General features: G+C 40.8%; 2 protein-coding genes across 2 annotated transcripts in view; one reads left to right on the top strand and one right to left on the bottom strand.

Moving 5' to 3' along the window:
- The window catches only part of LOC134538887 (uncharacterized), an 11,657-nt gene extending 1,567 nt beyond the window's left edge, over window positions 1–10,090 (top strand). Inside the window, exon 2 of the mRNA XM_063380481.1 lies at window positions 3,926–10,090. Coding sequence (XP_063236551.1) covers window positions 3,940–5,295 — 1,356 coding nt within the window. The 5' untranslated portion in view covers window positions 3,926–3,939 and the 3' untranslated portion in view covers window positions 5,296–10,090. The remainder of the gene's footprint in view (window positions 1–3,925) is intronic.
- A 3,809-nt stretch (window positions 10,091–13,899) lies between these two features.
- On the bottom strand, window positions 13,900–68,229 carry LOC134538886 (cytoplasmic FMR1-interacting protein). Its single transcript, XM_063380480.1, has 22 exons — window positions 68,001–68,229; window positions 66,122–66,350; window positions 64,373–64,552; window positions 63,508–63,689; window positions 61,880–62,210; window positions 58,206–58,409; window positions 57,605–57,796; window positions 55,692–55,906; window positions 55,159–55,289; window positions 53,663–53,833; window positions 52,764–52,846; window positions 41,647–41,720; window positions 39,202–39,375; window positions 37,046–37,277; window positions 35,323–35,522; window positions 34,298–34,431; window positions 30,904–31,095; window positions 29,140–29,343; window positions 25,946–26,040; window positions 23,885–24,123; window positions 18,219–18,366; window positions 13,900–16,275 (listed from the first exon to the last, which is right to left on the bottom strand). Exons 2-22 carry the CDS (start codon window positions 66,329–66,331, stop codon window positions 16,066–16,068), a joined length of 3,801 nt encoding a protein of 1,266 aa, XP_063236550.1. The 5' UTR covers window positions 66,332–66,350; window positions 68,001–68,229; the 3' UTR covers window positions 13,900–16,065.
- Window positions 68,230–72,089: the final 3,860 nt, after the last annotated feature.

Below are 72,089 nucleotides of genomic sequence, written 5' to 3'. Positions count from 1 at the left end.
TTTCGAAAGTAACGGAAAAATTCAACCACATTGTCTTACCACTCTTTACCTCACTATTTTAGTGGGGAAAAAAACTGCTATAAAATTTCGAACTAAATAATTTGACACCTGACAGGTATGCAGCACTCCGTCTGAAACAGCTGCGTACAATCACGGGCACACAGATTGTTAAATGATGCAGACTAAAATGAATTTTAAACAAGTCACATGTATCATAAAAACACCACAAGAGGTGAGAAAACATAACTTGTTAATTAAAGGATATTTTGCTTTAGGTACCACAGTTCACAAAATTTAGCACGCAAAGTGTTACGAATGCTTTGTGGAAGCACTGTGCCACTAGATACAAATGCTGGAAGAAAGGTGTCTTTGTTTCCGCAGAAATATTTGTATGTATCATAGCATTGACGGGCACTAAGAAGAGTTTATGTTGATTAAGTACGGTTAGTTGTAAAGAGTTCCATATTTAAAACACAATATTCAGAAATTATTTGCTAAATTTTTTACCTGTAGTACCTAAAGTAAAAAATTCCTTAATTAACAAGTTATGCTTTATGACAAAATATTGTCTTACAAAAAAACGGCGCGTCCGCATTTTTTCTATTGTGGTGTTTGGTGACATATAATTTGTTCATAATTTACGTGTATGTACTTTACTTATATGTGCAGTTAATTTTTCTTCTAAATCACTTGACAATAAGTGCCCCTGATTGTAGACAGCTATTTCAAACTGAGCGTTGTGAGTGTTGCATACCTGTCAGGCGTCAGGGTATTTCGTTCTAAATTTTATAGCAGTTTTTCGCAAAAATGGTTGGGTATAGGGTTGTAAAACAAGGCAGCAGTTTTCGTTAATTTTGACATTTAGATTAATTATCAGCCCTTAAAAAAACCACAATATTCCTCCGCGTCACAAAAATGTATGAGAATTTAAGGGAGTTTCATTAAATTATGTCAATTAAATAATTTTAATTGAACGACAAGATTCCCAGTGTTTGCAGAGCTTTGTTCATTTAGACTTGGCGTCCAACAACTATATGAAGGCCAAAGGATAATATTTTTTAAGGTGACTGGCATTTAGTGAATCTTTCGTTCTATTTATTCATTGATCAAGAATGTAAGTTTTCAGTAACAAAACTTTGAGGGGTGTCAGAGTGAATGGCTGGGTGGATGGAACGCCCAAGCTTCAAGAACATGGTAGAGGGGGCCAGGTGTTGACGTCGGGAGACGGGCAGTTGTCAACCTTGTGAGCCTCCCGTCCGCGGGCGAGGCCCTGGGTTCCCCCGGTGGAGGAATACCCCCGTTAGCCCGAGGCCTGAATGCAACTGTACCATAACTATGTTACAGTACTTGACATGCATCGTAATCACACTGTAATGTAGTATACCTTTCATGAAATTATGGCACGTCTGCCATAAATAGTATGAATTTATAAGTAGATGTTCTCTCATCAGTCCACCACGTTCTTGATAGTCCTAAACGTTCCCTTTCGCTTTCTTTTTGTGTCATTGTCCATTTATCTTTTTTTTAAGCATTATGTTTTATTTGAAATGCATTTCCCTTGAAGACCAAACATTGGCTTGAAAAAGGGGGTTACCTACATTTTAAAAATTATTTTATATTAGAATTATTGCACTTGTGACAACAAACCGTGTCTTGGTAGCAAATAAAGTTGTATATGTGCATGGTTATAATACCAGGATTGTGTTCCCCCAGAGTTTCTTTAGTAAAAAGCCTTATATTACCCTAATTAAAAATTAATATTCTCAACAACTGAAAGGGGAAAAAAGTACAAAATTTAATTGTGCCAAGAATGTGGCAAGGAGGTAGTAAGAAAGTGGCAAGAGGGTAGTAAGAAAGTGGCAAGAGGGTAGTAAGAAGGTAGAAATAAAGTAGCAAGAGGGTAGTAAGAAGGTGGCAAGAGGCGGTCTGCTGAGCGCGGAGCAGCGGCAGAAGTGCCACTGACGAGTGCTGCAACGCGCGTGCGACGAGGCCGTCTATTTCCGTGTGCGCGCCTGGAGAACACCGCGGCTATAAATACCGCCTCCTTCACTCGCAGTCCCCTGCCTCTGGCGGCGCAGTTACACACTCACACACACGCGCTGTGGCCCTACCACTGATAGCATGTCAGCGGCATATGAGCGCACATATGCATTTATATCGACCGAGATTAACCTCTAACTGAATATATGGCGGGGGTTACGAATTTAAGAAGGAACATCGACGGAATGAGTTCAAAAATGAAAGTTATGCTGTGCATGCCCTACGCGCTACGCCTGCAAACTTCCTCAGAGTTTGCTAAGGGGCATCTGCCCTGTAGATGGTTGGAGGTCTCTAAGATGCAAGGTTCTGACTGTTCATGTCTGAAAAGTCTGGCTGGAATCGCTATGAAGATAAAGTCTCAGGGAATGAGCAAGGACGGGTTACGTAGGTCAGGCTGAGGGCATTCCTGACTGAACTGACCTGTGGGTTGTTTCTGTAGGTCTTTGGTTCGCACCGTTTCGAACCGGCCCATATTGCTGACTGGAGTCGATGCAGGCTCTGTAGTGTAAGTCCCCTCGATGGCAAAAGGGAACGTGGCTCTGCACAATAGCCTATCCTCCCTTTGCGCTTTGACTCCCTGGTCCTTTGGAGCATAGAGTCGGAGCGAGCCCCGAAGTTGCTCTCAGGGGCTCGCCAGTGATGGGGATGGTCGGAAGCGACTTGAGTCCTGACGATAGGACGTAACCAGGCGAACTTCCTGCACATGTTGCGGTGTAAAGGCGGGGTCACAACCCCTCGGCCCTTGTGACAGAAGTGTGGAAATGGCTCAAGAGCTACGTAAAAGGTATGTCAAAGTACGATTTTCCATTAAAAATTGAAAGTACCACGGAAATATCCTTGATGAGCAAAGTCCCAGCTGAGGTAAGCCCTGGAATGAATTGGTGACGACTCGTGGGGCAGTGGTTAGCCCTGCAATGCGGGGTAGGCAATGAAGGATGTTTCCCTTCCTGCGAAGGACTGAGCGAAGGCAGCATTACTTGCCTCGTTGTAAAGTATTCTAAAATGTTACAGAGGTTGGGATAGCACTCCAGCCAAACCAGGCAGTGTCGCTGTCCAAGAGGAGGGTCTCGGATGAGTAGAGGCGAAATGGGCATCAGAGTAACTGACAGGGAACATGGTGCAGTACAACTGTGTCTGGTCTCGTGGTCTCTTGCCTCCATGTCTCTGTGTCGTCTGCCCCGAGGCTCTCCAGATGCAGGTGCGTGACAAGCACTTGAGCAGCACCAGGACCCTCTTTTTAGTCACATTCCCCAAATTAAACTTCGTCACTTTCCCAGCGCCATTGCTTTCTTGCTCAGTTTCCTCGTCTGCCGCGACGGTGGTTAGTCTAAAGGCTCAGAGTGTCACCCGAGATCTTCTCTGACAGTGCATCGCATTCCACCGGACAACATGAACATGTTCATATTCCCAGCTAGTCCACCGAAGACTTCATTTTGGTCGTGTTTTACTTATTCTGAAATGCTGTTACTGTTCTGATCATCTTGCTGGAGATAAATTATGGTATTAATTTTTCGCACCCAGTTTTTTATTCAACCCTACCTCCCAAGAAAGCTTGATCCTTCGTAACAGAAAAAGCTTTCTACAAGCTTGTTATGACAAGCCTACAAATGAAATAAAGCTAACAGAAAACGTGAACGTTTAATCGTTTGTGTCGCTTAGTTACCAAAGATTATCTTGCTGCAGGTAAAAAATCAGTGTTGGTAATATACACATTTTGCGTTTCACGGCTATGCCCTTATGAAATTGGAACTACATGCAGAGTACTTTTTCCAAAGGAATCTTTTTAATGAATAGTGTTAGCACATCATACTAAGTCATTTATGCAAACACAACCTGAAAAACCTAAATATATTTATATTACTAGGTAAACATGGCAATGTTTCAGGGCCGCCGACTGTGATGGACGCAGCAGCCGCCAACTACACCAGCTCTACACCGTCGACACTAGCCAGCCCGGGCCGAGGACTGCCCACCGCCATGTCCACCATCGACCGAGAGCAGATGAAGCTGGAGTTCTACCGCACGTACGACGTGATGACGGGGGTGCGCATCGCGGCCACGCTGGGCGGCTTCTTCAGCCTCATGGTGCTGCTGGTGGTGTACAAGAGCAAGTGCAAGTCCAAGTCACTGAGCGACGAGGACCTCACCGCCGCTGCTGCTGCTGCTGCTGCTGCCGAGGAGGAGAAGGACAGCGGCTTCTCGACACCGTTCACGCTCGGCGCGCAGCCTCGACGTGGGCAGCGGCAGTCCCTGGGCAACATGAGCGCTCCCGCGGCCGTGCGCACGAGGTTCTCCTCCATAGGGGGGTACTCCACGCTGGACGCCTCGCCGTTCCTGGACCACCAGCGGGGCAAGAGCCTGCCGGGCTCGGCCCTGCAGTTTCCCTTCGCGCCGGCCCACCTCGCCGAACCGGAGGACTCGTTCGCCGAGAGCCCGTCGTGCTACCAGCACAGGTTCCTGGTCGTGCCGCAGGACGAGCGCCGCCTCAGCTCCATCACGTGCTCCAGCTCCGACACATCGTACCTGGAGCGGCGCGGCTCGGCGGCCGAGATGGGGCTGCCCGCCCCGCCGCCCCGGGCGGGCGCCGCGCGCGAGCTCTGGGACTTCTACTACCCCATCGACATCCAGATCATCCAGCCCACGCCCGAGGCGTCGCCGTGCGGCAGCGAGCGCACCCTGTACGACGTGCCGGCGGTGCCCGCGGGCCGGGCCAGCCTGGAGGTGCCGCGCCTCGCGCCGCTGGCCTCCCTCGGCAGCTGCGCCACGTCGCTCGCCGACTGCTCCGACCACTCGCTGGGCTCCGACTCGGTGTTCACGGACGACGAGCTGGACACGGAGGACGAGGTGGATGGCTTCTCGACGGACAGCGAGGGCACGGAGGTGCCGTTCGCGCGCCACCTGCTGCAGGTGCCGCTGCCGGCCAGGGTGGCCCCCGCGGGGCGCTGGGCCCCCGCCGCCGCCGGCTACCGCCCCGAGAGGCGGTTCTCCGCCCCGTGCCGCCCCCGGGCTCCCTGCGAGACCATCAGCGCCCTGGTGGACGAGCCCGCCAGCGAGGCGGCGCCCGCGCTCCGGCCGCCCTACCCGCTGCCCGACTCCAGCGACAGCAGCACGCTGGCGGCCGGCTCCGGGTCGCTGCTGGCGCGGCCCTCCTTCCCGCTGCTGGTCGGGGGCTCCTGTGAGCACCTGGCCCGGGCGCTCCGCGACAAGGCCTCCGTCGGCGACAGCTGCGCCTGGTCCCAGGAGACGCTCTTCTAGCGCGCGACAGTGCCTGGCTCTCCTCCGTGAAGCACGGTCAGAGTTTAATGGTAGTTGTAATTGCATCTGTTCGTGTTTGGGTGCACAAACTGAAATGTGCCATAAATGTGTATATTTTTTTTAGAAACAAATGATATTTTCACAGGTCATGATGAGATTGTGAACATTTAAAGATGAGCTTTGGGTATGTTAATAGTTTTGTGTTGTTTTTTTATTTAAGAGATATGAGGAAACATTTGTTACAACTGAAGCCTAAGTGTCATATTTTAAACATAATGTGTAAGTGTGCGAATGCATGACTATATCTAAAACTGTTAGAAATCGTGACTTCCATATTTTGTAAAGACCGTGGATGCCATGCTAGTTAAGTTTTTAAGGAGTGAAATGGCAACTCAGAGAAATGCAACCAAATTTTGAGCTCATATAACTTATTTAATAATACATTAAAATATTATTATCATAATCAAACAAAACAAAGGGTTAGCGTTCAATGTTGCTTGTCTACATCTCCGAACCACTGCTAGCAGTTGTGGGTTGCAGCAACATGAACACTTCTAAGGGTGCAGGTACTCAGGACTCTGAACTACTTCAGTGCACATGTTCAACTCATGCGAGCGGTCACACACCGTCTGAACGTGTCATTTCTCGCTTTGTAGGGTCCACACAGGTGAGATATTTCAGGACGTTGAAAGGGGCACCTACTTGGCAACACTCACACAGTTTAAGCCAAATCAGCGAGCACTGATTCGGACCCTCCCCTTAGTAAGATTTCTACTCTAATCTGACCAATTCATAGTTTCTTTTCTAGGGATAAACAATTTTCTTGCAGTAAGTCTGTCTTGACTGTAACTGCAGCACCCAGCCAACTGTTGGCGTGATAGAAAATCAACGACCTTGTGTCTGTTACTTAAATGTGCTAGACGTAGCAAAGCCAGTAATGGTCTCTGTATAATCTCGCATGGGTGGAACGTTACACAAAGAGCAGAAAGCAGACATTAAGCAAAACTCTCAAACTTGTTCTCTGAGCTGCAAATTAACTTAAGTGTTGGTTCTCTTGAAACTTGGCGAACAAGTTCGAGCAATCTACTGGTTTGATTGAATAAGTATACTTGAACCATTTTCTAAGTGCAGAGTATTTTGGTTGACTTGGGTTGCTATTTCAAGCACATCTATTCTATTAATAATTCAACTATTTTTACATTTTAAAATAGGGAAAGAAAAATTATAATTACAGATTCATGATGTTCTTTGCATTATTTAAAGTTTGTCATGCTAAGATTCTACAGTCCAGTCTAAAGCCAGGATACATTTAGCAAATAATGTTAAAATAGTCCTGGTTGATTCCTAGTTCAGGAATTGATCATACCTTTTTGAAATCCGTTCGCAAAATCTCAGATATACCTATAAAAAAAAATTAAGAGTTTTACATCAAATAACTCATGATAAATTAAAACTTCTAGAAATGGTATCTATAAATTTGTTCCAAACTGTTATTGCTGTTTAAAGATTTAGAAACAAAACAAAAGCAGTTCTACAAGTTGATTCATGGGTATCACTACAGTGTTTACGAGTTAGGGCTAGTCAAAACTCATTTAGTAAACATCACAACATACATCTACACACTACAAATAAAACAGTACACACACAGGAATTATGAAAGTTTTCACCAAATGACTATAAAAATAAACAAACCTCAGTAAAGTGTGTGCACTGCCATCAGTGGCATTGAAGAAGAAAAAACACATCCTTGAGAATTGTCTTACTTGCAGAATTATGATCGAGACAGGACTCTTCAACCACCACTGATGTTATGGTGTTCCATGCAGGGATATTCACTTTCACAAGTTTTGATAAATCTTTCAAATTTAAATTTTTACCCAAATGTCTTTAAGAAGCTATTACTGTAAATGTTTGGACACTATTTAAAACAATTGTCAGACTCTTAAGACGATTATCACTCTTTCCCATATTTTATTTTGCCCTTGTGTTCGGGGTCATTCTGATGTTCTTGTCTTGATTCGCTGACTTACGGCCCCCTTCCTCACTTCCTTATCTCTTTCCACTGCACGCACGCACGCACGCACGCATGACTGGATATTGCCTAACTTTGTTGCCTTCTGTAGTGGCTCATTAAGCGTAGACTGCCTGCTTTCTATGAGCCGTTAAACCATATCCTTATCTCCTTAAAAGTTGTCATTAAATAGTTAAGATTTTTTCTTAAATAAAGTAGGTACAAAATTTAATTTTTTCTTACATTGTATTGTACCTGTTGTAATATTTCTAGTATTTGTGAAATCAATCATGGATGGTTTTAAGATCTAAATTAATTTACTCTTTAGAAGGATGAACACCAATTCCCTTATAGCCACAAAATTTAATTTTACTTAAATTATGGTTAATGTAAAATGTTACCTCTACTTAACTAATGTTACTTTTTATATTACTTAATTCAATTCACAAGTAGCCTAAGTAATATGACAAAATTCTAGCTAAATCTTGGTTTTTATACCTACAAGGTTGTGAATATTAAACTGACTATATGTGCAAGTCCGTATTTTACTGTTATCAAGAAAATGAAAGATTGTTTAGTAATGAAATATGTAGTAACCTTTCAAAAGCTAACTGTGTTAAAATTCTGTCCCAGAAGTAAAGATCAAACAATGATTAATGTAAAAAAAACTAAAGAACTATTGTGACTTGGCAAAAATCACCGCACAAAATAGCAGAATAGCTAAAACCAGACTGTGTTACCCTTCCTAGGCCTAAAAGCCCCCATATTGTTTGTAATGTGTCCAATATTTTTTTTTTGTTAAAAAGTACTTTAATTGATTGTAACACTGATATATTTAAATATATATGACTGCTTCAGTTTAAATGATTTCCCAAGAGCCCAAATATAAGAAGTCATTCACAATAATATTTTTTTATTATTTTAAAGTGAATTAACTTTTCAGGCCAAACCTCAAAAGACAGCTTTACACTGTTTTTTAGAAAATGAGATCCATTAATATCTCAAAGTTTACAAGTGTTTCCGCTGAAAATATGTATAGTGCAGATAAAATGCTGATAAAACATTAAAATTAACAATATACAGGATTATGAATTAAGATTTTTAGCTTCAGATTCAACATATACAGAGCATGATAATTTTCTGTAGTAAAGGAGACACTGGAATTAAGACATTTTACAGCAATTACATGGTAAAATAGCGGTATGTTCGGACTTCAAAATTACATCCCATTAGTACAGATTCATTCACAGATTAAAAAAAAATAGATGAACCTCAAACAATAATTTTAACATATAACTTCACTTACTCATAAATAGAGTGATGTTGGGCTAGTTAAATCAACCTATGATAGATGTGATGTTGGGGTGATGCGGGTACACATGACTCCGAACTACCTCAGGTGAACATGTTCAACTTGTGCGAGCGGTCACACACAGTCTGAATGTTTCCTTCGAGGCTATTTCTCATTCAACGTAAACAACTTCTACATAGGCCCCCGATTGGCTGTTCGGTTTTGAGAGTATAAACAGTCTTTTGAGAAAAACGCAAGATAAAGAATGTTATTTGCACAAGTTTGTGCAATATTTTACCGACTGAAACAAAAAAAAAATAATAACAAGCAAACATTTTATAGTTTTAAAATTGACGTGCATTCAATGAAATTAAACAATCGGTCTTGGAGTTGAACATACTTTCATACCAACCGCAGTGTAACCGTATACTTTCGCGTTTGTAAATACGTTTTACGCAAACTTGTTCACCTGAAGTTGTTCGGCGTTCTGTGTAACCTCACGCCCAATAATCAGTTGTATCGCCAACGTAAGGAAGGCACGATCCAGTCATTGCAGAACCTATCTTAACTCTTTGCTTATGTACCAACTTTATGATGCAGAAACTCACAGCGAACAGCTGCCTTCTTAAGAAGTTGCGTGACTGTAGTCTCACACGTACTCTGTGGACTACTGCACAGTTTAAGGCCCGTTCTACGATGGCAGGTAAATCGGGACGATCTCCAGAACATTTCATGTCTGCTGCTCCCACAATGCACGGAAACATAATAAATGGCAAAATGAGATTGCATTTCAAGATTACAAAATATTAATTCAATTTTTAAAAATAATTATGCTTTGAAATTATAGCATGGGCAGAATTTACATAAATAATAAAATTAAACCACAAAATAATAATAGAACACTAGATATTTGTGTACTTGAAACAAGTCTTAACGTATTTAGAACATAAACAAACATGGCTACCATCGCAGCCAAGTACTACTCGAGCAACGTTAACGGAAGAGCTCAGCACTGCAAAGCTAGTCTCCGTCTGCGTGCTGTTACGTGAGATCCGTCTCCATTTCCATGTAATTGTAGAACAGGTCTTGACATGCCAACTGCACAGTCACCCGAATAGTGGATCACGCTCGACCTTTCAAGAGGCGCTAGCGGTGACCTCTAGCAATTGCACCGCTAACCTATTTCTCGCTCCACGCGTGTTTGGGTTACAGTTCTGTTCACAAAATTTGAGAATGTGCCAATTTTACATCATTAGATTTATTTTCCTACCGTTTGTGTGCCCACAATGTACGACTTAAGTGTTGTTGACTATACTGTGGACTAATATAAACATTGTTGTTATAAAAAAATTTGTAGACTTTGTACAGACGTGTATATGAACTGTTATGAAAACAATAAACACATTGTAAACAGTTCTCATCTCAATCTTGTTTCGTGCCCAGCCAGATTGCAACCACTTTATTGGTGTGGTTCATCGCTGCCATCTGCAACCTTCTTATACTTCCTGTGATTGGTGGAGATTCAATGCCACCTATACTTACGTAGGAGTCGGAACCAATAAACTGACATTCCGAAACAGCTTTTACCATTTTTATACTTGGGTAGCTACAGTATAAGATTAAAATGAATATAATATATAAGACAACCTGGAATGTGAAAAAAGTACCTTTGATACATGAGAGTTTTGAATATAAAGTTATTTAAAGTTAATTACATTCATAAAGATCGCAGGAGTTCACGACCACTGTCTGCATTTTCTTGGCTTTTGGGCGTGGGCCGTGAAAATTACCTGACGCGGCCTACCCCCAGAAGCCAAAAAAATTAATTACATTCATTTAGAGTTTTACACTGACCTTAACAAATGTGTTTATATTTTGTTTGCTTTTTTTTTTCTAATCTCAATTATTATAACATTGAATTCCAACATCTCTAAGTGGGTGTTACAGTAGACTTGTCGTAGTCTGGCATACCTATGGTCTGGTAGTAGCGAGGATCGTGCAGTTAAGACTGTCCACCTCTTCATGCAGACCATCCTGTCTCCTGTATTCTCCTACACTTAATGCATGCAAACACTTCGTGCTCTTTTGGGCACTTATAAAAACATTTCAAGGAATACATCATCATTTCATTTGGGGCAACAAGTATTGCGATATTTCGGAGCTTGTAAAGCTGTGCAAACTCTGTGTCCTCTGTGCCGTCCTCTGGTGGCAAATACTGGTACTGTCCCTCTCTCGGCCCTTGTTCAACGTGTCTATTCTGTGCTGCGCGCACCATCTTCCGTGCTCCTGGGCGACACAATCCACACAACTTTCTGGCCTCGAGTGGATCTTTAACTTCGTCCGTCTCCTAACCATTCACAGCACTTGGTTCAACTGTGTTATCAGTTTCGGCAAGATCTGACTCCTAGTGGCTCTCTGGCAAAGTGCTCAGTAAACTTCTCGCACAGGACGTTTGTAGTTATAACACAAGAAAATTTAGTATCCCAAATAAATTTTTTTTTAAAGATTCATCATGTAAAGTTTAGTTACTTTATCCACGTTTTCTTTGGCACCCTTCTCCGCTGCCTTTGTGATGTCTCAACTTAAGTAGTTTACCAACTGCAGTGGTTAGGTGTGATCCATCTTTTTCCCTGTAAGTTGTGCCTATTGGAGCATGTTTTTGCTTCACTTTTCATCTTTTATCCCTGCGCATATTATTCTTTCTGCGCATTTGATCCACGGGGTCTGTCCCAGTCTTCTGGCCCAGACTACCTCTCGTCGTCACAGAGACTACACAGACCACCAGCGTGATCAGCAACCTAGTTTAAGTAAGAATTATTATATAATCAGGACTTATCTAGTGACAGCATAAACTGTTTTGATGTTAATACAGGAAATAAGATTTTATATTGCCTTAGTAGTATCTACATGATCACCGAACTTTATAACTCCCTTATTCCCATGAAGTATTGTTTCTGCTTATTGAATTTTGAAAGTACGTAATATACATATTGTTCAAATCATGTTATTTTTATTCTTTTAAAAAAAATAGTAAAAGAATTCAGGTAATATATCGTATCAGTAATTTCTTTTAAAACTATGTACTACTCAAATGTTCTTGTGCCAACAATTTTTTATGAATACTTGTTTCGACTTTGAAATCTGCAACTGTTAGTAGTAAAATAAGAACACAAACTGGAAGTAATGATTTTAATTTCTTAATTGTGTTCAACCAAACCTTAAACAAGAATATCTAGTGAGCAACCTCTTGCTATAAAATAATGTTTTCTTAAAGGTTTTAGCCAAGCCACTTAGTCAACCATCCAACAAAATATATATAAGTTGTATTAGTCTATCTCAGTTTAATTGCACACCTGTGAGTTGCCATCTTCGATACTTACTGTCTCTTGTATCGTAAAATGTGTGTTCACAATACCCTCGCTGGGCTCCCCATCTGGTTTTTACTTAATACAGTCAAACCTCTCTGAAACGACCCCTCACGGTTCCCAGGAATAGGGTCGTAATAGATGTTTTCCGAAATTTTCAGTTCATTTCACCCCCCCCCCCCCCCCCCCCCCCCCGCTTCCCAAACTGCTACTCGCTAACCAGCAGTACAATGGCAGGATGCTGTCACTCACAATGCTAGACGGCTTTGCTTTCAACCCACTTCAACCTTCATGACAAGTCCGTTGCCCTACAGGCCACCTCTAAAGAAAATATGTCAAGACAGTTTATTTTTACTGGTTAGTTTACATGTACGTTTTCTGCTTGCCACAGTTAAATACACTAGAACCCCCCTGCCAAGAACCCCGGATTTAACGAAGCAGTGATTTTACGAATACATTCTTGGGAACCGTCAAAAAATTGGACATTTTGACCAAAATGTGAAAATCAGAAAAAAATATTAAAAAAAAAAATGAAAGATCATTTAAATCTGTTAATTTTAACACACAGCATATTTTTGTGTCGGCTTTAATACTTCCAATAATGTTCATGTAAGAATAACAGAAAAATAATGGGACATTTCCTTGGTAAAAATATGGCAGCGGCAGGTTCTGCAACGCGAGTGGGCGCACACGAAGCTCGCCCGGCTGGCTGGCGGCGGCGGCTTCATGACGTATAAGCTCACCCCTCCCTCCCCTCGTTAACATTCTTCAAGGCTAGCTCATCCCTCCTAGACACACAAACCATCTAGTGTCCTCCCTTATAACACCCCAACTTCGCTTCCTTTGAAAAACCTTCAGTGAGAAAATGCTCATTTCACCCTTCCTTCTCCCGTAAAATTGGGCTATTAAGAATGAGGTACTAAAGCAGCGAGGGAGTGGTCAAAATATGTCACTTTTCACACCAAGTTCGAGTTCAGTCATCTCTGGCAAGGAATTTACAAGCTTTCAAACTTAAATATAAATGTATTTTAATAGCAAGGGTCCTATGAAAAGGAATATACCGAATAAAATCAAGCTGCTGTCACCAAACAAAGTATAAAACGGCTCAATGCATGGTCGCTTCGTTATTGCTCGCACGAGAGGTGAGACGTGGAATATTAGAAGAAAGATAAATGCGGGGGAGACAAACGGCAGCCAGTGTGTTTCCTGTGTGGGCAATAAGCGGTGTAGCCTTTTTTTTATGCTGGGTGAAGCGACCTTTTTCTATCAACCCACGGGAAAAGATAATTGCTTGAGCTGTCAAAATAAACATCGCTGCGGCAGTTAAAACAAGTCGAGGCGGGCGTGCATCCAGTCGGTCGCTGTGTATTGTCAACCGATAGTAATCGAAATCAAGAGAAATCCAGCAGCAGGTAGCTTTCTTTGCCTTAACTGCGTACCACACTAGACACTCGCAAAAAGCTAAACGTAAACACGTTGCCACAAAAACCTTTATCTGCACCCGGCAAAGGGTGGTGGAATGGGGGTTGTCAAGCGCTGACAGCGGTCGACAGGAAGTGGTATTTATTTTTAGATATGCGCAGCTACGGCAGTACAGCACTCGGCAAGAGAAACGCAGTAACACGCTACTCACCACAAAAAACTTATTTTCTGTGCGATTTTCGGCAATTTTTTCACAGTTTCTCGAAATCGGGTTGTAATAGAGAGGTGGTCGCAATAAATGGGGTCGCAACAAAAAGGTTTTACTGTATAAAGCCTTTTAATCACATAGTGCCAGCACGGGGCACAAGGCCCTCCTAGCTCGGAGCGGCCGGTGAGGCACGGAAGCACGGAGGTCTCGCCCGAGAACGGCAACAGTACCTGCCAGGCCCAACCCGTCACAGCGACAGAGTTGGACGAGTCGTGATTATCAAAACTTTCATCAATAAAATAATGTATATGAACAAAGAGTAGATTTATTTTTAAAAAATTTCAAATATACATCAGTTATAAAAAAAAGTGGGTATAGTGTTAATTTATCAAGACCTTAAATTATTGGTTTTTGGTTGCGTGAGAGGCAACCACACATCCCCACTGCTACCAACATACATGGACATATGACGCTAAACAGAAATTTGAGACTTGGTGACATAAAAAATTATCCAAGAAACTTCTGAACAAACAGCTTGATGGACAGAGACTCAAGTTCACACACATTGCCATTATTTTCACAGATACAGTGATTTTATTTCTTAAATTATTTTATCACACTTCATGCAAATTAGAGAATGTGTGTTATTTATCTAAACTACAAGTACAAATAAAAGAGATAATATTTCTTATCACTACCCTACTATTCAGGGTGTCTTTTGACTCCTTTTCATTGCTTATATGTATTTGCAATACCACTATTATCAAAGTACAAAAATAAGTGAATGAAGTGGGCTAAGGGTAATGTAAAATTTGAGACATCTTTGGATGAAACCTTTAAAAAAAAAAAAACAGAAACAAAATAATTATATTTATCAACAGCCATCTGCTACAAATAAATTGCCTGCAGGACAATTAAGAGTATAGCAATTGTCCGAAAAAGTTACGGAACCACAAAAATTAAGAAAACTACTACTTAGGTATCTTATTTTGCTGTTTCTAAGAAGACATTTACAGTAAAATAGAATCATTAAATACTACATTTGTAATTAATGATTTGGAGTGGAACAAGACTATTTACTAAACTGACACAACTCACGTTACAAGTTATGGCATACAACATAGCTCTGACAGTCCGATCTCAGTCATCACAATGGAATGTTTACCATAAGCCAAGAATACATAGAAAATTGCACTGGATGCTAAATTAATGTTCCACTCACAACCTGCACGTTATGGACTCCTCTTGCAAGCTAGGGACTCCTCTTGCAAGCTAGGGACTCCTCTTGCAAGCTAGGGACTCCTCCTGCAAGCTAGGGACTCCTCTTGCAAGCTAGGGACTCCTCCTGCAAGCTAGGGACTCCTCTTGCAAGCTAGGGACTCCTCCTGCAAGCTAGGGACTCCTCTTGCACGCTAGGGACTCCTCTTGCAAGCTAGGGACTCCTCTTGCAAGCTAGGGACTCCTCCTGCAAGCTAGGGACTCCTCTTGCAAGCTAGGGACTCCTCCTGCAAGCTAGGGACTCCTCTTGCACGCTAGGGACTCCTCTTGCAAGCTAGGGACTCCTCCTGCAAGCTAGGGACTCCTCTTGCACGCTAGGGACTCCTCTTGCAAGCTAGGGACTCCTCTTGCAAGCTAGGGACTCCTCCTGCAAGCTAGGGACTCCTCTTGCACGCTAGGGACTCCTCTTGCACGCTAGGGACTCCTCTTGCAAGCTAGGGACTCCTCCTGCAAGCTAGGGACTCCTCTTGCAAGCTAGGGACTCCTCCTGCAAGCTAGGGACTCCTCTTGCACGCTAGGGACTCCTCTTGAAAGCTAGGGACTCCTCTTGCAAGCTAGGGACTCCTCCTGCAAGCTAGGGACTCCTCTTGCAAGCTAGGGACTCCTCCTGTAAGCTAGGGACTCCTCTTGCACGCTAGGGACTCCTCTTGCAAGCTAGGGACTCCTCTTGCAAGCTAGGGACTCCTCTTGCAAGCTAGGGACTCCTCCTGCAAGCTAGGGACTCCTCTTGCAAGCTAGGGACTCCTCTTGCAAGCTAGGGACTCCTCTTGCAAGCTAGGGACTCCTCCTGCAAGCTAGGGACTCCTCTTGCAAGCTAGGGACTCCTCCTGCAAGCTAGGGACTCCTCTTGCAAGCTAGGGACTCCTCTTGCAAGCTAGGGACTCCTCTTGCAAGCTAGGGACTCCTCTTGCAAGCTAGGGACTCCTCTTGCAAGCTAGGGACTCCTCCTGCAAGCTAGGGACTCCTCCTGCAAGCTAGGGACTCCTCTTGCAAGCCAGGGACTCCTCTTGCAAGCTAGGGACTCCTCCTGCAAGCTAGGGACTCCTCTTGCACGCTAGGGACTCCTCTTGCAAGCTAGGGACTCCTCTTGCAAGCTAGGGACTCCTCTTGCAAGCTAGGGACTCCTCTTGCATGCTAGGGACTCCTCTTGCAAGCTAGGGACTCCTCTTGCACGCTAGGGGCTTCTCTCGCGGGCTCAGTGCTGCACGGTCTGGCGCAGGTGCTCCGGCCGGTAGTAGTGCGCCTGGGCGGCCAGCGTGGGGTGGAGGGGCGGGGGGAAGCAGCGCACGTGCTCCACCGACATCACGTCCGAGTCACTCGACTTGAGGAACTTGTTGAGCACCGCGAATATCTGCGAGTTGAGCACCTGGAACCTGCGGATGCGGTCCACCATCCGCTTCAGAGCCTGCCAACACAACACACACATTAGTTACACATTATCAACAAACTCAATGATACTTTCTACAACTGGACCATATTAAAAACTTGATACTGGTCAATCAAATCACGCCCACCAACAGCTATAGGCAGGACACTTATGGACAAAGACAACATTAAAAAAAAAACACAAAATTCAAATGACAAATATAAAATAACACAACTACAAAGGACTAAATGGTCACTGCAAATACGTGGACAACCCCTCCTGTCGGCACCAGAAGAAGGCAAACGCTGCCTGACTGGAAGCCAACACAGGTAGTCACATACGCAATCGGCCAATTCACAGAAGGTGATGTGCCACATACTTACAGTGACCAATACGAAAAAGATCAATAATAAAAGACAGAAACAAATAACAAGTATAACCAAAAAAAAAATACATACATGATATAATAATAATTAGAAATCAATAAAGTGGAACAAAAGAAAATTCCTGTGGACAGATAAGACCGGCGGCAACTGGTGCTCTGTACTCCTTCGAGGTCCAGAATGCTCGGTCCCACTGCTGCAAGTGTTTAAAGAATGATTAAAATATAACTAGGTCAATCATAATGAAGCTACACAAATAAAAAGAAATATATGTATAAGGCACAAAAATTTAATTTGCAAACTACGAACTAACTGAAAGTAAAGAGACCATCCACAAAATTAAGCAATAACAATAAAAATAAATAAAAATATCGACAATAATAAATTAAGGGGTAGCTAAATTAGTATGTTTAAGTTGTACTCACTAAATGACTATAAAATTTATAGGCATAAATTATTCATCAAAAACTCTAATCAAATTTATTGGAGTTAGTAATTAACCTATATAGAATGTTATTGTTATTATGAACAGTACACAGAGCTGATCATAGACAACTATTGAATTGATGTACTCAAAGGCCAGTATTATCTAAAACATAGTTACAATTAATTTTAGTGTTATAACAGTTGTAGATAAAAACTGCATCTAAATATGCTCTACGATTTAAGAGGAAAGTTAACATCAGTTGAGGAAAAGTCCTTTGAGTTATAAGTTTGATAATTTTGTTTTGTATATCTTATATTTTATCACTATCAGATGAATCAATGTTATTCCAAATTAAAGAACAGTATTCTCAATTTGGATCTAATTAAAGAAAAATAGAGAAGAAGAATAGAATCCGAATATGCCAGGTATGTTCTGGACTGTTAAATACCCACCTCTATGGTGTGTGCTGCAGTCTATGGTAACAGTTATAACACCCACGAACTTATTTGTAAATATGAGCATGTTTTAGCACCCTTTTTGTAGGAGTGAAAAGATGCGTCAAAAGACATGAAATCTCAGTGAAGCCTTTTTAAGCGTTGACAGAAATGAAGGACGATAGTTCAGTAAGCAGCCTACATGGTTCTTGTGCTGTTTTGCAACAAAAATGGCCGACAATCTTGTGAGGCTCATAGAACAGGGGAAGCTTAAAATAAACATTCACAAATTTTCAATTTTTAAATGAAGGCTTACTTTGTTTAAACTTTAGATATCGTACCAGTTTTTAAAAAAAAAAATTCTAAAAGGAATAATAATAACTCACATGTGAAAGCTCCAGCTCTTCTCTTGCCTACCCAACAAAACTAGTAACCTCATGGCACAAGGCGAAAGAAAAAAATAATGTGTAGCCTTGCATACCAAGCACTTCAGTGTTATTCAAGCGGAGAGAGTTTATTTTCCACGACATTCAGTGACATAAATTATGAGAAAACTGACACAGAAAATCACAAACCACCTTATCGGCTTACTTAATTTTTCTGGGAAGAGAATGAAATATATATTAGAACTGCCGGCAAACAGATAGAGCTGCACGCCGGAACACGGCGGTGGCGGAGGGAACGTGTAGACAACACACAGCCACCGCCCAGCAGATGGGAGGAGGAGCAGGTACTCACGATGCCCTTGACGTTCTCGTCCTTGCCGTCGACGCGCTGCACTCGCAGGATGTGGTAGCAGAAGTCGAGCGCCTCGAAGCGACGCTGCTGGCCGAGCAGCACGATCATGGTGCAGCCGGCCCAGTTCAGGCCCTCGCCGAACAACTCCCTGCGGCACCGCACCACACCACACCACCGTACTGGGGCACTTGCCGGGGACCAGCGACGCTAGCAGGCCAAACAAGGACTCCCGAGACCACACTTGAGAGTAAACAAAGTATGTCTGCCTTCACGTGTCATCAACTAACATCTCAGATGTTTGAATAAGTCCTACGAAACAAAGCAGAGGCCAGACTGTCCTGGCTCTCCCGGCCGGGCCTCGTCCGAGTGGTCGATCGCGCCAATGCTTCACTCCACACAGCGTCAGGGGCGAGATGCCACGAGTGCTACACTAGCTTTTTGATGCGAAGCAGATATCAAATTCAATGTTTAAAACACTTGGAAAGTCGAATCAAATTGCGAACATTGTCCTCAGCGAAGCTGTATTACTCATAATTTATAATAAAAAAAGGATTGAAGTAAAAAAAAAAATTGTTTCATGTTTGTAATGTTTGAACTGATTGTGTGACTAACAAATCAGGCCCTATATATAACATTATTAAATTAAAATTATGAAATATAACCATGCATAATTAATACAGAGCATTTATACAAGAAAACTGAGGACCACCCCATGCCCATCCCTACCCCGAAGGTCAGCCAGACAATCAACATAATTACGTCGAGGTTCTGACTGCCCTTCGTGAACGAGCGAAGAGACGAAGACTTGATTTGTGGAAGAGCAAGTCTAGTGGGGTAGGTTAGCTTAAAATTATACCAAAATATTTCACGTCTGGCAACCAATGTGCCCCTTTGGATTCAGATAGTACATGGGTAGACAAGTCTAATAAGCCCGGGACACAATTTTTCTTGGCACTCCATTGGTGTTTATGACGTAATCAATATGGCCGTCAAAGTTTTGTGACAGGCTTCTACATTTCCTTATATAACTCGGGTTTGTATTTTGATATTAACCTAAATTTGTAGTGATTATTAATCAGTAGTAAATGTGCTTTCAAACGGTTTATTCAATATCATTGTTTAGTTTCATAATACCTGAAATATTTTTAATTTTATTAAATTTTTTAATTTATTTTTTAATTTTTCGAAACATTTTGCTAAATAACCTGGAATCTGTTACATGTAGCTGATAACTTTCCCTATACGTTTTTGTTTGTCAGAAAATTATCTTTTGAACAGTATACATTATTTCTATTTTATCAAAAACAGTTGCTGAAAATTCACCAAAACAATGTAGCGAGTCGTTATGGCAAAATGTAATTTATTGGGTTTCGAAAAATAATAGAGTAGCTTTATAACTGTTTATGTAGGAAATGTAATTATTGTAATTTTTGTGCACATTTAAATAAATTCAAGCTTTTTTAGGGCTATGAAATTTTCTTTGCCATTTTAAAATCAGTTACATTAAAATTAAGTACAAGTATGAGAAACACAAGAATGTACCTACCTACAATACAATATTGATACAATTTAACATCCAAATCCAATAATATCCTCTACATTGTCAAACACACTAATGTCAGCCATAATATCCAAATAAAATAAAATATTGCTATCATATGAAACAATACCTTAATGATTTCTGTAAATTCACTTGAGATTACCGATCACTGCCGGAGCACTGTCCTTCACATTCACAGAGTTTCGTACATCGTACACATTTCCCATTTTTAACACATTTATAAGATGTGCATCGCTTGCGGCAAGTACAGGAGGTAAGTTGTACACAGTGTTTTGACACTTCTGGTATTGTTGTCCACACAGGTCGGTATGATCCTTCTGAAGTTACGATCCATCCCCACTGGGTTGGCGAGGGTATTGCGTATTGTGCAGCGAGACTGTTGTTCCAAATTCTTGCTTGGAGAGTAGCTTGTTTGATATGTTGTTTTAAAGCATCTGCTGTAGGAGGTATGTTTTCGATTGCTCAATACTTTCTTGTAAATAACACTCGTCTGCAGTCATTGATGCTCTGAAGATCTGATGCTTGATCATATAGTAGAATAATAAATCGCTGCAACATATCATAACATTCATCATCAATATCACAGGTGCCTGTACAGAGCTGATGCCATACACAATCAATTTCAAGAAATGACATCCAGACCTTCCAAGCAGTCTTCTTGACAACGCCACAAAATTTGGAAACTGTGTCGCAACCAGTTACAGAATGATAAGCCAACAAATTTCTGCAAATTTTTGGTCAGAGTTTCACACAAATCTCATGAATTGGAATGAATTTCCTGTATTTTCCACAACCATACTCAATCCATAGTTCATCAATATCTTGTATTTGTTGGAACAGTGATTGAAATAACCACTACATCTGAGTCCACAGTTCGTATTAAGATGCCAGTACATATGTCCACTTTCTACTGCGTGATTAACATGGAGAAGTAGGCGGCCATCTGCTTCTTCGTGTGAGGCGGGAGAAATACTTGATGCATCCATAGTTGTAAGTACAGACATGTTTTCCTGGGTACTCATCTCCCACCATTTTCTTAGCTAGCAACTGGAACAATTGTGTCTTGTTTTCGTTGACACACAGGAATTCCTTAAATTTTTTTTGGAGTTGCAGTTGAGTCTGAGACTTTAATACTTATGCCACTTCCTCTTGTTTCTCGGGTATCTGCCTTTAAACTGCTACTAGTATATCTGTCGAATACAATATCTATTCGTGAACTATTCTTCAGTTGATTAGTGAAATATGGTTTGAAAACATGTTCGAAGTATCCGGAAAATGTAGCAATTCCAGGATTAAGCATATGTATTATGGCTGCTCCATCAAATATTTTCGCTGTTACATTTGGTTGGCTGTAATTAAAGCTAATGTCTCAATTTTTTTTAATGCATTCAATAATATCTGACTTGGTTGATTTTCGGAGTTTTCCATAATCTGAAATATATGGTGGGTACATTTGGTTTTCATGCGCAATGAAATCATTAATGTTGCCATTTCTTGCTTCAGATGCCACATACAATCTGCATAACAAGTTTGAATCTTTACGCAAGTTAGCAATCTTGGATTTTGCCTTATCTGTTGTTTTTTTTGTTTTAGTCTTGAAAATGTGAATATTGGTTCACGGAATAATTTCATGAATTGAATTTTTAACTTGATCAAGGCTGGACACGACATATTCATCATACTGTTTTAGCCCTACAGCAAATGCTTCCATAACACACTTGACAGCTTCGACATTTGGAATTATTTTGGAGCTCCCTATTGACACTAAATCGGTTTCTTCAAACGGATTTCCTTGTTCTGTCAAGAAGTTAATCATTTATTTGGCATGTGTCATGAATCTTTTCTGAAATGCATTGTCATCTTCATGATGCTTTGCGTCCACATTTTTGTCATCTTTTAAAATTGGATTTCTCTTCAAATTCCTCAATTACAGAACTGATCCTAGGGCCTGCTACCATTTTATTTAAGCAAAGCATTTTCACTATCAAGGATTCCAATAGCTCCACCTCCACCCTTTATAACTTTGTTATTGTGTTCATGAAGCTGATCGTCAGATATTGCAGAAAACGGTGTAGCAGTTTTGATGCTGGTAAAGTTGCCACAAAGAAATTCAGCATATATATCTGGATGTTTTTCTGGAAGGTCCTGTAGAGTGCGTACAAATACTGTCGACCAACGAGAATAGTGGACTGCATCCAACGCAAATGTCCACGGACATAACTGAGGCAAAGTATCGACGTACATTGTAAAGTTAAATGTACGAAAACTCAATACAAGTTGCACTAGAAGGGACTCCAGTTTGATGACTGTGTTCCAGTATTGGAACTGAGGACATTCAGGTGTTTTAGACAATATCCACAGTTCAATGCCTTCGCTGCTGATGCTGGAATTTGTTTCACATGCTTTGTTGAATGGTTTTACCTGTAGACAATGCAAGGCAGTTAAAGAAACTTTGTGTGCATACCAAGACCTTTTTACATGCGAAGATGTAAGACAAGATTCTGCAACACCAGAACTTGCAATACCAGCGGTTGTTACTAATTCACTCCATACACTTCCAGTTAACCACTTGCCAAGTAAGTTAATGACCATCATTTCTATGTGAAAGCCACCCATCATGAGTATGATGCGATCTTCACCATACTTGTCAGGAAATTTCCATTGCAGCTGCTTCCCAATAGCATATGCTGGTTGGTCACATGTAATCACGGGTGTTTGATTTACATTTAATTTTCTGTTGCCATTACTATGATATCCATCATATGACGTACCATTGCTGGCGTCGCAATTTCGTCATTTAAAAGTGGAAGTAATGATGCATTAGACCTTATTTTTCTAACACCAAGTTCATTTTGTGCATGAAATGCAGCAAACGATACACTAGGCAAGGGGGCCTAGGATTTTAAAAAATACCCCCTAAAAAGCTAGTATATATATACATAAACATGAAAAATTAAAATTATTACATTTCCCTCATAAACAGTTACAAAAAAGTTCTATTAATTTCTGGAACCCTTATCAATTACATTTTGCCATAACGACTCGCTGTGCAACACTACATTGTTTTGGCGAATTTTCAGCAACAGTTTTTGATAAAATAGAAGTCATGTATACCGTTTACAAGATAATTTTCTGACAAACAAAAACTTATAGGGCAAGTTTTCAGCTAAATGTAACAGATTCCAGGTTATTTAGCAAAATATTTCGAAAAAATAAAAAATTAGTACTAAATTTTAATAAAATAAATAATATTTGAGATTTATGAACCTAAACAATAATGTCAAATATGCCGTTGAAAAGCGCACTTTATACTGATTAATAATCACTTTAAATTTAGGTTAATATCAAAATAAAAACCCGAGTTATAAAAGTTAACGTAGAAGCTTGTCACAAAATTTTGGTGGCCATATTGATTACGTCATCAACACCGCTAGAGGGCGAAGAAAATTTGTGTTCCAGGCTTTTTAGACTCGTCTACCTGTGTACTATCTGAATCCAAAGGGGCGCATTGGTTGCCAGTTGTGAAGTTTTTTTCAGCTATCCTACCCCACTAGTTCCTTGTCTGTGAATGCGTTCTTTGCGAACTACGGCATCAGCGTGTTGGACAACCTACCGTACTCACCCGACCTGGTCTCCTCAGGTCGAATCAGAGTTTAAGCGGTGAGAGCGAAGCCACGGAGGTTCTCAACAAGCTGGTGGCAGCACACTCGCGACACTGCTTCGTATGGAGCGTTGTGCAGATGGGCAACGAGAGTACATGAAGGGGATGAACTTTCTAATGTAACTGGTGATTAGTGATGGGATTTTCGATACTTCGTTACCTCGATACCTTCGATACTTGACGGTATCGCAAAGTATCGAGTATCGAAACTGTAAGTTCGATACATTTTTTCGATACCGCAATGCTTGTTCATTTGTATTGAATTAAGTTTTGAGTCGCCATCGTACAAATTTGTTTAGTAGCACCAGTCCAGTAATTTAACTGCCACACCTCGTATGTTCACTGATTGTGGAGACAATTATTTGAGAGCCAATGAAGGCACTAATCCACGAATGTCCATGGAAAGGTGGAGTGAAGTCTGAACCGAGCAGTTCTAACACTCACTCGACCGTGAACTCCGTGTCGCCGACGGGGATGCAGTACACGAACTGCAGGGCCGACCACAGGCGGTGGAACTCGGTGCACTCGTCCACGTTCATCACGCCATTGGTGGGCGGCGGCCCCACCCAGATGGAGTCGTCCAGGAAGCTGCGCAGCCGGCTCAGGACCACCTCGAAGATGGACAGCCCGCAGCACAGACGCTCGCGGGTCAGCAGGTCCCCTTCCCGCGCTATCATCGCTTGCTGCGAACAACACCACTCTCGCTTTCCAGGCAACGCTCTTTTACCCCTTCCCGCGCTATCATCACTTGCTGCGAACAACAGCGCCACTCTCGCTCTCCAGGCAACGCTCTTTTATATATTATTATTTTATTATTATTTATTATTTATTAATGTTGTAACATTCCCACCAACAGCTGAGGGCTTTAGTGGTGAGCACAACACATATATACAAGGACAACATAATGTCATAATACATTCACAACAACCTGTTTAGTTGTCAGATACTCTAAGAGAGTTTGCTTTCAAACATATGTACGTACATACTATATGTTGTTCATTTCGAAACAAGTAATTTTTTAAATGAATATTTGTCACAAATTCCAGAAAAACCTAGTTTTTCAATAATTTTCACAATTTTAATGACATATTTATTTTTATTTATTTATTTATTTGTAATTTGTCACATGCCCACCAACAGTCGTAGACTATAGTGGTGGGCACTACATGTAATAACAGGAACACAGTTATCACTACCAGTGCATGGACTCCCACCTCCGTCAGTACCATGGGTGGAAAACATCTACAGATGGCCAGCAAACGAGAGCAAGAGTACCACACACTGGCAGTGATGATAACAAAACAGACAAAACACTAACAAGGTAAAAGAACCATAACACATAAAACATCTCTCTGTGTATCTCGTGTGGGTCATTTCCTGCAAATTCACAACTCAGCTTTTCTAATAAATGTTCACATCTCTATTGAGCTAATGAGTACCACAGCAAGAGGCACTACCTGCCGGCACCCGTGAGCCCTCTCGTACTGCTCTGGCCGACACACAAGCATTCTGCTGGCGACAAGCCCTTTAGCCAGTCTGCTACTGTAACTACTGCAGATCACACTCACACTCAAATATGAAACTGTTTTAACTGACTGTAAGCATTATCACACCATACATCTAGCATTTTACTTCTGTACTTTGTGACATAGCATCAATATGCCAGGACTACATTGAAAACAAGTAATTTAAAATACGTGTCCAATTACTGTTGACCACGACTTCTTTTCTATGCTTAAGTTATTAGACATATGCGTATGATCCAGTTCAAAGTTTTTTTTAATATTTGATAATACTGAAAACCACATTAACTATTAACTATTCACGCACATGCATGCGTGTGTGTCTATTAACATGTTAAAAATAGTTTAATGTTTTCAGAAAAGACTTTGTAGCTGACTGGCAGTAATCCAGCCATACAAAGATTAAGAGAAGAAATAAAAGCTGGCATCCCAAATTTGCACATTTCAGTATTATGACAATTCAGAAAGGAATTGTACACAAAAATAATTGAGATGTTGAACCTAATGATATTATACAATCTTATCCTTTGAACCTACCTGATTTGACAGTGTACATGTATGTATTTAGATGTGTCAAGCTATAACTGACTTGTTAACTTACATGTGTAACTTCTGCAATAAATACACGCATCCCAAGCACAGCAGGGACTCCGTCTTAATCTAAATGTAACAGCTGACACATGATCAGTTTCATGAGCACAATTTGGCTATTATATACAAAGTTTTATTGTGTTGAATGTTTTTTTTTGTCTGAATATCTGTGCATTATTTACATTTTTTCTGTAATGTTTGTGTTAGCTGCTTTGGAGTGTACTGTTCCTCATTTACGTAGCTCGAAAAGTTGCAAAGAAAGAAAAGCATCTTAGAAACAATTTCACAAATCTATGAAAACTTTAATCAAAACTTAAAGTGTATCCGGGGGGGTGAACAATCATGTATTAAAACACATCAAAATCTCACACTATGACTTTTTTTCCCTTACTTTTGGTGTTCCAAGTTTCTCCACGTTCGGTACAATCTGCAGCGACCCGTACTTCGCTTCAAGCCGCTTCTGCTTGGCCTCGGGCTTCTCTCCATCTGCAAGCCACATTCGCAGGTCTGTCACGTCACAGCCCGGTGTACTCATGTCCCGATGGTGGGTTCCGCGATGTAGTTGGACCGTCCTCCCTCCGGCAGCAACGCTACTCCTGCCTCTCTTGCGCTGGCCTTGTTGCATGGTCCAGAACCACAATTACTTTAATTTACGTGGTTCAAGTGAGTGTGTGTGGCAGTGGCCACACTCAGTGAGCGCTGCTAGACACGAGTGTTTAAATAAAACACGCTATGAATGACAAAACTGTACAGTAGGCCTGATGCAAATACTAGTTTTCTGATGCAAAGGAAATATAAAATCAAATGTTTAAAATATCTGCAAAGTCTAATCAAATTTTGGATACTGTTCTTGGCGAAGCTGTATTACACTTATTTTATAAAATACAGGAGTGAAATAAAAAAAAAATAAGTTGTTTAATTTGTACTGTTTGAACTGATTAAGTGATTAACCAATTGGTCCCATGTATAACATTATTCAATAAAAATTATAACATAACCATGCATAATATTAATATTGAGCATTCATAAAAGCAAACTGAGTGCCACTGTTTTAATTTTTTAAGTAACCAACTTTATTCACGCAAAACATATGCAACACAAACAAAAATAAATAAAGTTTTTCAAGAGCGAATCTTAGGCTTTCAATGTTTGAAAGTTTTGCAACAAAAGCAAAGATGCGAAGCTTTGCATCACAACCAAAGCTTTAAATAAAATGAATAACAAATTTCCTGGTGAAGTCAAATCAAATATTTAACAGAGCTTCAACTGATTCGCTTGGTCATGCTTCGCACAGGTCTACTACACAGGTTTACCTATACGAGCACTTGTTAATGACAAAGATGCTGCATAAATGTGTCTAATGATGCAATAAAGACCTTATTTACAACTAGTGGAATATAAATAAATTCTTGCAAAAAGTAAGTATAACTTAAGAAGCAACAATTTGAAACATGAACAATGTGCGATTATTGCCTATAATGAAGCATTTTGACAAATGTCTTGAAAACAGACTAATGAGAAAATTCTAAAACACTGTCATGAATTTTTTTCCCTGTTAAATGTATAAGTACACAAAACCCAATTAACATAAATATCGTTAAAATTTGGTATGAAGAATGTTGTCCTCTCTCCCCTACTCCATATACAAACAACTTCAATGAACCAAACAATTTTAATCTGTAGTTACGTATCCATACTTCGCAGAATCTTACTCTTTTAACATTTATCATCAACTGCAGCTTGATTTTTAACAAATCCTTGGTTAAATACCCAAAAACTTGTTTATGGTATCAGCGCTCTATCCCCCAAGAAGAAGTGTCTGGTTGGGAGGAATAGTTGTCTGTACATTATCATTTCTCCTAATGCTGAAGCTCAGAAACGTAAAACATATTACGTATATGACTAAAAAAAGGAGAAAATAAAGCAGGCATATCACACAAGATTAGAATCATTCATTTCTTACAGTAAAACCCTGCTAAGATGTATTTCAAGGGACTAGATCATAAAAAAGTTTTAACAGGGAAAAATTCTTTAAAGGGATTATTGTACAGATAAGTTGCTACATAAAAAAAAATCATTAAAATGACATACCTAGGTTATGTGCTGGTTGTTCACCATTATCTTTTAATTTTCGGCCATTTGTGGGGATTTGTGGGAATTCCATCACCACAAATATTTGTTGTTGGTTAAAAGCCTCACATTAATTTTAAATGTTAATTATGGAATTATGTAATTATTCAAAATATTGAATTACCTCTTAAGTTACCATGAAAACCACACATTGGAGACCCTCAAAGGCTCTGGTGCAACCTGTACAGTGTTTGCCTCTCTATTGCCATTAGACACCTGTAGGAAGACCTACCCTCTTTTATCGCATAATTGTCGCACTCGCGTAATCGTCGCACCCATATTTTAGGGTGTCAAAATTTGGATAAAAAAATACCTCTCGCGTAAACGTCGCATGACGTTTTTGGTCCCGCTATTAGATTCAGAGCGCATTGTGTGGGTATTTTTTTCATATAAAACAATGTATTTTAAAATAGAAATCTAATATTTATTCGGACATTACCACTTATTTAATTAACAGAAATTTAAAGTTGTCCGACGTGTAAATTATCTTTTAAAGACTTTTTAAACGTTATAACCTTCATCAGTTCGTCAGCGTCGCTGCGGTGTACCGCTCACAAAATTGTAGCCAGCGCTCGTTGCAATCATTAACGTTTGGTTATGTTTCTTCCCATATAGAGCGCGCACACGTAGCCGAATATCGATATCTCGCCGAGTGCACGCAACGCACGCTCGCTATCAGGTGCTGAGTTAACTACATTTGATAGCCCGCACTCTTTCGTGTTGTGTACTACGGTAGTTACGCGTTCGTTCGGCTTGCATTTGGATCACAGAAGTTTTTCTGTTTAAAGTTGAAAAAAGGTTTTTGATGTATTACTTATTAATTTTAAATTGTTTGGCATGCTCTTTTATGCTTCACTTATTAAATAAAAGTACTTTCCATGAATGGGTTTTGTTTTTATGAATAACTTTATCTAACAAAAAAAAATTTTTTTTCGCATAATTGTCGCACCCCCACTTTTCAAAATTGATTTTAGAATAAAATGTGCGACGATTATGCGAGAAAACACGGTACTTTGGCCTGAGTGTCCAGGTACTTGCAGTGACCATTTTTGTTCCTGTATTTGCTTTATTTTATTTTTATATAGTCTTTTATTTTGTGTTTTGTACGTGCCTGTGTGCGTCGTGCCCACCGCTGATGGGCATGTCACACACTAGGCACTATCCGACACGGCAGGGGCACAACAACGAAATTTCCAAAGGGGGGGCAATATACCTTTTTATAAAGAATCATCGATCCCCCCTATTGAGCGGGGGGTCCGGGGGTCCTCCCCCAGGAAAAATTTGTATTTCAAGGTGGAAAATAATGCTATTTAAGCAGTTTTACTATGTAAAAATTGATTACACAGCAGTTTCTTTGCCCCCGTTTGCCCCCACTTCAAGGTTTCAGAGGGGGTTTGCCCGCCCCCTGTTGTTGCGCCCCTGCGACACGGCGAGAGAGAGCGAGAGGGCGGCTACCCTTGCAGAAGGGGCGCGGCAGGATGTTCTGGAAGGGCGCTGCGTGCAGCAAGTCGCACACCTCCTCCTGGGACAGCGCCTGCTCCATCAGCAGGCAGAACAGGATGGTGTTGCCGAACTCCCGGAAGCTGTGGAACAGCTCCGTGCGGGCATCGGGGTACTGCACTATGTCGTTGAGCTGCGCGTGGTAGTAGCCCAGCACGCCTGCGGCAGAGACCAGCGACCCTCCATCGTCACTCGCGCAGTGCCCCTCGTCTCTACGTGACACACTTACTGTCACAGCTACTTCCTGTCCCCAGTTTAATCCTTGGTCAGTGCAGCTTGAAATACTTATTTAATTAAATATAACGTATTGTTCCCAACGCAGCTAAAATCCCAACATCAACCAGCTGCTAGTAAAATGCAAATGTCATGTAGGCCACTGTCTTGAAAATCTGTAATCACTGCAGCATTTTTAGGCTACTTTTGAAACGGAACCATAACAGCTACGAACCATGTTAAAAACCACAGTGCATGACATTCAAATAAGTTCAAGCTACATTTTTAACCAAAAGATGCCAACAGTTTAAAGTCTATAATAATTTTGTTATTTGATTTCAAAAAATAGGCTTTTTTAAAGCATAGTACATACACTATTATTAACATTATTTCACTGTCTTTGAAAATCTATAAGACTATAAATATAATCTCTTTACCTTGAGAAAGGCAAAGTTTAAATACTAAAAGATTAAAAAACTTTTGTCAAAAATTTTTACTTTACTCTACAGAAAATATAATGATAAGAATGAAATAGCAAAACAATAATTTATTTTTAGTACCTTACACATGTAATGATTCAAAAAATTAAACAACTGGCACAGACTTCAATCAATAATACCACATACGGATATGTATACAGTACCCGAGTGGATTAAGATTTTTGTAAGAAATAGTCAATAAACATTGATGTTCTAAATTATCTGTCCATAAATTTGATGTTCTCATATTCCATTATGCATGTTTGGATGTTTCTGTTGTACCTGGTGTGCTTGGCTCGGTGTGTTGGCCGACTGTGGATGTGTACCTGCTGTGGTTTCACCTCAGGCAGAGCTTTGGTTAGTGTCCAGTGTTAAGGTGGGTTTACGATTAAAAATTAAGAATTAAGACTTAAGACTTAGTCGTGTACTTACCATATGACTCTATGTAAACTAGTAGAATGGTTTATGATTGTCGTGTGTGAATTTTGACGGATCGTGTGCGAACCATGTGATGACTTAAGACTTAACAGAAATGGTTATATTTTATATTTTTCGTTAAGACTTAAGGGAAGCGACCAATCACAACAAACTGGAACCTTTCAACCGGTAGATTATGTCTTATTATTGGACCGAGCGAGGCAGTATTTTGGGTTAAATTTGTATATTTGTCATTTGTAATCATCATCCATTTCGAAAAATAGATATTCCATTTGTCAAAAACATATTTCAAACCTGCTTCTCCGTTTCGAACAATGGCCGACCATGTGTTTTGTGCTGTGATTGGTTAGAATTAACGACTTCTATGTCAATCATAAACTGGAAAATGTAGTTTTTACTTAATCATGTGCTCGATGTTAAGTTATAATTCTTAAGGAAATCAATCGTAAACCCAGCTTTACTTGCAGAGACCAGTTTTGTTCCTGTTTTTGCTTTGTTTTATTTTTCTACTGTCTTACGTTTTGTGTTTTGTACCTGTCCGTGTGCGTCGTGCCCTAGTACAGCGAGCACAAGAGCACTGGGTACTGACCGGGGGAGCCGTAGTCGTAGCGAGGCAGCTTGCACACCTTGGGCATGGCCTCCATCAGGGTCTTGGTGAACTGCAGGATGTTGCCCTGCACCAGGCTCTTGACCACCTTCAGCAGCTCCTCCATGACCACGGCGATGCCCTGGTAGCCCAGCAGGCGGCACGTGGTGCGCAGGTGCTGTGCCCCCACGAAGCCTGCCACACCACATCACCACGTATACCACCTGCCGACCTCCGCTCACGACCACCCGGGATAACTGCCACGTGTTTCACTTTCATCAACCATCAACACAAATACCGTATTTACTCGCGTAAAGGCCCCCCCCTTTTTTTTCCAAATTTTCAACTCCAAAAAAGGGGAGGGGGCCTATACACGAATTTGGAGGAAAAAAATAGATTTTTCTTTTTTTCAGGCATGAAAAACTAACATTTAATAAAAGCAAAATGAAATACCGCCACAACTTATTTAAACTCCAATTAAATTTTGATTAAATGAAACAGCTAGCGGAACAACGGGCAAGTTGTGCGTCTTTGTTCTAATGGGGGAGGCAGCGACGCGGCAGGGGGGGGGGGGGGGAGAGAGGCAGAGGCGTGGCTTAACCTCCCTCCTGCCAGCTAGCCAGCCAACCAGACAAAGGAGTGTAGGTACCTGCTCCACCCACTTCCCTTCCTCCTTCACTTCCCCTCTTCCTCCCCTCTCCTACTCCGTCAACACTGCACATCAACACAAGCGCGCGAGTCCAGCTTTCTTTATCTTTATGTTGTTTGAGATAGGACTAACTGCTTACGTCTGGCATGCCTCACGACGGTCCTACTGAGAGCGGACAAACTATAATACCAGTCTCTGTATCACTACCACTTACAAATCACCTCCCGCCGCTCACAATACATGGCTTGCTGTTTGATGCATGCCAAGCTGCCCTGCCCTCAGAGAAACCCAGAAAAACACGTTTTTAAATTTTTTTCCCAAAAATGTTTACAAAACAAGGAGGTGGGGGGCGTATACGTGGGCGAGGCCTTTACGCGAGCAAATACGGTATTTTATTTTATAAATTTTTATTTCCGTACGCACACAATGGCAACGGCACCTGTGTATCATTAAACACAATTAAAATAATTAGTAATTCAAAGAATTAATAACATGATGAATCATCAAATAATATTTTGCTTTTCCTCCGCTAGTGTTCTGGCACACTTACATTTTGTTTTTGCATACAATCCAATTTTAACTATCTATATTTATGGTATAGCAGTTATTGTAAAAAACTATATATATTGTAAATTGTGAAGTAAACAGTTTCACATGTTAAACTTAACAGATGGGATAAGTATTTGAATAATTAGGTTTTTAAGAACTTTTTTTTGTTGTATTTATTAAATTTAAGAATGCAAACGTTATGAGCAGGAAATGCACCAGCCATGAAACATTATAAACAGGGAATAAATACATTGTTCTTATGGGGGAAATGTTGGTACTTAAAAAATATGATGTTATAAGTCGGAAAACATTAAAATGAGGAACATTATAACAGACTTTATAGCTTGCAATCTTTCATGGTTAGTGTGTACTACAACAATAGTTATCAGTACTCATGTTAGTTCCGTCTCGCATTTGGGTCACGTTTTTTGCTGTCAGTTTAAATTAAGTTGGAACAAAATAATATTTTGTTTTATAATATTTGTTTGATGTGTGAATTCTATTTTGGAAACTTTTTAAACACCTGAATTTTTTTTGTACATTAATATTTAAACTTAATAGTATGTATTCAGATTTCATGCAAGAGCAGCATAAATACACTAGAGTCCCGTTATAGCGAGGTGTCACGGTTCCGGGTTTGATCCTCGCTATAATCGTGTTCTCGCTATAATTGAATTGGACAAATTTTGGCCCCCAAAAATTAAAATTAACCGAAAATAGCATAAAACTTGTGTTTAAACCTGTATAATTGGAAAATAACACGTTATATTAACGAAATCTTAATTTCTGTGAGCAGATGTGTGAATTCTCTTTAAAACGATACTCCATAAGTACGGATGCGATCACCGATTGCGTCAAAATAACCAGAATACCCTACCACGCCACGTAAGTATAGCATCTCAGCCCGCGGCCGACGCAGCATTGTCCTGCCATCTATTGTCGACGCGGGCTGTCTGCTGGCGGCCATGTTGGTTCGGGATGTTGCTTACAGGTGGTGCTAGTGTAGCGCGACGATTTAATTCCTTACAAAAAAGCAGGAGTGCGGCTGCGGCAACGCACGTACGCCTCAAACGAAATAGTCGCTGGAAAACTATACTTTTTCATTTAAAGAAACCTGTCAACTTTTTTTGAAAATAAATTTGGGATTAAACTCAAACCATCACCACCCCTTTCCCGGACAGATACCGCAACAACTGACCGAAACAAAAGTTACAGGAAAACTGCCCTAGCGATTCGAAAATAAATACGGTAGTGCCTACTAGAGGTGTAAAAGTAACGAAAAAAATGTGTACCCGTATGTATTCGTTACTATAATTAGTACTCGTTACTATCGTTACGTTACTCGTTACTTCTGATACCGCATAACATGCTATGTTATGTTGCAGCAACAAATCCAGTCGTATTGCGTACGCGTACAGTATGCCGTCGCGTAAATTATAATAAATAGAATATAAACAATTAACAATATTTGATAATTAATAGTTTTTGTTAACCAAAAAACAATTAAATCTCATTAGAGCGGCTTTTTAATATTATCTCTTTTAAGATAACAATCAAAAAAACGTGAAAATACGCGATTATAAAAACAAAAACATATTTCTAATTTGTAAAAAATACTTTCTTACGTTGTTTCTGTTCCAATCTCAAACTTTGTCTACACACGGCAGACGGCACAGATAACTAACGGAAGTTAGATAAAAGAAAGAAAGGATGGGATTCTATTTTTAAAGCCACGCACTTAGGTGGCAACTGCACGGCTGAAGAATGTGACAGATGTCTAGTGGCGAGCGAGAGGGGTGGAGATAAAGCAGACAAATAACAAGAGCGCGCTTCAAGCGCTCACGCCGTAAATTCCTCAAAAATACCTCGTTATAGCCGTGTTCTCGCTATTACCGTGCTCGCTATAACGAGATTCTACTGTACCACTGTGTGTGTGGTCTTTAAAGCAAAAGTGACATATTTACTGTCACAAGATAAAAAATGTCATTTAGAAGATTAGTAAGTAACTTAAAAGTTCTTAAAATGTACATGCCGGCGAATACTTCAACATTTCAACCATCTTTGATGAACAGTGAACAGGCACTGATGCAAATCTTGATTCCACACTTTAAGCTTCATAATTTAAACTACAGAAACAAGAGGCAAAGCAGGTATACCCGCGGGTAAAGACAAGGCTAGGGGGCAGAGGACCAGGCGCACCTGTGTACTGGCTGTACATGGTGGTGTAGGCCAGGTTCAGCTGCTTGCTGCCCCACAGGTAGTGGTGCCCCATCTGGGGGGGCTTGTCTCGGTGCACCGGCTGGGTGAACATGATGCCGCGGCACTTCACGAACCTGCAGTCACCCACACCACCCAGCTCACTACTCACGAACCAGTCTCGTGACGTTCAAACACTTGCAATGTGTTGGGTTCTGCATGTGAAAACAGTAAAGTATATCCCACAACACCTGGACTTTGAAAACACTGCAACTTGGTGAAGGGGGAGTAGAACAAGGTGTCCATAAATGATAACACTGATTTCAGACAACTGTAACTATCATAATGATGATATACTCAAAGTTTCTCTACACTGTGTCCCGTACACCATTTTCGCTGCTAGGAGCAACGTGTGACGTGAATCGTCCAATTCGCTTCACTGCAAAAAAAAAAAAAGGCGCCATGTGCTGCGTCAAACAATGGAGAAACAATGTCACCGATCAGAATTGAAAGCCAACATCTGATTAAAAGATGTTATATGTTCTATTGTTTTTAGGGTTATCTTATTTTTCTCAGTATCCTGATTTTTTTTTCAATTCTTGTACAAGAATAAAAACCTACTAAAATGATTCTAGTGCCGAGAAGCTCTATGGCTAGTTAATGGTTTTGTTTTATTATTTATCTGAGCTACACTTTTAAGAGAACACCCCCCCCCCCCCCCCCAACCACTGAAAGTGAGACGTGACAGAAATGGTATCTTTTAACCGACATCTTTTAATTAAGTCCAGGGATGGAGACACCAGTGAGCTAACTGGCCCATGCCACGCTCCTACAAGGGCGGAGGCCAGAGGACCCCTGGGAAGGGGAGCCCACTCAACCCCAGACTCCCAGCTCGAGACGCGCCACCACCGAGCAAAGGCGGAAGTAACTACTCCTGATCCACCCTCGTACTTGGCGGCACGGACTGAGGAGTGGTACACCCAGAATGCTGTGCCGACCTGCCAATGGGGACCCCCGCGGGCACCCACCTGTTGGTGGCGGCGTTGTAGCAGTAGTTGGGCAGGAAGTCGTAGTTGAGCTCCCAGAAGACGTGCAGCGTGATGCGGCCGTAGGGAGCCAGCACGTTGTGGTTGGCCTCCCGGAACATGGCGTCGTACTCGTCCAAGGCCAGGTACTTGGACAGCAGCTTGTGGCACAGGCGGTTCACTTGCAGCAGTCCGTCCAGCTCCTGCGACCAACGACGAGTTGCACACTCCCACCCACAAGTACTGCCCCTCCCAAGACAGCAATAACCACGCACGCACCGCTCCCTGGGTATCCCCCGTCATCGCCTGGACTAGGTATCTGTGTTGGTGTTCCGTGGACTACGCAAGTTAAAGAATTCACCCGAAAATTGGTGAATTCTAGCAGCGCCCAGCACAAACTTGTGTCTAGGCGGCCATCTTAATTTTTACTGTCCTTTGTTGGACACACAAGCAAGGAGGAAAGTTTCGTCCCCATCCAACAAACAACAAAAAGAAAAAACACTGTTACATGTCCACGCTCCGAGCACAAACAAATGAGAAAATATATACAATTGGTCCTTTTTTAAAGTCACTGAACAGTTGGGATTGTACCAGAGTATGTATTTGTTCAAGTATTGGTAATGAAGAATATCTATTTTCAAGAACATGCACCAATTTTTTTTTTTGCTTAAATTGATATATAATAAAAAAAAACTCACACACAAAATAACTGACTTTATAAATCTAGAAAAAAAATATGCATTTCTCTCTACCCCGATCCGGGCCACCCTGAAATGTTGAGATGTCCACGAAATAATTTCAACAATTGCAAGAATCATTCCAGGAATGTAGGGACTTACCAAATTTGATAAGTGTTTTTAAATACGTATTTGAAATAAAATATTTTGCAAGTATTAATTTTGGTTTTAGTGTTAAATCAAATAAGTAACATCTTAACACATGTACACCAAAGATTTATTATTCAGGCCGAGATTTGAAAACGTCTATCATTTTGTTTTCAATAATATTTTTGTTTTGGTATATACATTCATACTTTAAAAAAAAAAAGTGTGTGTATTTATGTACATGTGTTAGAAGTTATACTTTTTGATTTAAGACATTAAAATATTTTGAAATTAATTACAAAAAATTAATTAAATAAATACAAATTATTCAATATTAATATAAACAAGAGTATAAAAAAAATTGGTAGTCGGTGTACGGATAAAAGTTTATCTTGACAACGCCATAACAAAACATTGATGAAATGATCACATACTTTTATGAATAAAATTAAATCATTTTTATTGATGGATACAAAGAAGGAGTGAAATGAAATCTACAATTTAATTGATAAATTTACTTTTATCTGCACTTATTAATCCAAATATGTTTATTACTTCAACGAACAGATTATTTTAACTTTAACTTTTCATACACGTTCGCTATTTAACTTCTTCCAATCTGTGTTATTCTGTTAAGGATAGGACGATGATAGGAAAAGTGGGAAACGAATGGGAGTGTTTCAAGTTTAATGTGCCTCGAGAAAGTCAAATCGATGGTTGTTCCAATCAAGTGGGAGATAGATGGATGTGGCGCAAGCATACAATGAGTGTGACGGGACACAGTGTAACGGGACAATGTGCGTAACGGGACACTTTCTCGTGTGTGCAGGAGGCGTTCATCGATTTATTAGACATTGTCACGTCAGAAATGGTAGAGTTCAGTAGCGTGATGGCGGGCTCACCACGACGCCGGTGATGTCTCCGGCCTCGAACTTGCTGATGGCCAGGTCCAGGGACTTGTGCATGTCGGCGTTGATGCGCTGCGTGATGAGCTTGTTGAGGTCGATGGAGCGTCCCAGCAGCTGCACGTGGCGCTGCTTCAGGAGCGTCTCGTAGCGGTTGGCCCTGGGGTAGGGCAGGAAGTACGTGCCCATGCGCACGCACTCCACGCGGAAGCCCTTGTCCAGCAGGATGCTGGCGCAACAGGGGTCAGGGGTCAGGGGTCAGGGCGCAGCACACTACAGTAGAACCCTGTTATAATGTTTTCCAAGGGAGCACAAGTAAAAAAAAACATTATAAGCAGGAAAACGTTATAAGCAGGAAATCTCAATTTATCACTTAACAATGTTCTAGCTTTGTACCAATGGACTCACCAAGCTATGTAAACAACTTTAATGTTAAAACCAAACATAGTATACTTGATACATGAATTTTCTGAAACAAGCCAACAATTTTTCAACTTCGTCATGTTCCCTGGTTAAATTTTGTTTGTCTTTAAAGATACACTGCCACATTTTTTGTAAAATTGTCTCACGATTCATGATGACAACATTGAGTGAGAACGTCTACTCCTTCGCCACCTGAAAATGTTTAATTTTGGGATTCCTACGTATGAATGGAAAAAAAATAATTATTTGTAAGCAATAGAAAACACTTTTAGTTATGCCCTCGCTCAATGGTTGGCAACTTAAATATCGTAGGACTATGTACGTGCATCTGAATACCCACTGGAATGGCAAGGAAGAGAAGAGTTGACTAAGGGTGCCAACTGACACGTAACTATGAACATTGTGAACCTTCAGTATATTGCATAAAATTGTATTTTAACAAACTTCATGTATTGTATGGCAGTGATTGTAAACATAAACATACATAAAGGAAACTTTTTATCGTAAGTGTTGGAATAATTTGGTTTTAAAACATTTTTTCCCCATTTATTGAATGTTAGAAACAAACATTATAAGCAGGAAATTACACTAATTATGAACGTTATATGCAGGAAATAAATACATTGTCCTTATGGGGGAAATATTGGGACTTTAAAAATATGACATTATAAGCAGGAAAACATTACATGCAGGAACATTATAACAGGGTTCTACTGTACCTACATACTAGAGCAGGGGCAGACATCCCGCCAAACCCACCTGATCCTACCTGACTGTGTGCCACCGCAGGGATTCCGAAAGTCTCAAATAACATTTTAGACATTTTTAAATACCACACCTATAACTAGAGACCGGAAAATTTTCGCGCTTTCGATGACCTCTAGGATGGACTCCACAACCCTCTACTTACTCAGGCAAATGCCACTTGCTCATTGGCTATTGACTCGTAACACTTGTCAACTGGGACGCTTGCGATTCAATAACTTTTTTCGGTTGAAGGGTTTTCCCCATCGGCTAGAAGTCATTCAGATAAACCGTAAGCCAATCACAGAAGCAATATAAATGTACAGTTGTCTGGATTCTGGCGTATCGTGAAATGAATCCGCGAAATTTTCCGGTCTCTACCTGTAACTAACTGTCTTCCTAGACCAAATTACCACTCCCAATACTTTAGTTGGATCACAGCCAGTCCCTTCATTTTAGGGAATTGATTTTTGTGTCCTATACGTAAACTACCTGTGCCCTGATTACTGTAGAGCCTTTTTTTTTAGGTGATTTCGCTTTTGTACAGATGACGGACCCATGTGTGGCTTTTGTGAACATCAGGAAATGTACTAAGCTTATAGGTTAGCCAAATGAAACTTAATGATAGCGAAGCTCCGCTGGAATACATTTCGTACTCTTAAATGGATATAACAAGAAATAATCAGACATTAAAATATACTTGAGAAAATTATCTTTACATCCTTGAAAATCTATAGTTTCTGGACATCAAATCTCATAATTTACAGAGAATTTTTATTTTATTTTTTTTTACAAATAATATTATTGCATTATGAATACTATAACTCATGTAAAATATATTAAGTCTTACTTGTTTCATTAAATGCTATAATATAGCTTTAATATATAACTCAGTCCACTGATTAGTTTCATACAAGGCCCTTATTTTATAAAGGTAATGTGAAAGTGCACCTCCGAGCGGGCAGCCCGACGGGGCGGGCACTCACCTGGCCGCCAGCTGCTTGTAGTGACCGAATATCTGCTCGCTGAGCTTGTACACAAACTGGTCGAAGCACAGGTTCACCTCTGCCTCCACCTCGTCGTACAGGAACTGCTTGCGGAACACGGTGAGCGCGTACACCGCACTGTCGTTGTACAGGTCCAGGGGGTACAGCACGTACCTGCGCGGACACACGCACACGAGACTTGCAGTCGGCTCGGAGGCCCCTGTCACAGTCACACTGTGCAACACCCGACTCTTCTGTTGTCTGGTACATTTACACTATAGCAAGAGTTGATGCGATGCTAAACCAACTGTATCAGGAAGCAATTTCACAGTTTAACGAGACAGTCCCCATTTCGGACTTACATTTCGTACCAAAAACATTTTTGGGCACGGTTTTTAAAATTTACATATGTTTTAGGACAGATTTTTTTGATACTTTTGAGCAGTGATCACTGTAGTACTTACTGACAATGAACGCCATATTGAATCCCTATGATTTTATGCTGGAAAGTACTACATGTGACCAATAAGACACACCACCATAAGCTTCGAGGATCCCACCAAATTTTCAAGAACATCGGTACAACATCACTAAGGCGTGAAGAAGAGCTGGAACCAAGAGAGCAGCAAACTGTTTCTATTGATCATCAAGTCACTATTACGAGTGAGATCGATGCAGCCAAGAGGCAGAAGAATGGACCAAACATGGCACCAGTCACGTTCTCAGCTGACAAGCGTCGGTCACACGGAGAAAGATACTTACTCGATACCATCTTAAAAACAACTTCATTCTGAAATTATCTTCACCCTCGGTGTAGATAACAATCCAGTGACAGGTAAAATCTAATGCTAATGAAGGATAAATGCAGAAAGTTTCTATGTCCTCAAGCAAATACTCCGAAAACTTTCTTGGTATCAATCCAAAAAAAATTTCAGAATTTTTTTTTTAAATTATGTTTAACGCGCTTCAATATTTAAAAAAAAAAAAAAGTTATTTTCAGACCAAAACGAGATAACTACATGACAGACCCTGACTGGAAACTGCCAGGCTGACGAGCGTACAGACAGCACGGCCTGAGACTCGGGCAGGAGTAACACCCCGCTCCTGGGGGACCACGGAGGGCTGATCGCGAACCCACACGTCGCGGTCAGCGAGGAAGGTAGTGAAGTGGATGCCACTTCAAACCGCGCGCCGCCGAGCGCCTCCGCTCCCTTCCCCTTATCACTCTGCCTCCACCTTCCCCTTCGCCGATTCCCGTGACGTCACTGGGATTAGGCCTCGGGTCTGTTCCGGTCCGGAGGTGTCGCGACATGGTTTTGGTATGTGTGCTCAAGCAGTCGTAACTTTAAATTAGTGTGAAGTGGCCATGCTCTTGTTGTTTATGTAGCTTAAATTCTCCTGAGGTTTCAGTTTCGGAAGCCACTTTTAGAAAATTCAATTTTGGTTGTCTTGTGTCTGCTTGATTTGCTTTGGAGTTAATTTTCTGTTCGAAGCATGACTGCTGCGCCATACCCGAATGGTGGCGCAACATCCCCAGATTTAATAATCTCATTGCAGTAGTGAAGATTACTGCAGGAAGAAGCTGTGTGATTACGAACACAACATTCTCGTTACACTCTGACAATTGATGATGCTATGACAGTATGTAATGCAATCTTTTGAGTACAATGGTATTCATCACACCGATGCTACGTTATATACAACTGATACAAGTGTATCGGTTGGTGGTGTAAAACGATAACTGTAGTAAATATTTGATAATGTGAAATATTAGTGGCATGATTTTCTTTAAACACAGCTAGGTGTGTTGGGAGCAAACTTATTTACAATAAAGTTAAACGCAAACGATATTTGAGGTTAGGAACTGTTACAGCTATACTTATATCTATGATTTTATGTTTCTTATGGCAAAACATGTATTGTAACACTGAAACTAAAGTTAAAAAGAAATAATAATCGAACAAATCACAGACAGTTTTAAATGCTTGAAAAAACAAAAATTTAATCTAAAATTAATATTTACATATCACTGAACCAAAAAAAAATTGGTTTATTTATCGCACACATTAAATATTGAGTGGCTGCTTGCGTTTGACGTCGGTGAATTGTACCGTGGCTCACAAGTGCCGTGCATGCACCAAGCACGGTGGAGCGAGGAGTGTTTGCAATCAGCCCACAGGGAGTATCAGAAGCAGACTGGAGCTAGGAGGTCTGGAGGTAGCCACACCCGCTCACCTCTGCTGACCTCTGCTGCCTTCACGTACAAGTAAAACCATTTATAATAACTCGAAAAGACAATAGGTTGCAAAGTTTAAAAAAAAAAAGGCTCCAGGTAGAGAAAACTTGAACAAATAAGTGATTAAACGGGAAACAAAAATATTGAAGAAATTTATATGACAGTACGTGGCTGCACTTAAAATAAAATAATATCAAGTTCCAACTTACTCCATCATAGAGGGTTCTTTGGTGCGAAGAATGTGGTCGGTCAGAATCCACGGCATCGACATCTCAATAGGAAACTGGAAGAGATTCAAACGAAGCTTGTTAACACTTGTTGCAGAAATTTTTGTTTAGAAAAATAAAAAGTGGTTTGGTTGTTCAAACACACTAACGGCATGATGGTACAACATTAGCTAAAATCTAAAATGTTATTCAATTGAAACAATTATACAAACATGAAAACAATTGACAATTTCCATACGTTTGATAATTAAAGTCAGGGTGCTACATCATTGGAACTTTTGGGACATTCGTTTGAAACATTTAACCAGAATACCGTAAAAATTATTAAGCCTGTGCGTAGAACCTACAGATTTACAACTACAAAAACTATTATATATCATGCCAATGATAAACCTTATTTCAAAATGTCTATTAAAAAAATTACATAAGATATATTTAAAGAAAACACGAGTTGAAATATTAAAGTAAATATATATGAAATAATTACAAAAATAAACTACCAAATAAAGTTTGATAAATTAATCCAACAACTAAAATTCTGGATGTTGGAATGATAATAATGGCTGGACATCCCCCCCCCCCCCCCCTTTTTCACTAAACAAATAACTTTATCTGAAATTATATCACGCATTACAATCCACAATTTGAGTGATTATTTTTTGTCCTTAAAAAAAATTAAAGGAAACAACACATCTGGAAGGCAACTTCTTTACATTATTTGGGAAAAATCCGGTTTACACAACTTTATTCCACAAACAGATAGTATTAAGAAAGATCTGTATAACAATAAAGAATTTTTATTTTATAAAAAACAAAAAAGGTAAACCTATGCTAAATCAAGACTGCTTCTACCTTTATAAGATAAATTGTATACATAGAAAAAAAAATTAATAGTATAAATATTATATAACATTCACTGCTTTTTGTTTAATTATTTCTTAGATATTTAAAATTTCAAAATGTTGAGCACAATGTTGTAAGCAGGTTTGATATACAAAGTTAACATATAAAAAACCAATGATTGTTCCTACACCTATATATTTATTCTAAACCATTTATACAAAATGGTAGTACAAAAAAAACAATAAATAGGTAATATATTTGTTTATAGTGCAAAATCGTAAGTTATTAGTGCAAAATTGTAGGTTATGTACAGTAGAACACATGCTGTAAAGTGCAATACACATACATGCATGCACGCACGCGCACACACACACACATGAGGAGAAAATCCGTATAATTTGTGTGTGTGTTGTAGGGGGAAGGGGCGTATAAATAGATACGGTACATGTATGTTTTATCATTTCTGTTTCACAATTATGATTTTGCAAGCACAAGTGGGCCCTCTCCATGAGGGGCCTCACCCTGGGATTAACATCCATGCACGTTGCAGGACCCCACCTTCGCTAGTCCCTAATAAGTCTTTTTTTCCTTATGTTAGTGAGAAATACTGTGTAACTGTGGTATATCTGGTCATAAAAGTGCAAGTTCATGATACCTTATTTCAATATTTGGTAAATTTTATTTGAAATATTTTGAATAGTTTTTAGTACTCACATTTTCTTTATAAAAGCCCCTAAAAGTTACCATTACGTGTTTACAGACAGTTGGCTAGGTTAACAAGGGTGTAAATTTAAATTGGCAGTATGATTTATTTTTAATAACACAGCAGTTCAATATGTCCGTGATATATTCATCTTGAGTCTCTCACACACAGTTGTCACATCTCCGGCATGTTCGACTAACGCCCCCGATGCGCACAGAGTGTCTCGTACTTCTAGGAACCAGTATGCCGGTAATTACAGCCAGTATTCATGTAGTCCAGGTATGTGCTGTAGAATCATGCCTTCTACCATATAAGTTAACATTTGTTCTGATTGGTCGGTTGAGACAGGTGTTCGCGCGGTCCGACTAGTCTGTCGCTAGACACCATGCTGACCAGTCATGTCTGCCAGCGACTCACAAAAAAAAATTGATTTTGGGAGGGCCAAATGCAAAGCTCGCCGGTAAGAGTCAGGCCGCAAAATCAAGTAACTAGAAATTTTAGTTCGACCACGAGCGTCGACACGTAAGATCCATGCCGACAGAAAATTTTTCATGTAGTAATTGCCCTAGTGGTCCTATGCCAGTCTGTGGGGAATATTCCACAACTTTTTCTTGCTCCAAATTAAATTGGTCAGACAGCGAATTCTTGTAAAGAGCAATAAAAGTGTCAACAAGTGCTGCAGTGTATTGAGAACTGTACGAGGGCATGTGTTTGTTCAAGTACAGGTAACAAGGAATGAATTCCCAAAAAACATGCACCAAACTTTTCTTTAATCAATACATAATCAAAACCCCATATGAAAAATCTAGTAAAAGTTGTTTTGTTCATCTAACACAATAAAATTTGCAAGCATGTTATAATTAGTTATTGTTCTGGGTAGTCCAGCAGTGATGAGGAAATGAAGAAGTGCACTATCTTACACTGACCCAAATTCAAACCCACTGTACCATGTGCCAGGTGTAGCAACACAAACACGTCATGGGTAGTGATCGTCTAGCACAGCGAGCAAGTGGGTGCGTTGCAGTATAAGTCACCAATGAGGTTTGAAGCACTCATACGTAGCAGCGACCGACTGTGAAAACTAACTGCCTCACGGCAACATCCGTCACATTCTAGGCAGGCTGTATTCTGGACTGCAGCCACCAGGAGTATCTTACATGGAATTCCATCGTGGTGAAAGGGAATGTTGTATATGAATTAAATAAAATAATTTAACAAAACTGTTTGTGCTTTATTATTTTTAAATGAGAATTTGATGAAAGTCTTACTTGACAATTGGGTGGCCACGCCAGAAAAATTGTGACACCAAACCGCAACAAACTCAGCCCACCGTTCTGAGCCACTGGCTCAACTGACTCCACATCAACATCAGAATCATCAGAGAGCGTGTCCATGTCATTTCTGCATTCCCCATCGCTTCTCGTGAGGCAGACCGCTGAGGCTCACTCCAGAGTACATTTCGCGCCTCGTTCCGGGGCTCGTTTGGCCTAACTGGCTCATTTCTCTAGACTACTTTTTGCCTCATTCGATACCTACGACACTTGTATGCATTTTTAACTGCTTCTCCTCAGGAAACTTTGCTTGTGTCCTTCTTTTCTCCAACATGACACTTTTTCGCTTGGAGATTTTACGATTAATGGCTCCAAAACCAAAGCTACTGACTTTATAATTATTCCATAACTAGCACCACTCAGTGCTCACTCACAAGCAAATTAAAGTTTAAATCACGCAAATCAGTCTCTTTCTATCGGAGTTACAGCTCTCACTGACTTCAATTCGACGCTCCCCACCATCATCACTGCAAATGTTAGCCGGGTGAGTCACACGTAACAACCACGAGCAAAGTCTACTCTACTAAGATATATTTGCTTGAGCGCTGCAGCTTTCATAGTTTACTAGTGTCAAGCGGTGTGGAATCCTCAGCGGAAGTGACACCCAACCCGAGGTTAATGGCAGTGCCCTGGAGGATCCAACCACTAGCACACCGGGCCTGTCAGGCCGGGAGCAACGTGGCTTCAGCCAGGGATGCAGCGCTTCATGCTGGCACGCTCGGCCCTGAGGTAGGGGAGCAAGGTAGCTGCACACTGCAGTTTGCCAGGCTCGCCGTGATCCGTGACTCTCGGCTGTCTTTACAAGCGCACGGCCCACAGTTCTCGTCAGGTCAATATCAGTCGCTTTATATTCACCTGTACGTATCTGGTTGTGGCTCAGAGCATTTAAAATTATTTAATAAGTTTTTTACAATATGTATTTAAACTTATAATTAGTGATGGATCAAATCCCAATCTTCTAGAATCTGAATCCCAAACAGTACCTGTACTTCCAACACATCACTCAAAATCTAATCTAGGACTCAGGGGTCCAAATTATAATAAAGTAAGAGAAATTGAAAACATCAACTATGCTGTTGAAACATTTAACCTTTTCAATGGTTTATTCATTAATACATAGTGTAATTTTATTTATGTAATTACATGTTAAAAGTAGAATACCTTTAAGGAATGGTAACAGGATAGGTGTGAAGGGAAAAAATAACCTTGTAAACTTCAAAGGTTGTCAGAGTTGAATTTTGTAATTTACATTATTCCCCCTAATATTTTCCTTCAATATTTTTCCTAAAATATTTAATCCTTCGAATACCAAGGATCTGATGGTATATGAGGATTTGATTGGCCCATCTCTTCTTGTAATTAAGGTCAGGTTTTTGCAAAAAAAAAAAATATTTTTGTACAGTTCTACAAAGTCAGATGCATTAAAATTTCTAAAGTTAACTAGTATCACTAGAGGCATTATTATCACATACAAAATAATAGGTATTTTTTTAGTTTTACAAATTTAAATGCATTAAAATTTTCTAAGTACATGGATGACAGTCAAATTTTATAAGATAGCTAAATTCTTAAGATAATCTTTTACATATATAGTTTACATTAAAATTTACAACTGTCATTAAAGTAAGAAAGCAGGTCCACCCGTAATATTCAAGAGTACAAAATTCTTTCCTGCTGCAGTAGTGCAAACCAATTCATTCAAAAAAAGTTAAACACATTTACACTCTTAACTAAAAACAAAAATTGTACGCAGGCCTTCTTTACACATAAGTATTCACTTTATAAAAAAAATTCATACATGTCACATATTAGAACAAGACTATAAAAGAATACACAACAATGCTATCTAAACATTAAATAATCATAGCAAAAATAATAAAGTTCACACAACATATAATTTGTTTATAAGATACTGCTTCAGTACAGTAAATACAGCAAATAAAAATAACAGATACGTATCTTTAAGCACTAGGTACTTACACAATATGTGTTATGACGGTTATGAAACATGCCAGTGACATGCAATATTAATGACACGAAACACAAAAAGTGTGTATCAAGTATCGACAAAGCCTGCGAGTGCAATTTGGCCATGTGCAATTAATCGCAGCAGACAGACAAAGAACAGTTAGCGCTCCGAGCAACAAAAACAAAACAAAAGACACCAAACAATTGCAAAGGGAGAAGTACAAGCAAACTGGGAAAACTGCATGCCAGCCAGCGACCAATCAACGAAAACACACAACTAGGACGAGACGACCAAAACGTAACATCGAGCGCCCACACAAATCAGACTTCACTGCTTTCACTGTTCTCGCAAGCACGGCAAACTCGATGTGTTTTCACCCAACACGTGAACATGTGTGAACATGTGAACATGCGAACATTGCCCGACACAAACCCCGAGCTGAGAAGTTTGGGAGCACCGTAGTGGAAGACAAAACAAACACAACACTATCCTGATTTCCAAACTTACAAGCACAATTCGGAACTGCCAGTATTTCCCTCTTTCTTGCTTCCTCTCGTGAAACAAAGTGCTGCGATGTCTAACCATTCAAATATAAATTCATTAAAATAGTTTTCTATTTAAGAGATATTTTTCTTGTGTTCTTCTAATTATTATGAGAACAGAAACATTACGAATTCATTCCTTACTCAACAGCCACTTATTGCTTTGAAAACATGCTACATGAGCTGTCAGTTGTGAAATTAAATACCTACACAGTTCTATGAACAATATACATATTCAATGGCCTTAGTTATTTTACCATGACATCTCTAGGGAAATGAATGGAACACATAAATGCCTGCTGATTTATTTTTATAGTTTCCAAATAAATCTATCTCTTAAATGGTTAGTATGTCATTGCAAGACTGCAGTGTGCTATACTGTTAGAATTATACGTAATGGTGAAAGAGGGATGAAGAGACAGTTTAAGATAATATTTGTTTGATTATAAATATCTTTATTAATAATATTTATAGAGTAAAAAAAAATACTGATATCTTCTGTTTAAAGGCATCGACCTAGAAATCAAACCATAAAATCTTGTCTCTATCTATGAGTATTTATTAGAAGTTGAAATGATTAACACCATCACTTTTGTTTCTTTTATCAGGCAAACCAGCTTACATTAGTATAGTTTTCCACAGCACATAAATAAATATTCAAGTCCAATTTTGTAGCTGGTCATTGTGTTTGATTTTCAGTATCCCAGCAGTAACACCACAGCACATTACGAATACGTACATTGGAACACGAAAACGTTCCATCTCGTCACGCACTATCCGGGGCCACCTAGAGTACACAGGAATGCTTCGCCTCACGTAGAAACCATATGCATCATCTTCAGGTTTAAAAGTAAAAAAAAATTCCCTGACTAAAATTGAAAATTTCCCCGATTAATTTTTTTTTAAAAATAATTCATATACATATTTTACCTGTTTCTGTAAGAAATGAAAATAATCCCGCCCACACCCTACCCACAGCTGGCCTAGTTCAAACAGAAACTTGCACACGCCATTTTATATTGTTTAAGACTATGCACTAAAACACCATCTGGAAAAAAAAAAATTGATGGTGGTATGCAGACTAAAGCATGACATTTTCTCCTCAAATTGGTATCACTGAAGAATTGCCAAGACTCTTCCAGGATTTCAAGTAAACTCCCTTACTTTCAATGATGAACTACAACTTCCCTGTATTTCCCATGACCTTCCAGAATGTAAACACCCTGCTCGAAGAGACGGACTCTGCTGTTTCTAAAGGTTCTGCCTTTGTGGCTCTATGCGAACTCCCCTCTACACAAGCTGTCAGCTTGCTGATATTTAGCCTGTGCTTCAGTGAATAGAATAACAAAGAGAAGCTGCTAGCTTTGAGACCAGCAACTACAAACCTTGAAATGACACGTGTTGCTAAAACTTTCTTTTACAATTCTTTGATTAATAACATTGCTACAAACAATTTGCGTGAACTGTAGAGAATGGCTTGAGGCAAAGTTTGAATCTGAGGCAGACACATTCCTACAGGACACATCCCCACAATTTGCCGGTGGAACTAACAAACTAACATGTCATTTGATGCAGGAGTTATTGCGATTAGCATCCCAACACCCCCTCATTTTGATAACAGACATTTTTACCTGAATATAATGCTATGATTTTTACCAAAACTTCTGTTTAATGTACAAATTTGAAGTGTCTTACCACAAATTGTGACAGTTGATAAATGTAACTGTGCTTGATTTGTATTTAATATTACATGTGTTTTACCTAATTCGATAATGATGATCAAGGCATAATCCACTATTTTCACTACAAAATTTGCCTTTTTATAATACCAAAACTCCTGGCTCGAGCTGCGACGCCAGTGCACAGGATCAACCCACAGCAGGTGAACTCCCGGGACGGGCGGTTACAAGTGCTTCAAACACTCCCCGAGGCAACAAATAATACGAAAAATAAATGCAGTGACCAGAAAAAGTAAAACTGCTGTATTGGAAAATGTAACTGGCATTTTGACATGTCTATTTCTATTAATAAAGTCTAAATAAACACAAGGCTAGTTATACTGGTTTATTCATTAAATAATGTCACAGTAAACTGTAACTTTGTCCTAAACAGAAAGTAATTTGTTATTCACATGTATTTTATTGACAAATACAAATCTAATTATCTCTCTAATTTTTTTTTTCTTTAGAAAAAATTTAAACTTTAATTAAAAGGGCAGTTGTATTATTGTACAATGCAGCTATTTACCTGTATAGGTAATAATGTTTTCATTAGTTCTCATAGCAGTAGTCTGTTATTTATGTCCCAATTACTCATAAGAAAAATTCAAACTAATTTTATTGTGAAATTGACTTGTTAACTGTCCATTGAAATTTTTTATTTCATTGTTTTTTCCACAAAAACACACCATATTTTTTAAGGTTCAAAAATTATGAAATCGACCTTGACTACCAAACCAGCAACTTAAAATCCCCTACAGCTGTAGACCGTGTCTGATTTTCCCAAAACCCGACAATGTGTTTACCTTGTGGTATAAGGGAATATCTTCATGAAAAAAAAAAAAACGTTAAGTACTGTATGTTTCACTTCAATTTTCCATGGATACCCATCATTTTTCTGCGGGATATGATTAATGTCAACGCTTCACACCAAAGTTTACTACTCCAACAGCGCCCTATTAAAAGGATTGATAGTGCACAGTAATTCCCTGCCCGCGCGTAGGAATCGGAGCAACGGACAGTGAAGTCTGCGCGTGCGCGGGCGGCCAAGTCTACGGGTCTACCTGGATCCTCTTCTCCATGGTGATGAGGTCGCTGCACTCCTCGTTATGTTGGTGCCTCACCGTGCACTTCTACGGGACCAACCACCAGCACGGTTACCCACGCACTGACACACTCACTCACGGCACGCATCACCTGACGCTCCACGCTTACAGCTAACACACACACTCACATGACATTATCAATTAGAACACGGTTCAGCCACAACTGGTAGATACCTACTTAAAAAAACGAAAGTTAGTTATACAACACCTTCGCCGACATACTAACCAACATTACTGCGAATCAGCACTGGTATAAAACTGCATAGGTAACTCCGATTAAGAACATGTGAACGTTCATGAACCAATAGTACATTTAGGAGTCACAAGAGAATGATAAGTTGTTAATACAACTTAGTTTCTCATTACTATCAATAATGGGTATTTTTAAATGTGAAGAATCTGTTTCTTGAATTACAAATAAACATGACACTTTGCACAAAAAGGCAAAAAAATTTTTTAAAAGAAGCACATATGTGCTTACATTTTTATAATACATATTTCAAAGATGAAAATAGACAACACAATCAACAGACTATTACACATACTGTAGTTACCCCCATATATGTCGCAAATTTTATGCCAATTTTTAGTTAAAAAAAAATGTAGTGCGAACCTTACACGATCTTTCACTTTGAGTTAAAAAATATATTATATATTTTAAAAATATTGCACTGTGTGGTAGAATATGTGTGTAAATAACTAACCTATGTTGGTTTTTAATAAAGATAACTTCACGAGTAAGTGTAATATGTTTATTGAAATTATCTCGGCAGTCGTGTGAAGCTCCGTGAGCAGCGCAGCTACGAGCAAGCACGTGACGTGTCTGCCGTGCTGCACGGACAAGGAGAGGAGGGAGAAATTTAAAAATAAACCAGCCAGAGAGAGAGAGTGTGTGAGTGTGTGTATGTTACGCCATGTGGCAGTGTTGACGGTTTCCCCTCCCTCTCTTACAGTAAATGTTCCTTGAACCGGCACCCACACAATTAGCGTGTCTATCCTGACAGGTGTTCATGATGCAACTGTGCCCAATGAATGAGATTGCCCACGCTTTCAACAGATCATACCGTGACAAAACTGCAGCCATATTGGGTGTTTATATTCCTCCAACTGCACAGTAGCCTGAGCAGTGAGTGCTAGCCTTACAGAAGGAACTGACAAAGAGAAGCTTGTGGCCCCTTCTCGCTCTGTGGCAAGGAGATAGGTGAAAAAATTAAAAATCAATAGATGAACAGGAAATAAGGGTATAAAAAATATTAGTCTTCACCTTCGTTTTTTTGTTAGGCAGTGGGGAAACTGGATTGGTGGGGGTGGGAGGAGAAGTGGGCTGCCTCACTCTCCCGTAGCGACAAGGAAGAACCAAGGGCAAGTGCTGTATCGACCAGTTCTGTATTTCTTACGCACCAATAAGCTGCGGCACAGAACATGGACCTCTAGTAATGACAGATATATGGTGCGACCTTTATTCCAGGGCTACCCTTACAGTAAAAATGTTATATTTTTTCCCCCAAAATTAAAGGTGCGACCCATACCTAGAGTCAAGAAGAAAACACGTTCGATGTAAAATTCCCTTTGAGAACTGCTTCGTGGATGGACAGAGACATGGTGTACTCTCCCCGCGCGATACATTAGGTCCCACCAGCGAAACACTGCAACTGCCCTTCTGCTAAAAACATATTTCTTTAATGTGTCTCTACATGTACCAGCCTGAGAGCACCTGTGTACTTGTCTGCTGTTCACATGACAAGAGGTCTAGCAACCTATGTTTCCCTCTGTTTGTTTTCTGGTATATTAGTGTACGTTTAAAAATTATAACAATATATCGTGATCAAGATTGTCACGATGGCTAGCAGCATTTCCAGCCACCTTTGTTTCCACCAACAGGTCACTTCTGACAGGTCACTTCTGAGTCCACGAAGCCGAATGGCTCATGGAAGGCTTAACACTCCTGAAAGCCCAGCTTGTTCCTGCTTTCAGTACCAAGCATACTTTGCTAACCATAGAAATCATTACAATTCAATCACTTCCAAGCCACGACACCATGGCCACAGCTGACCACAAACCCACGACGCTAGATGTGGAAGCTTAACTAAGTATTGCGAAACCAGTGAAAGATTTTTGACAACTTGAGAATGTACTGCCCATGCTCAATGAGCTGTTATCATTTATGAAAGGTTATCTTGTGCAGCAGAGCCGCAGCTACTGACGGTGATGACACCCAACAAGGCCAGAGTGTCGGCATATCATAAGCCAGTTCCTTCTTTATTAGCAACAGTGTTTCGCCAGGTACAACTATTTGCAGGTAAGTGAAGTGCAGTGTCTGCAGTGGGCCTTCAGACATGTACCAGTGAACCAGGTTAGAAAAGTCATCAGATCGACGAGTGAGAAAACATCTGTTTGAACTGCACACACTCGACTCGCAACGGACACGCCATACACTTACAAACAAAACATGAACTGGACACACAATTCACACACAGGCCCATCGCCACAGCCCCAGCGGCAGGCCGTACCTGCCTCCTTCGAGGCACCGGTCACAGTCTCCCGCCCCCAGCTGCCCTGTGCGCACACCCACGAGGGTTTATACATCCCTGAGACATCTCGACAAGGAACCTCCACCCGGAGACTACTGTGCTGCCTTGCTGCCGAACAATTAATGTTTAAAACAATAACAACTCATAATCTTACTTTACTCCTTACGAAAAGGACTCTCACATTTCAGTACACATTAAGTACTCACATGAAGGAAACAATACACCCTTATGCTGATTTTTGAACATGAAACCAGTACTGAACGTACAGACAATTTACAACCGCCAAACTACATTTTCTACAGTAATGCAGTTTGTTGGGACATTGCACCTGACTAGCTGATGACGTAGGCAAGTACCTGTATTCTGCGGCCCATGGTCATCTCCAGGTAGAACTCGCGGTACCACAGCTGCGACAGGTCACAGCAGTCCTGCAACGAGGCTGGAACAAACACACTTTGCCATTTATGCTCACTAACTACTGTCACAAGTTTTCAGTTATTTAACAAAACAAAATTTATCACTGCAGAATGTTTTTATCTTTGCTACATTAGATACATGTATGGATTAGTATTATATTACTATCAATATACCTAAAAATATATCAATGACTAGTACACTAGCTCACACAATGGTGAAGGAGTGATTCGGTTTGATCATAAAACTTGTACAGATATTGTTTTAACTATCTTGATTTTACTGATTTTTACTTTGCACCTTCCAATAGCCTTCCTAATTGGTACGGACAAGATTCTATGATTTTATTTATATGACATTGTCTTTATTCATAAAAATTGTGTATTATTCAGCAAATGTGTAACTAATATATTTCTTACCATTTATTTCACCAAAATAGTCACATCTTGACTGACACATGATGCGACCCTACGTATAAAAAAAATCATTAGTAATAAGAATGTTTACAACAAATTTACTGAGAGAAAAAAAATTGCAAATTTTTGTGTGTTTCAAAAATACCAAGTCAATATTTAATGTAAGAACGTGTTACTATAAAGTTATGCAAGTTCAAACAATGTAATATTATTTTTTTTCCAATCAATTTACATAGTTTATATATTTTGGTAAAAATTCATGCTAAATAAATTAGGTACATTGAATAAATTTACTTCAGTAAAAGTTTTTTTTTTTTTTAATTTGTGTTAGGTGCTTTCAAACTGCAGACTGATTTCATGGTTTCAGTTACATTTGGGTGCTAAATGGTGCATTAACTGGCATTGGTAGCTAGAGTGACACTGACCGCTGAAGCCCAGCAGGTAGTTCCAGTAGAAGGAGGTCTTGTGGAACTGGTCGATCTGCATGAGGTACTGGCCGTCTATGTCCTTGCGCAAGGTGCGCTTGCCCCCGGACTTGTCTGCGATCAGGCTCTCCAGCATGGTGCGCACCATGTACAGCTGCGTGGACGACGGGCCTGCCACACAGCGACGAGCCACGGCTCCAGCTCCCACTTCTCTCCTCGCGGCAACACAACCGTGCTTTCCACGCTCAGAACCGACCAGCAACCCCCCCCCTAGCACCATGTACAGCTGCGTGGACGACGGGCCTGCCACACAGCGACGAGCCACGGCTCCAGCTCCCACTTCTCTCCTCGCGGCAACACAACCGTGCTTTCCACGCTCAGAACCGACCAGCAACCCCCCCCCTAGCACCATGTACAGCTGCGTGGACGACGGGCCTGCCACACAGCGACAAGCCACGGCTCCAGCTCCCACTTCTCTCCTCGCGGCAACACAACCGTGCTTTCCACGCTCAGAACCGACCAGCAACCCCCCCCCTAGCACCAAATCTTTAATTAATTTCTTATTCATCACTCAACAAAATATCATATTAAAATTAATAAAAAATTTTACCATTACAATATTTAAATTTAAGTATACCAAAAACTGCTATAGCACTATTTTACACCTTAAAATCCAAAATTTCCCGGGAGAGGACCCCCACAACCCCCCCCTCCCGCTTCTTAACTTAACTTAACTTAACTTCTTAACACCCCCCCCCCATACACAAATTCTGGCTACGCCACTGAAATCAACAGCATATAATTTCATTTTTATAGCGCATTAAGGTACTTCGAATTGTTACTCTCCTCTGGCGAGGCGATCGATGCCGGCGGGCGCTCCTCAGCTGGCAGTCGGCGTGTGTGTGTGTGCATGTGTGTGTGCTTGTTGCGCCAGCAGTCTTTATAGCTATATTTTTTTTCTTTTAAGTTTGTTATGAAAAGAAATGTTATTTCGAGTTGATAATTATGTGATTTTGCACCCATTAAAATAATTACTTGTTTCAAATTTTTTTTTCAAAGTTAAAGATAGAGAGAGTAAGGCTGAGGATAAAAAGATTTGTTTACGTTAATAGATACTTTTTGCAATAAAAAAAAATGTGACACGATTGTTTATAATTTTTACTTTTGGTCACCGAAACTTGTTCAATCATTCAAAACTAACTATTACTACTTCAATCACTGACTGCTACACCTAGTACCAAAAGTACGAGGAATTCTCTGTTCCGTTTAAGACTAGTACCGAAATTTACGGGTATGAAAATCGGTTTCGGTTCCGAATACACGGGCTGTCAGTATGGTTTTAACGGGAAAACCAAACAAGAAGGAATATATCTAAATTACAATGGCATTTAAAACAACCTGCTCTATACATATAAATAAACAATACAAATGAGTGTGGTCTTGTTCTTCAAAGGAATCATAATGGCGATGTGGCCATGAAGAGAACTGAAACTCACCGACGTTCCTGCGCGGGACCTTAATGCCGAAGCCATTGTCCGGGTCCTTCTTGCCCTTGAGAGCCGGGTCGGCGTGTGGCTCCATGCCGCGCTGCCAGTCCGCGCACGTCTCCCGCACCGACACTATGATGCTGCGCAGACGAGCGGGCATCACACAACAGTTGCAGGCACAACCACTGCGAGTGCCAGTGTGTGTGTGTGTGTGTGTGTGTGAGAGAGAGAGAGTGTGAGAGAGTGTGTGAGAGAGAAGTTGAGAGTGTGTGAGAGAGAGTGTGAGAGAGTGTGTGAGAGAGAGTGTGAGAGAGTGTGTGAGAGAGAGTGTGAGAGAGTGTGTGAGAGAGAGTGTGAGAGAGTATGAGAGAGAGTGTGAGAGTGTGTGAGAGAGAGTGTGATAGAGTGTGTGAGAGAGTGTGAGAGTGTGTGAGAGAGAGTGTGATAGAGTGTGTGTGTGAGAGAGTGTGTGAGTGAGAGTGCGCGTGTTTGTGAACCGCCGAGCCGCACGCCTGCCAACCAGCCGGCCGGGCGAGCCTCACCTCCGGATCAGGTCCTTCTTGTTCTTGATGGCCTTCCTGAGCGGCTCCCTCAGCACCAGCTGCACAAAGTCCTGCAGCTCGGCGTAGATGTTCCGCCGGATGGCGTCCGCGAACACCGTCTGCATGCGCGCCATCAGCACCTGCAGCCCCTTGATCATGGCTATCACCTCGATCAGGGCGAACTTCTCCTCGTCCGTGTAGTTGTACCGCGTCGCCTGCCAACCACACGCCACACTCGCCACGCCAACTCTGCAAGTTGTCACGACACGCACACAGCGGGGCAGCGTTCTGTCGCGTGGCCGGCCACCGTTGTGAAAAGAAGGAGGGTAGAAACAAGGATTGCCAACACAGCCGCAGAACCGAGGTTTGAAATACGGCAGAGACGACGGATGACCCTGCCCGCCGCATCCCGCCTCGTCGAGAAGTCAGCTGCGGCCGCGGGAGAACCGCAGCAAAGGTAAGGACTTAAAAACGGCGTGATAGAGAGGCGCTTAGGTTCTTTCAAGTACGTGTGCTAGGCTGTAACTAGACAGGAGACAACTTCGGCTCACGTACTTAAAGTAATCACAATCAGACAGTAAAGTTAAACACTTTGATTCTCTTCGAGAGCCCAGTAGGAAAAGTGGGTAATATCAACAAGGTCGAGGCAGCAACGTAACAAAATGAGGGTCACTGTTAAAAACATCATCAGAATACTTTTACTAGTAAGTGACGAACGATGGTACTAAACGGAGGCTGGGTGATGAGAGTTGTGATGTTGGTGAAGGGAAGAGATTGGTGATGGCGATGGCTGTTAGTCGGGTTGGGCAATATTTCAGAATCTGAGATTGAAAACAAGCAAAGCTCTCATTATCAATCATAATTAGTTTTTAAGTCACAAACATTGATTATCAACAAAACCCAATAATTAATGCAGTCTTATACAATAAAAACAATTATATAAATATTATTTTATAAATAATGCTTGAAAATGACACGTAGTTTTAAAAACTATACAAAATCAATGTACAAATTTTTTATTTAATTTTTTTCCTTACTATGCTGTTAAACATACCTGGTAAGAGACTAGTTCTTATCAACTCATGCATCACATAGACAGTGACATGGAGTTGGGCAGTTCAATATATATAATGTAAGTAAAAAAATAATAATTTTTTTTAAATAAAAAAATTAATTTGAAATACTATTAGATCTGCACGGGATTCCAAATTTTTAGGGGGAAAAAAAAGGAAAAGTATTTTTTTCGAAAATTTAATGGGAAATAATTATTTTTTCAATATCCTAACTTTATTGCAGAACTATACATGTCCATGTGCCAATAATGATGTTATATTATTTTCAAAGAAAATGCTGCACATTAATTTTAGCAAATTATTGCATGCAATTGAAAATACACTTTTTTTTCTAATAAACCCTTAATTATCATAACTTTTCGCTTATCCAAAGCCTGCTCATGATGATAAGTGAGACACTAATGTATTAATAGAATTTATGGTACGAATGAAGCTGGGAGACTTCATTTCAAAGCATAATTAAAGCAAATGTTGCAAACTAATATTGTAAATTAGAACAAGGCAGTAGACATTGTTTTCCAGGGAATAAAAAAAATAAGAAAATTAATTTCCCCAAAAAACATCGGGCAGGACTCCACGTTACCCCAGTCAATTCACGCACAAAATCAAAAAAATGTGCCATTTTCAACAGTTAAAAATCAAAACTATTAGCGGCGGGCTTCAAAAAACTCACAAACACAATCGTAAAAAAAAAAAATAGAGCTGTGCGAGATCCAGAAATTTAAGAAAAAGGCTTTGATCCTTTTTGACCCTTCAGGGGGTGCAAATAAATTCCCAGATTTTCGGGATATTCACAAGTTGTTTGTGCGTGGGACATGTTCAGCGAGAAACGGCAGTTACCCTCTCGTACTCCTCGGCCTCGGGCGGACACTCCTTGTTCTGGTGGTGGTCCGTGGGGTGCAGCAGCTTCCAGGAGTACAGCTCCGTCACCACGCTCGTCCACTCCGACAGCAGCTGCAGTCCGCGCAGCGCCAGGTCGGCCGTGTCCTTGTTCTCCGCGTCCGTGCGGGTCTCCTTGTACGTCGTGGTCACCTGCGCCCACGTCCCCCGCTCACCCTCCCGCCCTCCCGCCGGCCAGCCACGGGACACTCTGCTGTCAGACGAGGAGGCTGCCTCAATCGCATGACTCGGTAAACCCTCCCCAAACATCTATATATCCATGAGCCCGATATTACTACCAACATTACGTGAACACTGACGTGGTGAACAATATAACTTCTGAAGTTCAGACTGGGTACAATCTATGATTGAGGTTTTTGATAAGTTATAACAAGGCAAGCAAAAAATAAGTAGTTTTCAAACACAACAAAAAGTGTCCCAAAAAATACCTCTTTTATAGTTGTGTTTAAGACCTAAATATTTTTAACAATTAATATAAAATACTGTATATGCGGCGAAGCACCCAGCGGAACCCCTGTCGCCAGCAGCAGGGACCACGCACCTCGTTGCTGTAGCGGGCCAGCTCGCTGATGTACTTGACGTGGTCCTCGCGGATCTGCGGCAGGTGCACCATGAGGTCCGCCTGGGGACTGGTGCTGGTCGAGCTGGACAGGGGCCACTTCGACTGGTCGAAGTGCTTCGAGCGCTTGATGTAGTTGAACGGGGCTATCTGCATGTCTCCGAACAACGGCACCACCTCCAAGTTCTGCAAACGGCAAGCATTGCTCCTACCGATACCAAGTGCTAGTGTGTGTTTGTCCTGATATTAAATATGTGTTTTTTCGCATAATCGTCGCACATTTTATTCTAAAATCAAGTTCGATTAGTAGGGGTGCAACGATTATGCGGGGAAAAATTTTTTTGTTAGATAAATTTATTCATAAAAACAAACTACGTTTTTTTTAAAACGTAAAGTATAAAAGAGCTCGAAAAACAATTTAAATTAATAAGTCATTAACAAAATCTTTCAACCATAATAGAAAAACAAAATCTGTGATCCAAATGCAAGCCGAACGAACGCCGTAGTAAGTAAACCCACCACGGAAGAAAGCGGGCACAAAAGAGAGAGGGCCATCAGATGTAGTTAACTCGGCACTCGACAGAGAGCGCGCGTTGTAAGCACTCTGCGAGATATCGATATTCAGCTACGTGTGCACGCTCTATACAGAAAGCAACATAACCAAACAATGATTGCAACGAGCTCTGGCTACATTTTTGTAAATGGTACACCACAGCGACGCAGACGAACAGATGAACGTTATAACGTTTAAAAAAATCTTTAAAATAAAATTTACACATTAGACAACTACGTATTTCCGTTAATTACATAAGGAACAGGTAATGTCCGAATAATTATTAGATTTTACTTTAAAATACATTGTTTTATACGGAAAAAATACTCACACAAAGCGCTCGGAATATAATAGCGGGACCAAAAACAACATGCGACGTTTACGCGAGAGATTTTTTTTTTTACCCAAATTTTTACGCCCAAAAATATGGGTGCGATGAGGGGTAAAATGGCAAAGAGAGAGAGAAAGAGAAATAAACTTTTTTAAATAAAGATGAATCAACTAAATTATTACTCACTTAAAAATAACTGCTAAGGATATTAATAATTATCAATAATGATTAATCAACAAAAATTATTTCTCACTGTTGAAATTATCACACCTTAATGTTATCTTAAGATTTTAAGGATCCCCACTATAGCATACTCTGGGGAAGACTAACGCCAGCACCTCTTCAATGACGTAGCTACGAGTCGGTCCCGCGCCTCACAAGCAGTGAGTGCTGCTCCTCAGTCTTCACATTCCTGGTCTTCCTTTGTCCCAGTTTTAGTCCTGATTTCTACTTGCTCTCCTGCCTCGTACAATCATGTTATTGCAATAAAAAAACATTTTTTCTTAATAATTTAATACGACAGCATATTTTGAGATATTCAAGGTTAATAGTTACAGTATGCTAATTGCCACCTTACATAGTACAGTAGAATCTCGTTATAGCGAGCACGGTAATAGTGATAACATGGCTATAACGAGGTATTTTTGAGGAATTTACGGCGTGATCGCTTGTTATTTGTCTGCTTTATCTCCACCCCTCTCGCTCGCCGCTAGACATCTTGCCGTTGACGCCTGTCACATTCTTCAGCCGTGCAGTCGCCACCTAAGTGCGTGGCTTTAAAAATAGAATCCCATTCTTTCTTTCTTTTATCAAACTTCCGTTAGTTATATGTGCCGTGGGTAGACAAAGTTTGAGATTGGAACAGAAACAACGTAAGAAAGTATTTTCTACAAATTAGAAATATGTATGTTTTTGTTTTTATAATCGCGTATTATCACGTTTTTGTTGTTGTTATCTTAAAAGAGATAATACTAATGAGATTTAATTGTTTCTTGGTTAACAAACACTATTAATTATCAAATATTGTTAATTGTAAATATTCTATTTATTATTATTTACGCGACGTCATACTGTACGCGTACGAAATACGATTGGATTCGTTGCTGCAACATAACATAGCATGTTATGCTGTATCAGAAGTAACGAGTAACGTAACGATAGTAACAAGTACTAATTGTTATAGTAACGAATAAATCCGGGTACGCATTTTTTCGTTACTTTTACACCTCTAGTAGGCACTACCGTATTTATTTACGAATCGCTAGGGCAGTTTTCTTGAAACTTTTGTTTCGGTCAGTTGTTGGGGTATCTGTCCGGGAAAGGGGTGGTGATGGTTTGAGTTTAATCCCAATTTATTTTCTAAAAAAGTTGACAGGTTTCTTTAAATGAAAAAAGTATAGTTTTCCAGCGACTATTACGTTTGAGGCGTACGTGCGTTGCCGCAGCCGCACTCCTGCTTTTTTGTAAGGAATTAAATCGTCACGCTACACTAGCACCACCTGTTAGCAACATCCCGAACCAACATGGCCGCCAGCAGACAGCCCGCGTTGACGATAGATAGGACAATGCTGCGTCGGCCGCGGGCTGAGATGCTATACTTACGTGGCGTGGTAGGGTATTCTGGTTATTTTGACGCAAACGGTGATCGCATCCGTACTTATGGGGTATCGTTTTAAAGAGAATCCACACATCTGCTCACAGAAATTAAGATTTCGTTAATATAACCTGTTATTTTCCAATCATACAGGTTTAAACATAATTTTTATGCTATTTTCGGTTAATTTTGATTTTTTGGGGGCCAAAATTTGTCCAATTCGGTTATAGCGAGGACACGGTTATAGCGAGGATCAAACCCGGAACCGTGACACCTTGCTGTAACGGGACTCTAGTGTATGCATAGAAAGCTGTTTATTTGAGCTTTTCAATGCTGTTTTTATATTTTTATTCTACTATCATTACGGAAAAAGTTGCAGCAATTTATTAGTGTGAAATTTTGTCATTTTTTTATTAAAATTTTGAGTTTTATTGTTGTCTGTATCTTAGTCAATTTTAAAAATAAATATCTGAAAAATGGCAGAATTATTTTTATCTTTTCAAACGTATCCTTCATACCAACTTTGATCCAAATCAGAATTGTTGAGGCCAACAAGGTGACTTAGCTGACACGGAATCGCTCAGATACATATCACAAAGTTAAAAGCAAGCTAAACGTAATATATATATATATATATATATATATATATATATATATATATATATATTTTTTTAATAATCTGGTTACATTAATAACGATCCACTTTATACAGACATTTAGGCCCAGCCTGTGTATGAACTTAAATTTTCATTTGTCACAGTGCTTCCACCTCTGGTATTTACTAAGCTAATATTTATATTGTACTATTTCTTTTTCGTATTCTTTCAGATCCAGTACGTTTTCCAATAGTGATTATCATATATATGTGTTCGTATAACAGGTTGCTGTTACAGGGAACTGCTGAAATTTCACCATATCCCTTTCTAACAAAAACTTCATTGTACAATGCACAGAGAAGAACATTGCTCCGAGAGCAAAAATACAAAAAAAGTTCTTGTTGGAATGTGTTTGTGTTGAAATGTTAAAAACACGAAACGCGAGCGGCACAGGGGCAATGTCCTCTCGGCAATGCACAGACCAGTTTTGTTTGAAAGCGATACGAAGAGAGGCGCCGGTACGGGGGACTCCAGGGACTCCAGGGACTCCAGAGGGGTACGGGGAGCGGTCGAGCGCCCGACCTTGAAGATGCGGTCGATCCTGTCGAGCCGCAGCTTCTTCTTCTGGTCCAGCTTGTTGATGTTGCACAGGTCGCTGTCCATGAGGAACAGGCCGAAGCCCACCACCTTGACCAGCATGTGCTTGTCGGTGGGCGTCAGGTACATCCGGGTGTCGAACATGTGCACGCAGATGTTAACCACGTCCGCCAGCAGCTCCTCGTAGCCGGGGATCTTCTCCAGGTTCTCCTTCACCGTGTCCCGGATCTTGTTCTGCGTGGCCAGGAACATGGACAGGTTCTGGGACTCCTGCAGCGTCTGCGAGTCCGCCATCACCTTCAGGAACTGCGCCGCCCTGTCGTAGAGCAGCGAGACACTTAGCCTTGTCCGCACCAATCTTGTACCACATGAAACTTCTAAATTATTACCTTAGTTGTGAATAACGAAACATGAGATTTTACAAAAACTGTAAAATCTAAGATGAAGTTAATTTAAAACATAAAAGAAGCTTTAACAAATACATAGCGATAAAAAGCATGAAAATACAAGGAATTTTTTTTTTGAATAAATACAAAATATTTAGACTGCCGATTAAAAGATGACAGTTACCTGACTTCAGGAGGAATATTTCTCAAGAGAAGTAAAGCTCATCACACACTACAGCGCGCCGCGCCGCGCCGCTCTGGAAAAATTCCGGGCCGAACTCTTTGCATGTAAAGCAATGACAATGCGCACACTTGAGCGCGCCGCCCTGTCCGCCGCGTAATTATTCCGGCGCTGGAACTCCCGGGAGAATTCGGAGCAGAATTGTTCCGCCAAGGAGGCGGGCGAGGCGAGGCGCCAAGCGGCGCGCTATCGTGTCTGGTGACAGACGGAAGACAATATGGGCTGAGATATCCTTCGGGTGCCGGGTTTCTTCGGTGCTTCTCGTTCATTATTCTTTTTTGAGTCTATTTTATAAGACCTGCACACGGGCTGTACGTATCTAGTGTACACAGAAGACTATTTTAGGTAAGTTAAAGCATAGATTACTTTAGTTTACATCTTTGATTTAACTATATAGTAAATGGGTTAACCATTGATTCAATTTTCAAACTTAAATAAACAGGTCGGGAAACAAAATTTTTTGAGATCACAGAAGTGTAAATTTGGTTTAACCTCAAACTAACGTATCAGTCAAATAGCTATCCTTCTCCTTTTTGTGGCCTTTAATTTAATGTTGCCTAAGTTTCGAAAATTTAAATTAGTGATGGGTCACGTTGTATATGAAGTTATATGAAACTAAAACATGCAAATATTCTTTCCAGAAACGTCACAAGACAATGAATGAGGAGCTACTTAAATGTGTACAAGATTATCCTAATCTTTACGATTTGTCTCATCCTAAATACCACGACAACAATGTCAAAATGAATTCGGTACTCCTGTACTGTAGGTCACCACTGAAGAAACTGAGCGCGCGGAATCAGAAAACAATATCTGTAGTGTCCGACCCCCTCCAGAACCATCGGAAATTTCCGCAAGGCTGCGCGGCGCGGCGCGGCACGCTATAGTGTGCGAGTGTTGAGCCAGAATTCTTTCAGGGCTGCGCAGCGCGGCGCGACGCGCTGTAGTGTGCGATGAGCTTAAGGAGTTTTGTGCACAAACAGTACCTGCGATACGTCGAGTAATCATTCTTCACGCTGGACTTCATGTTCTTCAGCTCGTCCAGCACGGCGAACATGTTTATGAACTTCCCCAGAGTCAGCAAGTAGGCCTCCGAGACAAAGTCTTTCCGCTTTTCTTGGTGGCAGAGTCGCTTCACTTCCCCGCAAAATCTCTCAATCGCCTTCCTCTAGAAAAAGAAAAGAAAAAAAAAAGAAATGAACGAGGAACAGCAATCTCCGACAACACGGCTCGTATTGACGGAAGAGACACGGACCTCGTTCGTTCGCGACGGCTGGGCTCCGACAAAGAGCCAAACCTGCCAACAGCCGGCGGGATGAACGAACGGGCCGATGTCGTATCGACGCCAGCTCAAACGAGACGATGAGAGGTGATGATGTAAGTGGAGCAGGGCTTTTGCAAGGTAAATTGGCGCCCTAGACGAAAAAACCTTCGTGCCCCCCGCCGGACACCCAAAAAAAAATTTTCCTTGCCTCAAAATACATCACGTAAGCCTAAGATTTTGTCAACAATCAAATGTAAGCAGGCTTGTGTTTTTTTTTTTTACTGTTTTACTTATTACAAATCATAAACAGGTCACCGTGGACTTTAATATAATTACTTATATCATTATAAACATTCCAAACTGTTACAAAAATCCATTTTAAATCTAGTTTAAATAATCGTTAAACATATGACATGAGCTGTTGTGTGTCGTGCTGCGCCGCCCCCAGCTACTTGGCGACCTGGGCGGTTGCCTGGTTCGCCTATATGGACGCGCCGGCCCTGAAGTGGAGGAAACAGAACTGGCCCACAGAAGTGATATGACAGAACGGGGGTCTCACTGGCGGGGGCGAGCAGGGGCGAGCTCACCTGGAAGTACATGAAGTCGAGCAGCTTGTGCACCTCGGGCGCCAGCACCTCCACCGTCTTCTCGTAGATCTCGACGCGGTTGGGCTGCTCGTTGGACTTGGGCTGCGGGATGGCACGGGAGCAGCAGCGCCACGTGTACAGCATCACCGCGTGCGTCAGGCCCTCCTCCAGCAGCTCGTTCTGCGACACACGCCCCTCACACTCCCGCGCCGTCACACCGTTGTCACTTCACAAGGGTTTGTTTGACGTGATGACGTCTTGTGAATCGACGAACGCCGGCTGCACGCACGAAAAAGCATTAGGTACTCGACTCATTGTCACGTTCCGCACGAGCCGAGCGTGCAAGAACCGGCCAACCTACAGTGCGAGAAAACCTTCTGTAACATCGAACAGGTTAAGGCGGGCTTTTTTAAAAGCAGCAAATTTAAAAAATTTGTTTCATTTGCCCAATTTCGTCATTTCAAACTAACAATTTATTGACATTGAATTGATTTTCAGTTTATTTCTATAACTAATTGTTCGTGATTATATTTAAACAAAATTCTTTAAATTAAAATTTGCAAATTACTGTAAATAATATTTGAAAATTAAAAAGTATGCAATTTTTCATGAATTTTTTTATGGCTTTATCACGTAAAATTATCATCCATAAACCGACTTTACAGACAAACCCCCCCCCCCTTTTTTTTTTGTGGAGAATGTTTTTATGTGATCCATTTTTCTGCCGCTCTTCCGCTAGATGGCGCTGCAGCGGCAACTTGCTATCCTTCTCCTTGACACGACCCGTCCGCCTATGGGAGCTCGTGGCGGGTAGCTCCGTATTGTTAACCAAAGTGTGGGAAAAATTGGACTTTAGGTTAACTAAAGGTGCACATAGAGAACATTTGTAAGAAAAACTAGGTTAGTTTACCTTCAATTTATTGTATGATTTTTTGTAGAACTGTTATAATATTCTATTTAAACTGGGTCATTCTTTTATAGTATAAGGCCTACCCATGTAATGCCTGCTAGAATACAGGGAGCACTGCACTGAGATGGAAACCAACAGCAATGCCGAACTCAGAGTGAAATGAGAACTCCACCAGATGGCGTTTCTGCGCAAGCGGCCACAGCGAACCGCCAGTGAGCGGCTTGATTCCTGGACTGCAGGATGTGCCCACACAGAGAATGACCTTAACTGTTAACAGTAAAAAAAAAAAAAAAAAAAAAAAACCTGAAGATAGTAAACATTACCGTGGCCTTAACTGTGAAACTTTTCAAACAACCTAGTTAAAAAAAATATTAAAGATTGTAAAAATTACTGTGGCCATTACTGTAAATGTGAAATGCGCATATTACATTACATGTAAGGTTTTCGATAAATTCTATTAACACATTAACACTAGACTTGTAAGTTGTAATTATCATTGATCAGGGTATATCCATGCATTTAAAAAATTTTTAAAACTGAAACGAAGCCCCGGAGATACTTACCCCGTTTCCCAGTTCATTAGTTGGGCAGACCTCTTAGGATGGATGGATTTATACTCCTCATTTAGTAAGCTCTTTTATTTGTATATATTACCTCAGCTTACCAGCTTAACAGCTTAACAGGCATAAGACATGGCTTTAGTGGACTAGCGTAACTGTGTTGTTATACATTCAGTGGTGGTGGCTAAACCATAACAGTTCAGTCAGAAGGCTTGGGTAGCTACTGCTTGGTCACACAGCGATATAGGATAATAACAGTTCAGTGGACAATGCTCTCACCAGACTGGCGTGAACCGTGGCTTCCTCTATGTACTTGGCGATGCCAGTGACGAAGCCATTTCTATCCTCAAAATTAGTGTCGAAGTTGGCTTGGTACACGATCGAGCAGGGCTGGGCCTCGATGCACGGCTGCTCGTCTGGCAAGGTCAGCTCGTCCAGCACGTCCACGTTGGACAGGGCGTCGGTCAGGGTGACCTTCTCGGTCGCCATCGTCCGATCGTCTGGCCCGCTGGGACAGAACGTGCACCAGTTCAGAGCACAGCTGCCCTCCACATCACACGGCACTACCCCCGTCTCCCGGTCCGGACTCCTCCGTCCGCATGGATGGTCCGGGTTGAATTCAGGCCCTCTACACACGCAATCAGTCCGGTGTTCAGTCTGAACTGAACTGAAGTCTTCCCCATGCACAATCAGTCCTGCTTCCAGTATGGACCACTCACAGGCCGACCTGTCAAGTTTGACTGAATTGAGGCCCTCTGCACAAACAACCAAACTTATGGTCGCTGTTGAATATATTGTTTTGTAGTCAAATATAGAAGAAACTTTGGATGCCGCAATTGCATCTGGCACTTTTAGCTAGAAAAAAAATTATTGCAAAGCAACCGAAGAGTATAACAAAGAAGTCTGCTATGACTCTCAGCTGATGGACGGTTTTTTTCTGGTCTGACAAGATACTGTTCCCACACACGGCGGTTCAGACTAAGTGCTCTCAAGAAAACAGTACGATTTGATGGGAAGCCATCAGTTCATCAGTCCATCGCCCTTGCTCACGTACGGCAGTTCCGACTGTTCGTGTGTCGGGGGCCTTCAGACAGATATTATGTTCAACTAGTTACACACAAGCAAGTAAGTTACATGTGGTGGCAGTGGTGAAGGAAGGGGACTGAGGTCACGCAGACCCGGGTCCAATCCCCCTGAGACATTTTAATTTTGGTTTTTGACGGTTTCCTGGTATAATTTTACAAAAATTCTGGGAAAGTTACGTAACAACTGGTTAGCATATTCCTTCCGTCATTTCCACCGACTGTATTGTGATGCTAATGATGGCACAAGTATATTTTTTTCACTCGCCCAACATCTGGTGTTGGCTAGCACTATAAGTAATCACAGTATTTATTGCCTGGTTGTCCCAGGAGCCTGAAGGCCTCCAAAGTGAGGTTTTCATGGAGTATTTCACAAACATTATTTTTTTCGCCTGTACAACAGTTTGCCCGCTAATTTATTTTTTACTTTACCTATGTACCAGCTCTATCAATACCAGTGGTCAAAGTGGACGAAAAAAAAAAGTTTGTGAAATATTTTATGAAAACAACACATTAGAGGCCTTCAGGGCAACCTGTACAATGGTTCACACTCTAAATTTAATTTTTATTCATAATACACACATGTAAGAAGGTCGCCATGTAACTGCTCTATCGTTAGTCTACACATTTTGTTGTGAAAATATAAAAACCTCGGTTGGAAAATGCCGCAATTGCGTGGAATTATTTAAACTGTTGTTGTGCCAAGCTCTCTGTCCCGGGCCGGCGGATAGAGCTAACTTCTGCTCAGTCTAACTTCAGCTGGGTGTTGGCAGACTGGAACATGACATTCCATGATTTATCCATGAGTACAAGTATATTCCTCACTTTACCGGGCCAATTCCAACTCCTGAGTAGAAAATTACCGACGGAATATTAGCTCAAAATATCATTTACAGAACTTCTTTAGGGATATGTTCATCTCCTTGTTAATTAACACGAGGATTAAATAAACAGCTGAACGCACAACCAACCAAAGGCGTGACTCAAATTCTTACTAGTGTCAGAAAAATGTAGTAAAGTTCTGAAATAAACGTATTGCCCTACAAATGAATGCCTAATTTCTGTATGCCACTAACCTTCTTGTTAAAGAATGACTGTTTATATTCTCTTGAAGTAGAAGTTCATACAGAGCTTGTATGCACGCGTTTGGAATCACCAATACATCGCTAAGTTATAGTTGTCTAAAAACACGGTGTAAGAGCTTTAAACAGCTTATTGTTATCAAATACACTCTATCATTAATTGTTTACAACCCTTCATTTTAAAAACACAACAAACACCACACCTCTAACCATAGACTGAATATTAATAAAGACCACCCCCAAAAGCTCAGCAAATAAATATTTTTTGAATTTACAGATTTGTCAAAATCGTTTCTAATGGAACCCATAGCGATCACAATATTTTACGCTGTTGAAGTAATAGAAACCATTATCGCTTTAATTGTCTTAGTTAAAGTGATGTCAGTATTAGATATATCAGAACTGATAAAGTAAATTTTGACGTCGTCCCGACCATGGCCTCTAAGCCCGTGCTCCACACCGCTAGTACCAAATCCCGTTTTCGGAGCGCACCTCTAGCCCAACGGGATTGAGTCAGGCGAGCGCCTCGGGCGTGACCCCACTTCACTCAAATAAACTTAAGGGCACGGAACCCCGGGGGCTCGAACCCATAAAAAAAATTAAGAGACAAGACAATAGAACACAATTATTAATTCACAAACATTAAACAAGTGCGTCGTAGCCACTCCGTGCGAGCATGGAGCAGAAAACGAACCTCATTAACAGTCACAGCTACCACTGGCCTTAATTTAAGTGCCCGTGACAATGATCAAGTCGGAATAGAATAAATCCCACTAATACAGTTCACAGGGAGACAATATGTTAATAAATTTACAGTCGCCAACTTGTTGCCACAATTCAAATAATTAAATACTCTAAAACAATTGTTAAGCCTTAAGCACCCAATTACCAGGTGCTATCTTTTAATTGGGCAACTGGAACATGTTTTTAACTTATAATTGAGCAAATTAAGTTAATTCAAGTTTTTGGTGCCAACTCACAAAGGAGGTGAAAGTTTCCCCCCCTTGCGAGAAGGCCATGTTCGGCAGTCTCCAACCACTCAGCACTGGGTCAAGACGTGTGTCTGAGCAGCCTTCAATTTTGTTCCACCGACCATTCACTCTGTACTCGCTTTAATATCCAAACCTTTTTTACTTCGTCGACTCGGCGTGTATTTCGCGGACCCGGGCGTATCTCGACCGTTTTCCTTAGTGGTTCCGCACCGCATCGCGGACCACGCAATTTACGGCACTGGCTGACTCCCGCTAACTCGCTTTCGCTAAGACCCCCGCGCATACACCTGCGGGCTACAACCTCAAATAAGTGTAAGGTGTAATTTAGGATCACGCTCACTGAACCCCCCTAAGACAGTTAACTTTCGATACCGTACTGGCCGTCTCCAGAACACTAGTAACAGCGCCCCGCGAGACTGCCGCGGCAAATTCCTGTGTTATATTAGTGTCGTGTTTTGTTCTGTAATCAGCACGTATTAATGTAACTGTACAACGGCTCAGACGCCGCATAGCACATTTGCATAGTTTTTGTAGCGGTTCTGCCACCGCATAGAGTATGTATAGGGGTACCGCATACCCATGCCTACAACTGGAAAAGTCCGTGAATTAAACGCAAATTAACATAAACGGAGTGCTTAAGATTATTACGCACCACCCCGTCCTCCACACGGCCGAGCGGCCTCAAAACCAAGTAGGGAAGTTCAGGATAAATTTCAAGCCGCGTACCTGGCGGGGCAGAGTACCCACGACCCGACATCAATGGCATAGTGTCCCACCAGCCTGGCGCCCCCAGGACAACAGCAGCACCGCGACGCCCGTAGTGCCCATCAGGTACTTCCCGGGCCTTCTACAGAGGCCGGGTGACGGTAATTTTAATAGGTTCTGCACCAGTATACAAGTATACATATTACTTGACGACGCCCTAGAGTCTCCACCATTCGCGCAAACAGCTATGCTACCTGGGAAGCGTGTGTGATGATATTGGTGTGGTGTGGGCAAGTGCGGCGCAACAACCGCGTGGGTGTAGGTAAGTGCATCGCAGCGAACATCTATTGCCTCGGTGGTTTAATTGTTGGAAGCCTAAGATGTACATCAACACATCAAGTTCTGTCCCTGCCCGAACACGCCCGAATATTCACCTTAGGGCCTTAGGCCAACCTCTAGTTTATTTATATATATTTATAGTTCTCTGTTTATTTTAATGTAGCTATACTAATCTAACTAACCGTAACCTAACCGACCACTTTTAATATTTGAATTCATTTTTCCTGCGCCGAAGGTTAAAAATATACGGACAGGGACAGAGCTTGATGTACATCTTAGGTTTCTTCTTTATTGTTGCCGCTGTGACGCTCGACCCAGTGAAATCTTACCCACGTGCTGTTACGATTGCTCTGTATTTATTGAAATATTTATTAATGGAGCATTTATATAAAGAATCTTATCCCACAGGACCATGCATTATTTAAACAGCAATTCATTTTATCTTTGCGCGACCATACGAAAACATTGTGGTAAACTAACGCACCCTGCACACTTGCGTGTACAGAAGACTGACAGCAATAAACAAATTGCTCAAACTAATGTTAAAAACAGTTGACATTTACTCAGACACATACACTCTCTCTCTCGCTCTCTCTCGGTAAGCAGTCCCCCCCAATCCTCTTCTTTCTCTTAGAGCGCGCTCATCATTGGTTAACTATTTTAATTCATTACTAATTACCTATGGGTCAGATCAAAAATCGGCAAAGACTTCCTTTCTCAGAAATCAATTCTCTATCTGATCAAAAAAAAACTTGCGGTCTTTCACAGACAACCTATATAAGTTAATCAATATTAATCTATTCCCAGTGTTCCCACAAGATATAGGTCAACTCAAAGCATGTGTGTTGGCCTCCTCGAGAACATTCTTTATTTTCTTTGCGACTTAAGGCCTAAATTAATTCAAGTTGGCATCTGAGTGCAATAAATGATTTTAAGAAAAGATCTTGGTACATATTTAAATTGACAGTCAAAACAAGAAACACAAGGTTTACACATTGACTCATTTAAATTCTGTCATTTAAGTTAAATAATTATTTAAATTGTAAGTAATGACAGCAGTATAAGCCTTTTGCTGTTTGTTTTTTAACCCAAGTAATATGCTAAATGATATCCTTATGTTTTTTGCCTGAAACTGTTTGCCGCGAAGTTACAGTCACTCCCCTTGCGCCATTATCTTACGGCAGTCTTCATCAAGCTACGACCCAGGGCGGATATGCTGTTCTGTGGGGTGCCTACGGCTTTGTTCTACTGAGACATAATTCTGGTAAATCTAATTCCATCAAACCTAAACCTTTTCTTTCTGGTCCCGACGCACCCCCGGGTCATTTTGCAGTGCAGGACCCAAACCGGCCGTCATTAATTTCACCTCGCTGCTGCAAGGTTAAGCAATTTACAGAATTTGCCGATAGCAGCAAACAGAACTTTTATTATTTTAGTCATGCATACATCTGTTGGCTTCAAGTCAAGTTACTTTTGTCATTAACGTAGATTCACAGTTCGTGCAGTAAAGCCAGATCTGCTGTTCAATAGTTATTTTTTCTTTATAAGACTGCTGAATGGACTTGTCTTGTGTATTATTGTGAACGTAATGAGTTCTTGAAATTGTGAACATAACGTACCAAGTTTTTTTATGTTTTCAGTATATCTTAATTTTAATTTGTCAATATTTTTCATGTTTTAATTTGCCCAACTGTAACTGGAACAGCAGGGAATAAATTTACGTCTGCCCAAATATTTCATCATGTACTCAGGGGCTCAGCCAGGGGGGGGGGGGGGTTAGGGGTTCAACCCCCCCCCCCCCTCTTATTACCAAATCTTTAATTAATTTCTTAGTCATCACTCAAACAAATTTCATATTAAAATTTATAAATTTTTTTACCATTACAATATTTAAATTTAAGTATCGAAAACTGCTAAAATAGCACTATTTTACACCTTAAAATCCCAATTTTCCCAGGGGAGGGCCCCCGGACCGCCTGCTTTAATGGGGGGGGGGGGGCGCATTCTTCTTAACACCCCCCCATATACAAATCCTGGCTACGCCACT

Source organism: Bacillus rossius, chromosome 14, assembly GCF_032445375.1.
Source record: "Bacillus rossius redtenbacheri isolate Brsri chromosome 14, Brsri_v3, whole genome shotgun sequence".
Lineage (NCBI taxonomy): Eukaryota > Metazoa > Arthropoda > Insecta > Phasmatodea > Bacillidae > Bacillus > Bacillus rossius.
The sequence above is the reverse complement of the archived record's forward strand: the minus strand, read 5'-3'. Positions and strand labels throughout refer to the sequence as shown.

Excerpts from the sequence above, each read along its gene's own strand:
- LOC134538886 (XM_063380480.1), bottom strand. The coding sequence starts at position 66,331 with ATGGCGACCGAGAAGGTCACCCTGACCGACGCCCTGTCCAACGTGGAC. Across the intron at positions 63,690-64,372 it reads TCGACTTCATGTACTTCCAG|AGGAAGGCGATTGAGAGATT; the intron begins GTGAGCTCGCCC and ends TTCTTTTTCTAG. Across the intron at positions 16,276-18,218 it reads ACGAGAACGTCAAGGGCATC|GCTCTGAAGCGGATGGTGGA; the intron begins GTGAGTACCTGC and ends TTGTGTTGGCAG.